General features: G+C 38.6%; 1 protein-coding gene across 2 annotated transcripts; it reads left to right on the top strand.

Moving 5' to 3' along the window:
• Nucleotides 1–17,009: 17,009 nt before the first annotated feature.
• On the top strand, nt 17,010–43,386 carry LOC126175801 (general transcription factor IIH subunit 1). 2 transcript variants are annotated; one of them, XM_049922785.1, is made up of 11 exons: nt 17,010–17,152; nt 17,586–17,764; nt 17,847–18,048; nt 18,657–18,813; nt 21,609–21,852; nt 27,897–28,050; nt 35,821–35,941; nt 41,714–41,843; nt 42,299–42,484; nt 42,625–42,800; nt 43,066–43,386. In XM_049922785.1, the coding sequence occupies exons 2-11, from the start codon at nt 17,611–17,613 to the stop codon at nt 43,189–43,191; spliced, it is 1,650 nt and encodes a 549-aa protein (XP_049778742.1). In that variant the 5' UTR covers nt 17,010–17,152; nt 17,586–17,610; the 3' UTR covers nt 43,192–43,386. The 2 variants fall into 2 exon arrangements, with proteins under 2 accessions (XP_049778742.1, XP_049778743.1); XM_049922786.1 differs by lacking the exon at nt 17,010–17,152 and adding an exon at nt 17,254–17,466.
• The last annotated feature ends 28,703 nt before the right edge of the window (nt 43,387–72,089 follow it).

The raw sequence follows: 72,089 nt of genomic DNA on the forward strand, positions 1-72,089 counted from the left end.
GAAATTGTGACCGCGACCCTGATGCAAAGTTTTGCGTAGTCTATTGGAGTAGCAGTGTAGCATGGCGCGGCAGACTTAGTACCGCTTATTTCAGACTACCGCTTGTACACTTCATTTAACAGGATTCAAAGAAAATTAACCAACAAAACTGCAAATTGTCAAAAGTTAGGGTGTTCACTTGCTCTTGTGCTTTTCCACAACTGCCACTGCTTACAAAGCGTTGAGGCTAAGTGATATCGGCACTCACTGATAACTGTGATAAACCTGAAAGCAGAGTTCTATATCTGTTGGTCCACTCTCTTAGTCGCCGTCTGCAAGTATCACTGTTGCCGGGTTGGAGGAGGAAAAAAATATAGCGAAATCACCAATGTATAACGAAAAATACCCTGACAATCTGGCAGTGTAAATAATACTATTTATGACAACAGTGAAGATAGTAATATCGAGGGTATTGCCTTTGGGACACCATTCTCCTGTTCAGACTACTCTGACAAGATATCTCTAACTTGGTACCTGAAGAAACAATATGGTAGGAAGAATCATATGAATATGGGAATACGTCCGTAGAAGTCTTCTTAATGAAAGTGTATGAGAATATTACTCCTACAAGCGGTACTGTAGCCTTCCTCAGGTTCGACGAAGATACAAATAAAGTGTTGCTTCTACAGGAACATCTGATTACCAATCACAGAATGATGTCTTCTGAAACTGAAAGGGACTTAAGATCTGGCAGGACTTGAGACCCCAGGCTAGGTGTCAGTTCGTCATTTACTCTAATGTATTTCCTACACATCTACTGAGAGATACAGTAAGATAACCCACCTGGACAAGTTTGGTTCTTCTTTTGTTTCAAAAGGGACATTAGTATCAAACCCTTCGAAAAGTTGAGGAAATAAGTTGTCTCCACTGCATGTATGAACACTGCTAGTAGTCCTTGTTATATGCTGTAATAATATGGTGTAATAAATATTGTCATTACTATATCTTCTGTCGCAAAGAGCAGACAATACTAAATTCATCATACACGCTGAGAAGGGGGTAACTGTCCAGTTGCTCATTGGAACAAAAGTCCCATCTGTCCCTCTCACTGATAGCTCCGTGGTGTTGGAATGCTGGATTTGGGCTGTCAGTGGTAATCACTCGAAAGAAAATAACAATCCGCCGTTATTTCTGCTATGTCGCTCTGGTTGTTATGTTGTAGTCTCCAGTCTGAATACTGGTTTGATGGAGCTCTTCACACTACTCTATGCTGTGCAAGCCTCTTCATCTCTGAATAACTACTGCAACCCACATCCTGCTGAATCTGCTTAGTGTATTCATCTCTTGGTCTCTTTCTACGATGCTTACCCTCCACATTTCCCTCAAATACTAAATGCATGATACCTTAATATCTAAGAACGTGTCCTATCAACCTTTCCCTTCTTTTGGTCAATTTGTGCCACAAATTTCTTGTCTCCCGAATTACACCCAGTACCTCCTCATTAGTTACGTGAACTACCCATCTATTCTTCACCATTCTTTTGCAGCACCACATTTCAAAAACTTCTGTTCTCTTTTTGTCTAAACTGTTTACCGTCCATGTTTCACTTCCATACATGGATACACTGCAGACAAATACCTTCAGGAAAGGCTTTCTAATACTTAAATCTATATCCGATGTTAACTAATTTCTCCTCTTCGGAAATGCTTTGCTTGCCATTGTCATCATGCATCTTCTATCCTCTCTACTTTGGCCACCATCAGTTATTTTGCTGCCCAAATAGCAAAACTCCTCTACTAATTTAAGTGTCTCGTTTCCTAATCTAATTCCCTTAGCACCACGCCATTTAATTTGACTACATTCCGTTATCCTTGTTTTGTTTTTGTTGATGTTCATCTTATATCTTCCAGTCAAGATATCCATTCCATTCAACTGATCCTATAAATCCTTTGCTGTCTCTGACAGAGTTACAGTGTCATCAACAAACCTAATTTCTTTTTTATTTCTTGTACTTGAACTTTAGTTCCTACTTCAAATTTTTCTTTGATTCCCGTTACTGTTCGTGCACTGTACATGCATAACATCATGGATAGGCTACAACACTGTCTTACTCCATTCTCAACCAGTTTCCATTTCATGCCCCTCAAATCTTATAACTATCGTCTGGTTTCTGTACAAATTGTAAATAGCCTTTTGCTCCCTGTATTTGATCCCTGTTACATTCAGAATTTGAAAGAGAATATTCCAGTCAACAATGTCAAAAGCTTTCTCTAAGTCTACAAATGCTATAAACGTACATTTGTCTTTCCTTAACCTACCTTCTAAAATAAGTCATAGGGTTGGCACTGCCTCACGTTTTCCTGTATTAATCTGGAATCCAATGTGATCTCCCCTGAGGTCAGTTTCCACAACTTTTTCCATTCTTCTGTAAAGAATTCATGTTAGAATTTTGTAACCATGACTTATTAAACTAATAGTTCGGTAATTTTCACACCTGTCAACACCTTCTTTCTTTAAAATTGGTATTACTACATTCTTCTTGAAGTCTGAGGGTATTTCACCAGTCTCATACATCTTTGCACACCAGATGGAAGAGTTTTGTCATGACTAGCTCTCCCAGTGCAATGAGTAGTTCTGACCGAATATCGTCTACCCATTGGGCCTTGTTTCGGCTTAGATCTTTCAGAGCTCTGTCAAATTCTTGTCGCAGTATCATATTATAATCTATCCGAAATCTTTCAGTGTCTCCAGGCCTCTTCCACATATACGGCCTTCTGTTACGATTCTTAAACTGATTGCTAGCAATGATTAAATTATGCTCTTTGCATAATTGTACCAGGTCGCTTCCTCTTTCATTCCTTTCCCTCCAGTCCATATTCACTTACAATTTTTCCTTCTCTTCGTTTTCCTACCATCGAATCCGAGTCCCCCATCACAACTAAATTTTCGTTTCCTTTAACTATTTGAATAATTTCTTTAATCTCCTCACACATTTCTTCAATATCTTCATCATCTGCAGAGCTGGTAGATATATAAACTTGTACTAATGCAGTAGGCATGGGCTTTGTGTCTGTCTTGGATATGATAATACATTGACTATACTATATTATTAGCTTAGTCACATTCCTATTTTCTTATTCATTATTAAAACCACTCCTGCATTACCCCTATTTGACTTTGTATTCACATGACCAGAAGTCCTGTTCCTCCTGCCACTGAAGATCACTAATTTTCACTACATTTAACTTCAACTAATCCATTTCCCATTTTAAATTTTCTAATCTACCTGCCCGATTAATGAATCTAACATTCCATTCTCCAATACATAGGATGCCAGTTTTTTTCTCTTGACGATGATGTCGTCCTGAGTATCCCCCTCCCAGCGATCCAAATGGGGGACTATTTTACCTCCAAATTACTTTACCCAAGAGGACACCATCATTGCTTAACCATACAGTAAAGCTGCATGTCCACGGAAAAATTACGACTGCAGTTTCCCGTTGCTTTCAGTCATCGTTCACAATACCAGCACAGCAAGGTCGTTTTGGTTGATGCTACAAGGCCAGACCAGTCAGTCGTCCAGACTGCTGCCCCTGCAACTACTTAAAAGGCTGCTGCCCCTCTTCAGGAAACACACATTTCCTGGCCCCTCAACAGACACCCCTCCTTTGTGGTCACACCAACCATACGGCTATCTGTATTGCTGAAGCAATCCTAGTGGTGGCAAGGTCCACAGTTCATGGGAGAACTAGTTGTTATAAGAGACTACCATTTCTTGTGATGGTAGTAACCAGGCAATAACCGCCTCATCCATAAATCATCCTGATAGTAATGTGAACTCAGTTGAATAACTTATCATGATCAGCGATTACGTTTTAATCACGTTTATCTCTTCTGAATAAATCAGTGGCATTTTGCTCTCTCTGTCCGAAAGACTGTGATGTTCCCTGTGCTACTGGACATATGAATCATTGCAGAATTGCACTTTTGTCCTTGATTTCAGTATGACACTTGTAACCACCAAGGGCAGGTAGTATTTGTAGGTGGCATGAAGACTTAAAATAGATGCATCAACCGCTTGTGGATCACTTGTAATACAATCTACCTGTTAAACACTTTCATGGTGTTTGGCAGCTCCTTTTCAGGATTGCTTGATTTGCTGGTTTCGAAGCTATATACCTTTTTATAAGAGGAAATTGTGGAGGATATGTGAGATCTTCTTGTTGAAAATATTCATTAGCAGGTATCAACAGGGAGCATATAATTGCTCTGTGTGGCATCTGAACAGTTGCAGCAACCACTTTAAAGATAGCATGAAGAAGAAAAGCGAAGCTTGGTATCTGTCATTTATAAAAATGGCCAAATCACTTTTCGCCTTTTCTCAACTGAGACTGCCCTTCCTCTGAAGACTGTAAACATTCAGCACAGTCGTGTCTGTTTTTCACGTATGTCTCCTGCAGTAACAAGCGCCATGGTTTTTCTTTTGATTCCTCCACATGAATGCTGAACTTGTTTATGTCCTGTTAGAAGGTGGGAACAGTTTTAATGGTAAAGTTAATCTCTCTGTCTCTAGCCCCTTTTCTTTCTATTGACCCAAGAAACCTGCATTGGATAGGGGTCTAGCTTTGGTACAAAAAGTTCCATGAGCGAGATATCAGGGGACATATGTTCTAGAGCAACATCCTCATCAGAGACATCAGATGAAATAAGTGTCTACAGCTGGGAGCCTGTTTTCTTGGTTTTATGTTTTGTTGGCCATTTACCTCCTAGAAATGACAGTAGCTTTTATTCTGCCTCTACAGTTTGAATTGATTTCACTCCTTGAAATAGTGGATGCCATTATTAGTTTATGCTCGATTGGTGTCTTGATATATTTTGTAATTACCGTAATTACCGCTGCTGCATTTATTGTCCCAACATGTTCAGTGATGAAGACAACAAAATACATTGCAAATATTGGAGTCTGTTGTTTCTTGTAGATCTTATAACCTCAGTATAAGTCTGTGTATCGTTACCTTCAGCTTCTGAAAGATTTTTCTTTGAGATTTTTACTTTCTCTGCTCCACGATAGATGGTCCCATGAGCAATTTCTACATGGTTCTTGGCACAAATGTATTGTTCCTGGCTCATATGCATTATTTCTACATTTTCCTCATTTACTTGCTCTTCGAAATGCAACGTGCTATGACCATACTTTGACAATTGTAGAAATTATCTGTGTTGGGACCGAATGTTCTAACCCTTATTGGGATGGGAACAGAATTTAAGAATTAAATGTGAGGACAAAGGTGGCTGTTTTTTCAAACTAACTAGTGATCTTTTCCATAATTGGATGAATGGTAAAAATTATTTTCGTCTGCCATTCATTTCACAGGCCTACTCCAGAAACATCCACACATTACATGGATTGCACGTTAACAACATGGGGAAAAAACTTCTCGTCGGAAAAATTACAGAAATTATCAACAAGAAGCATCAAACACTCAAAAGCAAAATCATCCTGGATTGCCCCCTCCCCCAATATTCGAAGGAAACAACGCCAGCAACACCTCACTCACCAACATCAAAAACAACAAAAGAATAAACAAGGTGCCTCCAATATCCAGGCACTGCAACAACAATGAATGCAGTAACAGCTCTGCCAATTGCATACCCAGCTCTAAAACCAGCAGTAATATTATCAACAGTAGGATCAGCAGCAGAATCAACAACTTCAGCAGCTGAACAACTAACAGGGCAGTACTTCCAGTACACCTGAATGATTCTTTATTGACAAGATAAAGGTAAGTGATCAATTAAATATGCCAAAGTCTAACAAATCTTTTAATTTCATGCTGATTCATTAAAATGTCCAAACATTGCTAAAAATTAAGTGAATTTTATGTACTGATGAGCTAAAAAAGGTTTCTGTAATGTGTATAACTGAACACTGGCTGCCTAAAGATGCAATGTCAGTCACAAAACTTGCAGACTTCAATCTTTCATCATCATTCTCTAGAATTACGCCCAGCCATGGAGGGTCATGTATATTTGTTAAAACTGGTATTGATTATCGTAACATAAAGCCCATTGAACTGCTAGCTGAAGAGAAAGTTTTGAAGTATCTGCAGTTGAACTCTCAGCATTAAAATTAATTATCATCTGTGCATATAGGAGCCCTGATGAGAACTTAAATGATTTCTGTCATCAACTTTAAATACTATAAAAAAACCAACAAAACAGTGATCATATGTGGCGATTTTAATATTGATTTTCAAGAAATCTCAAAAGACCAGCAAAGCTTAATGGCCCTACTGGAAACATATAACATAAAAGCAATCGTAGATTCTCCTAAAAGGATTACACCAACAACTAGCTCAACAATTGATCAGATATTAATAAACACAAATGTAAATCACAATTTCTGTGCCAGAAATCTTAACACTGGCTTCAGTGACCACTATGCACAGTTTATCGCTTTACTCACCCCAAGTGAAACAAATGAGAAAGAGGAACTTATAAAAGAAACAAGAAAATTCACTAACAAACAAATAAACATGTTTATACAGAGACTAAGTGAAGAAATCTGGTATCATGGGTATACTTGTGAAAATACCAACAAAAAGTTTGAAGAATTTATGGAAATCTTCATGTCATACTTTGAAGCTGCATTTCCATTAAAAAAACAAAGATGTCAACAGAACTTCAAAAAGAACAAATGGATTACAACAGGTATTAGAATCTCTTGTGCAGAGAAAAGAAGATTACACAATATAGCAAAGACACAGAACATGCCTCATGAATTTCATTTGTAGCTGAAGAATTACGAGAGGATCCGCCAAAATGTTGTAAGGAAAGCTAAAACAATGGCAAATGACAAATACATTGAAAATTCAAAAAACAAATCTAAAGCGATATGGGAAGTCATAAAAAATCAAGCAACAAGTGAAACCAAACAATATAAAAATATAAGCTTATGTTATGAAGGACAAATGATTTCTAGGCCAACAAAAATTGCAGGGGCCTTCAACTAATATTTTGCAAACATAAGTGAACAGTTGGTGAGTGGAGTGGCAGAACACAACAAAATATCACCTCCATCATCCAGTAGCATAAGAAATGTGTCTACATCATTGTTCCTTTCACCCGCAAATACTGAAGAAATTTTATCAGTTATAAGAACCTTTAAAACCAGGTACTCATGTGGAAGTGATGGAATATCAGATGCAATTATTAAAAAATGCTGTCTTGCATTACCTGAACCCTTGACACACTTGTGCAACAGCTGACTGGCATCAGGAACCTTCCCTTCATGCTTAAGAACAGCACAACTAAAACCACTGCTCAAAAAAGGAAATCCAGATGTTTCAAATTATAGACCAATAGCCATACTGTCTGTACTTTCAAAAAATTTTTCATAAGAGATTGTCTGATTTCCTACATAAAAATGAAATTCTCTCTCTCTCACAGCAAGGTTTCAAGAAAGACTATTCAACTAAAAGTGCAATATTTGAATTTTGTAATGACATCTATACTAAACTGGATGTGAGTGAGTTTGTGATGGGTATATGTCTTGATTTATCCAAAGCTTTTGATGTCATTGACCATAATGCCCTACTGCAAAAGCTTGACCAATTAGGAAATAGAGGTATATCCAATGAGTGGCTCAGGACATACCTATGTGGTCGCAAACAGGTGGTTGAAGTGCAATATACTGACTATAACAACATCAGCTACTACTATTCAAGATGTGAATTGTGAAATATGGCGTCCCTCAAGGATCAGTATTAGGACCCATCTGTTTCTTCTCTAGGTCAATGATCTTATGTACAACAAGTATCGCCAAACTACCCTCCAATTTACAGACGATACAAGCTTCCTTATTAGTGGTAAAACAGTAGAAAAGATAAAAGACTCCGCTATCCAAACAATGAACAGTGAAGAACAGTGGTTCAGCTATAACAAGGTAATTATAAACAAAGAAAAGACAGTAACACTGAACTTCTATAATCTAAAAGAAAGACAGCACCCAAACATACAAATAGAACTAAAGGACAGAGTTCTTCCAAGTGTTGACAGCACAAAATTTCTGGGACTCTGGCTCCAGAACAACACAAAATAGGAGGTACACATTGAATATTTGCAAAGAAAACTAAGCAAAACCTGCTACATGATAAGGATCTTAAAAACTTGTTGCAGCAAAGTCAGCCTGTTAAATGGATACTACTCCTATGTGCATTCTGTAATTAAATATGGCATAATCTTCTGAGGCAATGCAACAACAAATATTAAACATTTCAGGATGCAAAAAAGAATATAAAGAATTATTGAAGGGATAACACTACTAAATCATTCACACCCATATTCAAAAAACTGTCAGTTCTTCCTCTTCCTTGCATTTTATCTATGAAACATCAGTTTTCATCAAACAATATATTGATAGACACCCAGATATCTTATTAAAAAATGAAGATATACGTACATGCAGTACAAGGCAAAAATCTGACCTTCATATGAAACATGTGAGAACATCATTGTGCCAAAAAGGCACTCTACATACTGGGATCAATATTACAATAATCTTCCTAACCATATTAAATCAGTAAGTAAACTTAGTAGTTTCATGGCTGAACTAAAGGCATATTTAATTAATTATTGCTTTTACAGTCTGACGGGGTACATAGAAACCAAACAACAAAAATAAAGATGCATTATGAATATTCTACTTTGTATGTTGCCTCTAATGTTTGTTGTATATATGATTCTTTGCTAAATTATTTCAATATATCGTCTTTAGGAATACAATACAAACTGTATTTTATCTTGTAAAGACCTAACCATGTCCAGTATCCTTGTATATCTTCTATAAATGTAGGTTTTGAAGGACTAAATAAATGGTTCAAATGGCTCTGAGCACTATGGGACTTAACTGCTGAGGTCATCAGACGCCTAGAACTTAGAACTACTTAAACCTAACTAACCTATGGACATCACATACATCCATGCCCGAGGCAGGATTCGAACCTGCGACCGTAGCTGTCGCGCGGTTCCAGCCTGTAGCGCCTAGAACCGCTTGGCCACCTCGGCTGGCTAAATAAATGAAATAAGCATCTATTATATCTTTGCAAGTGACTGTATCCTTGGTGCACTTGAGGATCTTTGTTGATCTTCAGTGATTAAGTATTCATTTTTATCACTTTTCAACAAGCTGTTACATAGATGGATGTAGTTGTTTACAAATCTAATATCTTCTTACAAATCTGCTTTACTAATTTCATGTTTCCACCAGGCCTTTCGGTTCTCTCTGTGATTGTAAGTGTGACAAATTTTGAAGACTTATCATCCTGCTTTCTACAGTTACAGAAATATTTTAAAATGTAATTTGTGCACTGTATCTGTTTTAGCTATTTTGCTATCTGCAGTGAATAAGCCATCCAAGGTCTTTTGATTCACTGTGTGTACATGCTGCCCAGCTTCCCACCTACATGGCTGAAAGGGTTTTCATGAGAAGTAGTATTTTAATAATATATTTTTTGGTCTCATCGTCTACAAAAGCAGCTTATGCATAAGGCACTGAAGGTGCCAATTTATATTTATACAGGGTAAAGAGGCTTCTAGGCAACACACACCTTTTTTCTCCATTATATGTGACAAAGCCACTCTTAGTACATTGACTGCATTGAGGAACCTCACTAGATCTATAATATTCAGAGCAATATCCCTCATTCGTAAGACAAGTGGCTTAAATTAGCATTTGGATAGGTGAAATAGACAAAGAAAAATATCTCTTAAGCCTATGCATTTAATCTGCATCTCCAGCCCTCAGTTCACAGCTATAGTTGGAGCTCTGTTGTTTCAGGACTGTAAGTGGAACAAAACGTAAAAAAACCGCCAGTGCATAAGAATTAGTGAAAGGCTGTGAAATATGGACTTTATGTTAGTGACTGTGCTGTGGATAAAACTGTTCACACACACACGAAGCAAATTTTGCAATGATGTAGTGATAAAACAGCATCAATCTGAATTTTTTGTGATCCATCCAAGGTATTTAACTAAGTCAGTTACTTAATTTTGATAGATAAGCGGAGGTTTTATAGAATTAATGGTGTAGCTAACAAAGGGTTTGGTCTATACTTACTAGAAAATGTAGAAATTGGAGTTGCATCATTCAACAAGTACATGTAGGGGTATCTGCCTTATGGGAAATCAATGATGAACTTCCACAAAGTTCAGCATTATATTAACTGTTGTTTCTGGTTGAATCACTGTTATTTCTTACATATGTAATACATATCAGGTAGATTAATAATTTTTGCAGATGACATAAATATTGAAGCTAATAATTACTTACACACACACACACTATATATATATATATATATATATATATATATATATATATATATATATATATATATATAACTTAACTTTGTGTTCTGACTTACAGCAGGTCTTACCATGGGAGAGAGAGGTCCATCACTTAAGTGTCTAGGGAAGTGATTCCAGTGGTGGTTTCCCGTTGCCTTTCACTAATGATGATGATAATGAAGACAACACAACAACCAGTCCCTGAGGAGAGAAAATCTCCGACCCAGTCGGGAATCACATCCGGACCCCTTGGTTTGACTGACCGCCACATTGACGACTCAGCTATTGGGACGGACATATATATATATATATATATATATATATATATATATTTCTCCACCCTGTATATATATACATACACACACATACACACACACACACACACACACACACACACACACATATATATATATATATATATATATATATATATATGAATACTGTGCCGCCATTCTTACTGCATGATTAAATCGCAGGTGACCTGTTTGTGCTCTGAAGCAAAGCTTACGTGTGAATGTCTCTGACATGAGGTGGAGACACACAGTAAGATCTATTCAACACGTTTGCGTATCATGTCTGGGCAGTTACCGTGCATGGGACGTTTGTATGTGTGAACCGACAACCATAGCACTGCCCGTCAACCGACAAACGGCAACAGGGCAATCCCATGGCCAATCGGAGCGCAAGCAACGCATCAAGTTTCCATAGTTTCAAAACAGTGCATTGTCGACATACCCAACATTAGTAATTTTTGTTTGTACTGTCATCAGCTATCCAGAGACAGAGCGAACATATATATATATATATATATATATATATATATATATATATATATATATATATATATATAGAGAGAGAGAGAGAGAGAGAGAGAGAGAGAGAGACGCAATGTGGTCCACTTAAACCTTTTCAGTGTAAATATCTCTCATACAACAATACAGATTGAAAAATGACTTTCCTCGATATGAATGTAAGGTTCATAAAAGTAAATAATATAAGACATTATAAAATGTAAGTAAATATAAGTTTCAACAATAACTTGCGTGTTTTAAAACTGACATACTTTATAATTTCTCATGTAATCAATAGCATGAAAAATCACAAAAAGAATGGTGTTGGAGGTATTGCAAGATGTCATTTACATCCCAAGAAATTGCAAAGTGAAGTTGGACCTTGAAATAAACGAAACTCACTACTATTGCACTTCTCAATATGCAAGTATGATCTCTACATATAATTGTTTCTGGCAGGAAATCTTATTAGTATTTTCTGCTCTCATGCCAACAGTGAAAGTAAGATTATATACGTCTATCACATCGCATTTATGGGCAATATGGGGTTCATGCTTGCATCTCGAGTTGTGTGATAGCTGTGTGTTCCATTTATTTCAAGTGTTAAATTTGTTTTACAATTTCTTGGGATGGAACCGACGTACTGCGATGCAACCAACGCCATTCTTTCAGTGATTTTTCATGTTTTTGATTGTGTAAGAAACAATATGGAGTTCCATTTAAAAAAACATTATTCTGTGATGAAACAAATATTTGCATACATTTTAGAACTTCTCTCAGTATTTATTATTGTTATTACTGTTATATATATTATACTGTTACTATTGTATATATACTGTTATATATTATGTATTACTATTATTAGTAGTATATGAGAGAAAATTAATTTATTTGAAGAATTATTGGCTGCCTCTTTTGCAAAATGTAGCATTTTAAGGTGTACACCATCAAAACAAACTTAAAAATGGGCAAGAGTTTGTAAATAAGGTACATCAGAAATAGTGGATATCCATATTAATGTGAAATAACATTGGAAGTAAACACATTTTAGGGTTACTTAAGCAGATCAATTTAGCCGATTTTGCACTTTGTATCACTACATGTTTTACACAAGGAATCTTTAAATTAACAAATGTTGATCATTTTCATTCAGTAACATCATATGCTATTATATTCTAAAATATTCAAAAACAAAAATTCTCATTGTGCGAAGGTGCTCCCTAAGCATTCACAAACAAAATAATCTTACAAACATTTTTAAGATGTTATATATTTTAAGTATAGTATCACAATCTACATATTCTCTCTCGAATTTTACTGTGAATAATCCATTCAATTACAGTAGGAAGATGATTACTATAATAACAGAGCTAGAAGAATGAATGAACTACATTACTCTGATTATAGCTCAGAAAGTAGTAATAATACATTTATCAAAATCTTGGGTCACTTACCCATTGATATAAAATTACTGAAAAATACCAAAAATAATTCTGAAACTAAACTAAATAGTGCCCCTTGGGCAATGGCTCACATCTATTGGAATAATTTTTATGTAGGATATTGTGACTTATTTAGTACAAAAGTGCTACATACTGTTATTAAATTAAGTATTACTTTCTGTTGTGTGAATTTATTTGTAGACAGTCACCATACAATCATGTTGCAATACAAATTAATTAATAACGTATAAACTAACTCATTCCAAACACTTACAACAAATTAGCCATCAATATATGGAACATATAAAAAATTCAACTCAGCTGCTGAAGAGTAACAGAACCATCACTTTATAGCTGAGTTCTTTTAATTATTGTACTATTCAGAAATATGTACACAGACATTTCGATCATTTCAGATCTTCTTTGGCAAGAGCTTAAATTAACTTCTTATTGAGATCTATACAACAGCAAACATGAACATTCAAGGACAGCTGAGAAATAAATATATTTTAGCCTGCCTATCTATGTTTTGTCTGTTCACTCATAGTTTCAAGTGAAGAAAAGAAAAGATGGTTTTAAATTTACTAGGTAGATAATGTCTTGGGAAAGGAATAATGAATCACCAATCAAAGGAAAAGAAGGTAAATCTCTCAGTAAAGATTTAAAATGGAAACTGACAAATTACTGAGCAGCTAATAGCAAAGAACTAGATTATGAGAAAACTTGAACTTTATTAATATTCTTTCAAAAACATTTACTAATTAGTGAGAGTGTAAAATTTTTTAATTTTTTACTATGCACTATTAAACACAGGAAGCATTTGTAAATTAATGTAAATCTCAACTTTGCCATCTCCTTAAAGCGAATAAATTGCAATATGTACTGTTCAGATTTCTGAGATAGTGTTCTTAGAAGAATACAGTGATTAAGCTATTTCTTTTCTTAGGATATAAATTGTTTCTCAAGTTTTTAAATGGAAATACTTCTATAATGTAGAGTTTCTTTTTCCATGAACAATGTATAGGAGTCAAGCAACACATCAGATATTTATAGCAGAACAAAGCTTAAGAATTGTTGAACTGTTGTATTGGTTCTATTATGGCTTATGGAGGTTATAAAGGAGGGCAAGATAATGACAACTGTTTATAAAAGTTATAACTAAATATGTAATTAGATATTACAGAGCACACAGAAACTTTAGGGATTTATTCTTGATAGCAGAGCATTACAAAAGCTTCCGTGAACATAAGTCTGAAAATCCTTCATTAGGGAGGCATGGAAGGAATTCCTTGTTTATCTACATCTGTATCTACAGCCGTATTCTGCCAAGGAGTGTCAAGTGTATAGTAGAGGGTACATCCCATTGTATCAGTAACTAGGGCTTTTTCCCATTCTGTTGACATATGGCTCTTGCCACGAGACATAGCCTTATCAAAGGCACCTTCAGTGCCAGGAGGAAGGGTTTCACACTCCAGGGACGTTCAGGGCTGTGCTGGCAGTAGCATAGCCGCTGGCAAGGTCACCCAAAACCAACAGGCCTCGACAGAGGGGCCATACGAATCGTGTCTCACATGGAGCAAGGGGGGGGAGGGTGACCTTTATAGATGACAGAAAACCAAACCTCCCTAGGGGAGTAAATTGCAAATGAAAAATACTAGTCCTCCAGGTTAGGGGTTGGGTGTGTGACTGACAATGCCACCTCATAAAAAGGAATTTTTGTGGATACCACACATTTTCCTTGGTAGGATATGGATTACAGGATGATGATATGCAAAGAAAGAGGTTAATGAGAAGGAAAGGAAGACCCAGGAAAAGGTGACTCGAAAATGGGGGGGGATCTCAAAGCAACAGAAGTCAGGAACTGGAGAAGGAAAGCCATGGACACAGGAGAATGGAGGTAGGTGACAAAGGAGGCCAAAGTTCTACAGGGACTGCAATGCTGACCAGTAAGTAAGTATTCACATATGCAGCACAGGAAGAATGAGTGTTTAAATGCTGTAATTAGTGTGACCTTATCGTGACGATTCATATGGGAAGAATATGATGGAGATTTTGGTATGTTCCTAGAATCATCATTAAAAGCCTGCTCCTGAAACTTTGTAAGTAGGCTTTCTTAGGATAGTTTACGTCTGTCTTCAAGAGTCTGGCAACACATTTCTTTCAACATCTCTGTGACACTCTCCTGCATGTCAAACAAACCTGTGATCGTTCATGCTGCCCTTCTCTGTATATGATCTATAATCCCCGTTAGTCGTACATGGTGCGAGTTCCACACACCTCAGCAATATTCTAGAATTCCCTGTAGTGACTTCTGATCGCGTAATTTACCTCAAATGTGCATTTTTACTCGTTTGTTGGTTGAAAATACGAAAATTGAGGAGACAATCCTCAGAAAGATAAGAAAATGTGTGCTGAACATTACTCAGATTAAGGAGAATAAATATCGATTCGTAATTGATTGACTGGAGCTAAAACATTCTCAAACCGCTTCAAATATCGGAATGTACAGAGACCACCACTTTGACAGAATGAGGTGACAAGGTTCCTTGAGAACAAAATTTTGACCCTGATATTGGTGTGGGGGGCCAGGAATGGTGTCGTCGTTTGCTAATATCAGATTTAAACTATTTTTGTTGTGCTAACTCGTGTTACATAAATGGAGTGCTTGATTTATCATCGTGTTAGACTTTATTATTTCGCTTTCATTTATTGTCACAATGGAAATAGTCATTGACGACTTGGATATTTTTGCCATCGATTGTTCTTTCAGAAGAGAGACCAAATGTCTAAAACTGAATAATAATTTAGCTTTCACAATTCCTTGATAGCGAAAGAGTCTACACTTGGTATAAATAAGATTACAAGTTGATAAATCCGTTTTTTTCAACATTAACTGAATTTTCCACCGTTCCTTGGCAGAACATGAGAACAGTGTTCTAAAAAATTAGGTAGTGCTATTTAATATTATCAATTTTCATTAAAAATATTTGTTTTTGTCATTATTTCTTAATTAGAAAGAAAAGCACTGCAACGAATAAGTTATACATATTCTATGTATTACCATATATACATTTTTGATGTATTTTGTATACATATATTTTCGTTAGTAAATAAATTTTCTGGGGGCCACTTTCCATATTGATACATCTCTCAGCAATTCACCATAAAAATTCTATCAAGAATGTCAATTATGAAGCTTGCTGTGGCCATTAATAAATTTTATCACTGCTAGTTTTTTAGTTCTGACACTAAGTTCAGACTTTTTGTATCATGAGTGGTACTTAATATTCTTATTTTCAGCCTGTGGTTCTAGTCCAAAAGTGATGTGGCTTTAGGTTGACTTTCCATTTTGTGCGAACACAGCACCATTTACATACATGGCCTGTTGTTCTGTTTTGTTGACGTTGAATGTGAAATGGCCTTAATTATAAGTTGTAGTATCTCATATAACTTTCGTAAAGCCAATACCTTACATGGTGCAAATCCCTTTACTTCCATAATCTGTGTTTTGAATCCACTTTGTAACTTACAGGGAGTGGAAGAATACATACAGCTGTCGCATAGCCTAGTTTTGCAAATGAAAAAACGCATGTCTTTGCTGTGTATCTCTCAAGAGTCTTTAACTTCTGATGTTAGAATCACATTTAATTGCGATATTATATTCCTCAGAACCTCAAATGGTGTAGACATTTATTTGTTTATTATATCTACATAATTTGTTGCTGTCGTATTTCCTGTAGCATTAAAATTTTTATTTATTTTTTAAATTTATTTTTGATCGATATGTCATCGAGTAATTACTAACCTATGTTCGAGCGACATGTTACTAAATTTTGCATTAAATTCATTTCCAATACGAGGGATCGAAAGTTGTCTCATACGTATAGTTTACATTTTATGTAATACCTATAGTACATACCTTCCATAGTCCACTTAAAATGAACACTGGATGGGGCTTCTTAATATTGTCTTAGTTTTATTTTGCGTTGTTTGTTGTTTGATAAGTGAAGGGACTGGCTCCAGAAGCATAAGGATGACGTTATTCTATCGCACACCGTAGAAAGCTGTTGGGACTACTGACGACGTTGACCTGTGTCCTAAATTTTTAACATATATTTTGTTATACATTACTGATTCAGTAGAAATTATCTTTCGAGAACTTCTAGAAAATTTTAGTTATCAGAGATACTACAATATTAGGGATGGTCGACACTTGACTATCGAAGGAGGAAGTGTCGTTAGTTACAAATAATTTTCGTCTTTGGAAATGTTATTATATCGGAATATTTTTCTTTCTGTTCAGTAATAATTGCACGCTTACGGTTTTCGTCATCATTATTGCAACATCTCACCTGTGTTCGTGTGACATAAAAGTGCTGAATATTATGCTGTTCATCTTTCTGCGATGGCAACACGGCAGGGGAGGAAGTGGAGTCAGTTGGCTCTGCCAAGGAAGAGCGTGTCTGCGCGCTATTCTAGTTCGGACTGCTGGTCGATCGGGATGCAGCGCTGCGTTATGTATGTCACACATGGCTCCCGCCGTGAATGGTGGGCTAGCGCCTTGCTCCTGAGGAAGTTGTTGACTTCGAAGGGTAAAGCATGCTACAGTAAATTCTTTTCCGTTTGAGAGACTTCAGTTAGCCTGAATGAACATCTGAAACTCAAAATTTTTTATCAAAATTGTAAAATGTCGAATAAAACTAAATTTTATTTCCCCCCTCCATAGACTCGTCCTCCCGCTACAGGCATTGCCATTTTGCATGTTGGTTGTCATTATGAAACAGCTGATTGCCTAATTGAGGTTGAGTTATAGTGAAGTGTTGCCCATAATTAGCGATTACTTTCGAAAAATTGGGGTTTGGGACATTATAGAGTGTGGTTAAAGCATTAATAAAATTTCAACATCGTGAGTCGCCATATCTCAAGGACAGTTGTATTTTTGTTTGTAAAGAACATTCTTAAGTTTAGAAAGACATTTTGTGCAGTAGAAAGATTTAGTTCAAATGTATAATTTTAAATTGATAGGTTATAGTCACTTTCCTACACCGTCATGACGACATCGTCAGAAGACGTACTGCTTCAAGTGAGCCAAGTCCGGTACAAGAAAGGCGATGGCACGTTGTATGTAATGAACGAGCGGTTGGCGTGGATGCTGGATCATAGGGATACAGTGTCTGTAAGCCATCGGTACACAGATATCAAATGTAAGTAGGTTTTTGTTTTTATATGAAGCACAGTTGACTGTTTGGAAATTATGAACATAATAAGGTGATTTATTTTTAACAGTACAAAAGATTTCACCAGAAGGCAAACCTAAAGTGCAACTTCAAGTTGTATTGCATGATGGAACTACGTCAACATTTCATTTCGTCAACAGGCTGGGTCAGGAAGCGCAAATAAAAGACAGGGATGATGTTAAAGAATTACTGCAGCAACTTCTTCAAAAGTTTAAACGAGAAGTTAATAAAGAGCTTGAAGAGAAAAACAGGTGAGTGCTCTCTGATGGTGTCGAAAGTTTTATTGGGAAGTTCCATTTGGGTATGTTTTATTCGATGTTAAACTGATAATCAATAGCAAGATCTTCTGTCACATCTTTAGGCTGCTAAATATTATGTTGCTGCCAGCTGTTATTTTGCCACTTCTCACGAACCGAAATTTCGTACAGAGAAAATGATCCATCAATTAACTGTCATGCCTTCATCTTTTTAGTTGAACAAGACAGATAAAGTTAACCTTCGAGTAGATAGCTTTATTTCCTTTGTACCGTGCACTACTGTTAAAATAAGCCAGAAGTGATAAATTGAAATGATCGTTACAGCACACTATTGAATAGGGTGATAGATTGATTTTTAACTTTGTTTTTCATATTGCCATGCTGCTTAGTAAGAGATGAAAGTTGAAAAGGTAAGCATGTGCAGGTTAGTTTGGTACTTTTATAAAGAAAGCATCCAGTTTCATTCCACTTGTGAATGTCAAGCCTTTATGGAATGGCTTTTCTTTCTGAAATTGCAGCTTGAACACTGCCATAGACTGTACATGTTTATATTGGGACGCCAACATAAAATTGATGATTATTGATAGACCAAATTGTTTCAGGCTTCTGACAGAGAACCCTGCATTGTTGCAGTTATATCGTGATTTAGTAATAACTCATGTAGTTACTTCAGAAGAATTTTGGGCTCATCATGCTGTACAATACACACAGAAGCAGCTTAACCAAAAACAGGATATTGGTGTCTCAGGAGCATTTTTGGTGAGTTTATATACAGTTGTAATAATGACTTTGTGCTTTGACATTATGAAGACTCATTTTGTGATAGTTCAGTGTGCCTTGCCTTCTCCACATATGTCAATTCTGGATTAAAAATGAATGAAAATGAATGTACTTGCAATTGGAAAAGTGATGGTTTTGAGAGTTAGGTTGTTGAAATCACTGATACCTTGCCTTCTCCACATATGTCAATCCTGGATTAAAAATGAATGAAAATGAATGTACTTGCAATTGGAAAAGTGATGGTTTTGAGAGTTAGGTTGTTGAAATCACTGATACTTATTAGAAAGTGCAATTTTAGCTAGTGGTATGGTTAGTGCTGTTTACACAATTTGCTGTGAGGTAGGTATTTTGAACAGAGGAAAGTGAGTGGAAAAATCTTCTGTAGGCCTGTATTGCAACATGTGGTTTGATTCACAGTCTTTGGTAAATTTTCTATTAGTCCATGTAGTGTTATCAATACCGTTAGTATTGTTGCAAAGTAGGCCACTTCAGTATTTTTACATTTGTAATTAACATAAAATTGATGTAGGCCTAGTACAAATTAACAAATTGTAAATAGCTCATGTTGTTCATACTTATTTAAGCTCTCCTTTTGTGTGTCTCAGCTTACTTTGGTCAGTAGGTGCATTAATTTAAAAGTATGTTCAGTTTTTCTCAATCCCCCTGCCCCTGCCAATCACCCCTCAAAATTTCTTCCTTGCTACAATGGCTTTTCGTATTGAAAAATCAGTAAAGGGTTGGCAACTTCATGTCAGATGCTTTCGATCCGTGTGTGTGTGTGTGTGTGTGTGTGTGTGTGTGTGTGTGTGTGTGTGTGTGTGTGTGTGGTGTTAAATCGAAATGATGGATTACGGACCTTAATGGCTGATGTTGATGGCTTAATTAATAAAATCTTTGGGATATTATTGCTGTTGTCTGATAAGATTGTACTTACACTACCTTTACATTTTTGCAGTGTTTTGGCTGAGATGGGGTGTGGTCTTCATAAGCCCAGACAGTAGTGTTTGTGGCTGCTCTCCCTGTTTTATGTAGGTCTCTTCATCTCTGTTTAATTCTGCTATCTACATCCACTTGAACTTTAATTAGTTGGATGTGTTGATTGCTTGCTCAGTGTACAAACTGAATAACAAGGATATGTTACAACCTGGTTTCAGTGTTTTCGCAACTGTCTACTTTCCAAGTCATTCAACTCTTGCAACTGCAAGCTGGTTTCTACAGAAGTTGTAGCTAGCCCTTTACTCTGTACTTTATCCCTACTGTTTACAGAATTTCAAAAGTTATTTTCTGCTAAACACTGTGGAAAACATTCTCTGAAGTACAAATGCTATAGACATAGGTTTTTTCTCCACTCTGTCTCCTAAGTTATAGGATCAGTATTTTCTTTACTTTGACAAATTTATGGTACCAACATTGTTTTCATTTTTCTGTGTAAATTGAACAGGGGAGTGTCACCACGAGATCTTCGAAGTTTAATATTTTTATCAGATATTTCGTGACACTCAAATTTACACACTATTTCAGTTGTTAATATTATCCATTTTCTTGAACTTTGTTACAATGCTACGAAATAGTGTGCTGTGGTCTATTGATCAAACTCAAATGTTCTGTTCTCTCCTGCTCTCCTTGCTCACTCTTTTAATGCAGAACCTTGAGACACTTATTTTGGTCATAAAATTAACAGCAGCTCCCTATATAATGCAGAATTCATGTTGTTTTTAAAGTTCTGGAATTATATTGCATTATTACACAAGTGTTCAATGGCCCAAAGGTGCCCAATGTTCCCTTTTTTCTGTATCAGAAATGTTTGACCCTTTAATATTGAAAGGACGTTTATAATTTTGCTTTTTTGAAATAACAAACATTTGTTTCCAACTTAACCATTTCTCTGAAGTCCAAATTTACTCTTAATATCTCATTGTTGTACATCAGTTGGTGAATGAGCAGTAATTTTGTAACACTATTAATAAATTTTAATTGCATGAAACTTAAGGATAGCTAATGTTGCATATCACTATTAGAATCTGTATCCTACAGTTGATTAGTGCACATTTGTGAGGGTTAGTGAAAATTTCTGTATTGTTAGTTTAGACCCATTGCTAAGGTGACAGATACTCCTGCTTAAAGTTTATATAATATGGTGAACATGTCACACACTACATATACAAAAAAAAAAAGATGTGACTTACCAAACGAAAGTGCTGGCAGGTTGATACACACAAACATACACATGCACACAAAATTAAAGCTTTCGCAACCAACGGTTGCTTCATCAGGAAAGAGGGAAGGAGAGGGAAAGACAAAAGGATGTGGGTTTTAAGGGAGAGGGTAAGGAGTCATTCCAATCCCGGGAGCGGAAAGACTTACCTTAGGGGGGAAAAAGGACAGGTATACACTCTTTTGCGTGCGCGCGCGCACACACACACACACATATCCATCCATCCCATGTTAAGTTTATGTAAATGTTAGGTTACAATAGTAAGTTTAACTTTATTTTTCATTTTTTAATGTAAAAAAATTGTGCCACAAAGTGATACTTTGTAAGTTACTGTTAATTATTTGATCATAACTTCCTTTCACTCTTAATTCCTTTGGACTGATTGTTCTGCTGGCAAAGAGTAATGTGGCCCATCTCCTACATTTTCTATTCACTTTGTATTTGTTTGATATCTTATTGTTTTACTTCACAGTACTAGATACATTTGTTGCAGGTCTTTTAGCAGTGTGTGTTAAATTAAAATCATGAACAACTGTCTGATGATAAATTTTTGTTTCAGGCTGACATAAAGCCTCAGACAGATGGATGCAATGGTTTGAAGTATAATCTGACTGCTGATATTATAGAGTGCATATTCAAAACATATCCTGCTGTACGTAAAAAACACTTAGAATATGTTCCTCACAAGCTCAGTGAAGCTGACTTTTGGACTAAATTCTTCCAGTCACACTATTTTCATAGAGACCGTATCAATGCAGGTTCAAAGGATCTCTTCACTGAGTGTGCCAAGTTGGATGATCAAGGTAAGCTGCCAACTCTCCTTTCCTTTATTTGCACCCAGTGTCAGGCCTTCTGTTAAGACAGTATAAAATTTGATATGTATAATAGCCTACATTAGTGTCACAACTGCTGTTGAAAACAAAATTCCCAGAAGCTCTACTTCACTAGTGCTGCATTCCAGCAGGTGGTTTGGGTTGTGGTGGGGATAGTCAGGTGGGAGGTTGAGACTAGGGAGTGAAGGCTGTGTTGTTAGGATAACTCCCATGTGTTTAGTTCAGAGGAGCTGGTGGTGGAGGGAAAAATCCAGAAGGTCCGGATTGTGAATCAGCCTTTGAAACTGAGAATGTTATGCTCAGCTGCATATTTTGCCACTGTGTGATAAGCTTTGTTCTTGGCAGTAATTTGGTGGTGGCGATTCATTCTGGTGGACTGATGGATGGTAGTAATACCAACATAGAAGGCTGTGCAATGTTTGCAAAAGAGTTGGCATGACATTGTAGCTTACAGGTGGCCCAGCCTCTGGTGGGGTAGGATAGTCTTGTAATGGGATTGGAGTAGGAAGTGCTGGGTGAGTGGACTGTGCAGGTCTTGCACATTTACTGCAGGGACATAAACCAATTTGGCAAGGGAGTGGGGGTGGCATAGGGATGAACAAAGTTGTGTAGGTTGAGTGGGTGAGAGAACACCACTTAAAATATGAGGGGTGGTAAGGATCTTTGGTAGGATCTCTCTCATTTCAGAGCATGTTGGAGGTAATCAAAGACATGACGAAGGATGTGGTACAGTTTTTCCAGTCCAGGGTGATACTGGATGACAAGGGTGTGCTCCTTTGTAGCTGAGTGTTGGAGGTGTGTGAGAATATGGTATGGGAAATGTTTACAGACTACGTTCATGGGTAGTGCTCACCTGTGAAGGCTACCAAGAGATTGACATTCGCCTTCTTTATTTCTTCGTTTGTTGTGCTTGGTGTAGACGTACTGCGTTGCTATACTGGCTGAAAAATTTGGGGGTGGAAGTCAGACACAGAGTACTTTAAATGATGTAGCCGACGTGCACATTTGTTTCACACATGTTTATTTCACTGTTCACAACCCCCCCCCCCTCCCCAGTAATACACAGTTACATGGCCAGTGCACTCACTATTGTTTAACTTAAAAGTTCCATTAATAGATTGCAAGTGAACATCCACATACTGCTTCAATAGTTTACTGTTGTACATTATGAGCAGTAGAAACCTAACCACACAGCACAAGTGTTGCAGAATATTGTGGTATGTATTGAACACACACTGTCATTGTTTTAACATATGGCCTAATTGGTTACACTTATTTCACAGTTAATTTGATGCATTGTTGTTCTAGCCAACACAGGTTCTTGTCTGAAACTTGGCCATGGACTGACTATCACAGGACCAAAAATCGGGCCCTTGTATATCCTCACAATAATAGGTACTGAACCTACACATTGTTAAAAGTTAAATTTACAGAAATTCCAATTAAAACTTAACTCATTAAATTAACTGAATACATCAAAAAATTGGTTCTTTTTAACAGTTCCTTGTACTAAAGAGTTAGGCCGAATTATTTGTTTAAATCATAAAATTAACAAATATCGTTACACAAACAGTACTTTTGACAAAACTGTCAATTACTTTGAAATTAAGGGTTGGCTTTGCTAACATGTTTTCAAATAGATTCTTTAAAGAGTACTATTAGTTGTTCCTCCAAATGTTTATAATTAGTACAGAATTTATATTTGTTTATACGCTAACAATAAAATGTAAGTTGTGAAACAATTACTGATTTCACCCTATAACAAAAGATACTAACTAGGAATAGTTTAAATAAATTAGATCTATTACGTACATAAAACTAAGCACAAAATTAGATCTGGTGTTATATTCTTTAAAACTGAGGGCCAACCTTTCTTTCTTGTGAAAATGCAGATTATACTCACTAATGTTAATGGTAATTAGTTAAAAGTGGAAAAAAAAAACGAATTTTAAGGGGGCAAGTGGCAAAACAGGCGGGGAAGTAAAAATATCCCAGCTTGCTTAGTCAGATCTTCAGCATACTGGGCAAGTGAGTTATCGCCCACAGATGGCTAGGCTGTATGGGAGGAACTTCTGGGTATAGAACGAATGGCAGCTGTCAAAATGCTATTGCTGTTGGTGGTTAGTGATTTTAATGAGGACAGAGGTGTGGATAGGCACCTTAGATTTGGTAAACATCCAGGAAGGTAGCATGTTGGGTCGAAGACCTGGTGAAGTGGGTGGGAAAGAAGGTGTTGAAGTTAGGAAGGAATGAGGATAGTGTACTATGGCTCTAGGAATGTATCGTGAAGATGTCAGTGAACCCAAACCAGACTCGGGTTGATAGTTTTGGAGGGATAAGGTTTCCTCTATATAGTCCATAAACAGTTTGGCATAGGAGTGTCATGTTGGTGTTCATGGTTGTTCTGCAGATTTGTCTATATACCTTCCCTTCAAAGGAAAATAAGTTGCGGGTCAAGGTATGATTGGTAAGGGGTGTGAGGAGAATGTGGTGGGTTGAGTCTGTAGGACTTTGGGGAGGTAGTGTTTGATAGTGGTGAGGGCAGGGGCATGGATGTTGGTGTGAGGGAGGTGGCATCAACAGTGATGAGTAGGGATCCGGGAGACCAATGGGTGGGGATGGTGGAGACTCGGTGAAAGAAGTGGTTAGTATCTTTGATGTGGGAGACTAGGTTCTGGGCAATTGGTTGGAGGAGGTTGCCACCAAGAGTGGACATTGTTTCATTGGGAGCACAATAGGCAGCTACTATAAGGTTTCTAGGATTGTAGGGTTTGTGGTTCTTTAGGAGCATGTAGAAAGTGGATTGTGGAGTGTCATTGGGGTGAGGAGGGAGATAGACAGAAGAGTCAGACAGCTGGCAGAGGCCTTTAATCAGGTAGTCATTGAGATGCATCGTGACAGTGGTGGAGACTTCATCTGCAGACAGGATGGTTAGGCCACATGTTGGTATGAATGCCAACTAGCTGCCTACTGTGGTGAATGACCATTGCCAAACTGTTGCCAAGAACAATGTTGAAAACTCGGTTGCACAAAATGCAGCTGAGTATAACATGCTAGATTTAAAACTGGGCCTTCTGTATCATCCCCTCCATCAACAGCTTCTCTGAAGTAAGCAGATGAGTTATCAGTGCAACACATCCGTCATTCCTGTAGCTGTCCTGGCCTCAGTCTCTGGTGACCTACTGTCCCTGCACCATCCACCCAACATTTTCCTCCTTTTATGCCATCACCCCCTCCCAGTTCACATTCCCATGTCACCTCCAAATGTGCATTGCATGTCTAGCCCATGTACCTGACACCTCTCCCTCCCTGCATTCCTAGCCAGCTAACTATGTGCGTCCCTCCAAGCTGGTAGCCACACACCTGCAATATCTCTGTGCCACCTGCCTCTCCCACTACCTGATCCATCTGACACAACCCTCGCGACAACCTAGTCCACCTACCGAAAAGCGAAATGCAGCACTGGCACTGTTCATCTATCTGGAGGCTTATAGGGATGTAGGTGCACTGAGTGTTGCAGTTGTACACTTGTATTTTTTGCTTGCTCGAAAAAAGATCAGTTGAAAAGCTAGCAAGTTTTCTTCCTTTTTGTGTGTGCATATTGACAACTCAGCATCTCTGCTTTCCATTGAGTGGACTCATTAAATCCAAAAGTATCTGTTTTACCAGAACTTTCAAATGTCATTCTTGTATTTGTTGCCCATCTGTGGACTTCGTATTAAGATGCACAGCTGAAGTGTGGTATTGAATCCTCTCTGATACTATGGTTGCGGTGACACTGATCTGTAGAGCAGAGATCTAGGTTAGCTTGGAAGGTCTCTGTTTGGTTGACAGTTGACAAAGACAATGTTTGTGAAAGCAGAAAATCTGGTTGTGATAAGACATTGACCAGTAGCAAAGCCTAATGTTTACATCTGTACCACACTGAAAAATGCAAGGGTGTTCAGTACATACCTTTTACCAAATTCTGTAGGTGTATAAAGGGATTTTCCGCAGCAGTAATAATGCCACATAATCCCAACACCTAATGGTAAATTATGTAGTTTGAGTATGTCTGGTGTTTGTTTCTTTGTATACTAAACAGATGATATACTTTCTTTTTCCTTATATTTTACATGTAGTACATATAGTGTTTTATTTAATACTGTTCAAAATTTATAAATGTTCAGATTATAAGTAGTCAGTTCCTTGACTTCAAACTAAGTTACTCCATTTAGCTAATGGAGTGGCAGCTGAATTCAAATGTAAAACATTGTTTGGAAGACTAACATGAAGAAAATTGCTAACTGCAATCACAGAGAAAGCCTTGATGGACGTGGTATGGTATTGGATGGCTGCAATTTAAGGTGTGCTGAATATAAGACTTTCTGGGCACTACAGAAGAAAAATTAGAAAGAAAATAAGAGCCTAATGTTCTCTCAACAACAGGGTTGTTTGGAAATGGAGTGCTGTATCAGTTAGGAAAAGGTGGAAATGGAATAGCCGCTGTCCTTTCCGAATGAAACATCACAGCGTTTGTCTTCAGGAATTTGTCATGCTGCACTGTGTGGTGAATGAATGCGTCTGTTCAGTTCCATTAGGCAATAAGTACCAGAAGAGACAGGCAGTTTTGTCATAATTATTGCTGTGCTGATTTTGCTGCATTGGTGCAGAAATGACTCTGGCAACTCGTTGCAGTATGACATGTCATAGTAAGCTTTTGGCGACTACTTTGTGGTGTACTGTCATAATGCTGTTTCTAGAATGGCCTAGTTTGAATAACTGGACAACTGGCATTGTTCTATAATGAGATTAGGTGAAATGCATGTAGATGCTGTGCACTTGAAACTATGTATCCAGCACTCTCTCTCGCTTGCTTATGTAGAATTTGTCACCCACCACCACCACGGACAACTTGCAAAAATGATACAAAAATTCACTAAGTAACTCACTACACTCACGTTTAATGCTCGCCCTAGATAAGACATTCACAGCAGAACAATCTGAACACTACTAAATGGTCGTTGGCTGTCGGAGAATGCTTGACGTCACATGCACAGGAGCAGCCTAAACTTGACTGTCTTCATTTGCGACTCTACAATAGTCACTGTATTGAGTATCTGATTATGTAACACTGCAAAAAATTATGCAGTCCTTTAACCTTTTGAGATTGTTCAGTACATGTTGTTGAAAATTTGGTTGAACTGAGTGTGAAAGCTGTAGCAAAACTGCTGCGACAGCAATTAAGAACGGAAGCAGCATTGTTTAGAGGCTAAAACGGTGCACACAACTTTTTAAAAATGGAGTGTGTCCAGTATACATATTTCTGTTAAGGTTCTCCTGCATGCACACGAAACAAGTTTGATAGTCTGCCACAAGAGATCATACATTGCTTTTATCATGCTGGAATTGAATGTGTTAAAAAAATTTAACTTAGCTCCAAATTGTGAACCTCAGTTAATGTTGTAAATAATGATATCCACTAATGTGAAAATTTTCAGATATCGTTTAAATGACCTCCCAATTTAAATAGTGCAATAAATTTCAGGTATGTGTAATGGGTTTTCTCTTCAAGTCTTCACTTGAACACTAAATAAACATTGTTTTGGCTGCTTTTGTTAAGAACAAAGGCAGAGTAGTCCCTAGTAAAAACTATAATTTTTGTGGACAGTTATACATATCTGAGTGTTACCATTTCAACTAAATGGGTTACTGAATCTGAAAGCTGTGCATGACACTGTAATGCATTCTGCCACCACTTTTAATAGCTGCCCATTGTTCGTACATTAAATAATAGAATAGGTTGGATGATCCCTACTTTGTTTCAAAAGTTGTTTCTGGGTCGATAAAAATTTCTCAGTTTTTTAGAATTGTTTCCACAGGGATGATACATAATGCAGAAAATTAGGAAGAGAATTTAGGTTTGCAGATAGTTTTGTTCATAAACGTCTTTCAAGAGTTCATTGTTTAAATTCATACTTGTCATTTACTTTTGACCTATTACATTTTTTGCCTTTGTCATTGAATGTTTTTAGAACTGAAGAAAGATATAACCTGTGGTATTGAAGATCCACTTGTAAACATAACAGAATTTGAAGACACCACATTGGATGAAGGTTATGGTACTGGAATCGAGAAGTCTGGCACATCTCAGAGTGGCAATATGGTTCATCAGAATATGATAAAGAGGTGAGTTCAAGTTTAAGTGCACACACAATCGTGCAAAACATCAACATGTGTATGAGAGAATAAAATCTTGTAAGCTTGTAACAGTATGTACTGCAGCAAAGTCTTTTATTTGTATACATCATGCATTCTTAACTTCTATTCCATTGGCCTGAGTAATTTTATTTTAGTCTTAATACAAATAAAAGTGTGCACATTCTCTTATCAGAATTAAAAGAACAGGTGTGATATTTATCAATTGGAACTAAACCTAGATTTCAGGCCGTTAAAGATTAACAGCACTTCAACAAAAATTTCGTTCGGGGTTGGAGATGCCAATATCACACCTAAAGAAAAGTTTACATATTGGACCTCCCTTTCAGTTCACCACCTAAGCAACCCAAAAGTTAACACAATAAGATCTATATATAGCATAATTATCTGCATACATTACATTTCTCGATAATTTCTCACAAAAAACCATACTAAACGATGAGTTTGAGAGATCTGTAATGCAGTTTACTAGCTTGGTTGCATGCTTAATGTCTTCTGTTTTTTCATCTCTTAACTGGAGATGTTTAATTTTTGTGCATTCAGTCTGTAATGTTTCTGAGAATATATGTTGGTTTTATAGATTCAGTTTGTGATGCGGCACATTAAAGATCTCTCTTTTTATGGATTTCATTTGGTAGGTTAAATAGGTAGGAATAACAATGAAATTGATTTGTATCACCTATTAATGCTTATTTTGCTCACCTTTATAATTATTAAATTATAATTTAATTATAGATTAAATCTCACCTTGTGTGCCACAAAATCATCTGTAACAATTTCATTTTAATTTTAGACAGTTTAACCCATTGGTGTACAATGGCAGGTATACTGATCATTGCGCTCATGTGTATTTACATACAATGATGGGTATAGCCGTCACTGTACAGTCACCTTGTTGTGAGGTGCTGAGGCATGTTATGCATTACTGAAAGTTCTGTTTTTAGTTCAGCAGCATGTTGTTAGATGGCAGCATCTCTTGTCTGCCTTAAAGTTGACTGGAAATGTTCAAATGCAACTGCATGTTATGATGCAAAGTTGACATGCTTTCATAAATTCAGTAACACAACATGGCAGATCCATATAAAATTAAAGGTGGAAGAATATGTAGATATTTGTGAAGAAAGTTATGTGAATGATACTGATAGTGAAATTGATTCTGAAAACAGCTAAATCACAGACTCAGAAGTGTGTGACAAGAGGTTGTTAAAGTTTTGAACATGTCTGCGCGGTCAGTGACCATTTACTTTGTAAAATTAACAGCCATAGCAGCCCTCAGTTGCAAAAAAGCAGTCTTTTGATCCAGGTTTTGGCACTGCTCTGAGTGCCTTCATCAGAAATAAAACTATAGTTACAAAAATGCAGGAAAGAAAAATTTTTTAAGTGTAAGTACTAGCTAGTAGTACAAAACAAACAGTACTTACATGTCATGTATTAAACTAAAAGCTTTATCACTTGATTTTTTGTTTAACATGTGACATGTAAGTACTGCTTCTTTCTTGTACTACTAGCTAGTGCTTACACTTAAAACATTTTTTTCTTTCTTGCAATTTTGTAACTATGTGAGAGTTTTCTGATGAAGGCACTCATAGCAGTATCAAAACCTGGGTCAAGACTCCATTTCTTGCGACTGAGGGCTGCTATTGCTGTTAATTTTAGCAGTGGTTGCATTGACAAAGATTTTCCCCCTCGACACTCAAGATTCTGTTGTGGGGCCAGCAACAGGATCGTTGAGTTACTGATGAGTGGAACTGGGATAATATTTGCAATAAACATAAACTGTACATGCAGAACATAGAAGAATGGTTGACAAAGCACACTAGTTTCCTGTGCCAATAGATGAGATGAAGGTGCACTTTGTACTCTGCATGATAAGTCCCCAAAAAAAGAAACCACCTGTACAAGGTAACTGCTCAAAAAGAAAAATAATACAGACTCCTACTAATTGTAAAAGCATATCTTTTACTAGATTCAAAGCCATCTTAAGGCATCTTAATTTTGCTAATGTTTCAGCAGGTACGCAGCATGACAAACTGAGGAAGATCAGACAAGTTACTACTTATTATTCTTGGCAGATTTCAGTGTGTACAAGCCTAGTAACATTTTTTGTATTGATAAGTTGGAGAAATTCAGGGGCAGATTGTCATATGCACAATACAACCTATTAAAGAGGGCAAGATTGATTTGAAAATATATAAAGTATGCTCAAGTGATGATGGATACTGTTAACAATTTTAAAATTGGTAGAAAAAGTATTCAGAAATCCAGCAAGTGAGAAAGGTGTTTAGGATTTGAGGCTTTACTGGATGAATGGAGAAAAATATATGTGGGTAATTGGTATAGTTCTCCCCACCTCGTTTCTAAAGCTATAGGAGAAGACGACATACACGGTTGGGACCATACGACCAAACAAGAACAACATGCCAACATAGTTAAAGAACTCTTGTGCTGAAACGCGAACTGACTTTTGAATCAGCCAATAAAGTTCTTGCTGTAAAATGGATTAACAAAAACCCAGTGCACATTCTGTCAACCATTCATGATTGACCTGACCATGAAAAGCAGCAAAATTGGGGAGACTAAGCTGTAACCTAATGACATCAATGATTATAAACAAAGGAATTGGTGGAATTGATGCACATGATCAGTACTTTGCATCATACCCTCTTACGAGAAGATATGTGAAGAGATATAAACAGGATATTTTTTTTTTTTTTGCTAGACCTTAAAATTCTCAATGCAAATGTAGTAGATTACATGATGGACTCTAATAGAAGAAGGATGAGGCTTTGAGTTCATCTCGACCTGGCAGAATAAATCCTGAATAACAGACTTCATGATTATGGGATTTGTAGATGCTCAAGCCAAGGAAGAAATCCATTAAGATTATAAGGGGTGTTCAAAAAGAAACGAACTGGAGTCTGTAATGCGCAAACTGGTGACAGGAGGGTAATATTGTGGCGTGTGTAACGAGGTGTGGTTCCAACCAGAGCGTGAAAGTTCACAGCCTGTTGATAGAGGCCATGTGTGCATGTCACGTGACTATACAGAGTAGATGGGTAGTTCGCCAACTAACGGGTCCAAAGGAACGATTCACCAAGACAAATGGAAGGAGCAAGGAACAAATTCTAAGGAATGGTCTTTCATACTTTACTTTGATCGCGGCTTCTACTTATAGTTCCTGGGAACAGGAAACATTCGGTGTTGTTCCAGCCTTGGTCCCGTTCCTATCTGTCTTGGTCCCTGTCTAACTTGGCCGGACTTGTCCTTCTTGGCGTGGCCACTCGTCACAGTTCCACTGCCAACTGCTCCTAGTTAGTTCAGTATCAAGTTGTTAATTTTGTTCACTGCGCATGCCCATTCTAGATCTGTTTCAAATCTTTTTTGAACTCTCGACTTTGGTTCTTTTCGTATTCTAATCAGTGTCCACCACCAGTAATTAAAATGTATTTTATAATTAAGTAAATTACATAAAATGACATGGTTTGTAATTCATAAATCTTTACATGTAACAAAAGGGCATACCAGCTTGCTTCACTATTTCGATAAACGGCAGAAGATATTAAAAGCAAGCTTTTTATTACACATGTAAAGTGTGTCAGCATGGCACACACGAGTTGTCATTTTCAGTCTTTTTTTTATTAAAGGTTTTTTGATCGAAGGTAAAACAGCATGTTCATTGTTGTGGAAGGCAGACCAATTTACAAATGAATGAAGCCCATGCTTCATATTAGTGTCTGGCCTCTCATTTTGCGAGGAGAACACGATAACTTCTACAATATTATTTCAGTGGTACAGGGTGGTGCACGAAAAACCAGCTCGGAGTACTAGACTGCTCACTGTCTCTCACCAGTCATCATCTATTGTTTCAAAGTTGTTGTTTGCATTAGCTTATTTGTTATTTCTTTACTGCCTAATTATTATATGTTTATCTATTCTTCTCGTAGTGGTCGACAAATCATGCATAATTGGCAAGCAGTCTGTACTCTTGGCCACTTTTTATGCGCTATCTTATATTATTTAATTGCAATCAGCCACATAACGCTACAGTTGGCTAAACGAGAGGTTTTGCAGAATCACGAAAATTAGTGTGTGAGAATTATGTAATGAATAAAAACTGTTCTCCAGAGGGGAGGCAAGTGCCCCTTCTTGGCGCCTTATGTCTTGAAACCTAAGCTACTAATTTTCAATTTTTCATAAGAACCATGTACCATGTACAAATGAACGACGAATGAGTAAAAATGAACGGTTTCCAAAAAAAAAAGAGATCACCAGTGAACTAGCTCCCTAGGATGAACAAGTTTGTCCATTTCTAATATTACAGAGCTAGCAGCAGCATGCATCAATCATCCAATGCTGCCAGTCACATTGCAAATAGTGACATAGAGGTGTGAAAAGATGAGCAAAGATGTGTTGTTCGTTTTCTGACAGCGGGAGTAGTTGGAGGAATGGACATTCATTGATGAATGTCACAAGTGTACATGTCTCTTGAAAGGCCACAAGCACTTCAGGGAAGGATGGGTGTTGTTAGCCGATGATACACGGTCTGGAGCACCACACTGTATTACTGATGACAGGTCCAGCTGGTGGATGCACTCATTACCCAGGACTGCCAAGTGACAGTGAAAGCCATAGCTGCTGTGGTTGGATTGAGTGTTGCAAGTGTTCACACCATCGTGAAGAAATGACAGCACATGCACAAAGTGTTTGCCCAATGGGTGCCCCATAATCTTCAACAACGCCAGGAAGCATGTCAAATGGCTCACTGTCTTGCTCTTCTGCAGTGCTATGCTCGGGAAGGGAATGTGTTCCTGGCATGAGTGGTGGCTGGAGATCACTGTCATCACTTCAAACCAGAATTAAAATGACAAAGTCTCCAGTGGGAGCATCCAGGGTCACCACCACGAAAAAAGCAAAGGCCATCCACATGAGAGCAGAAAAGGTTATGCTGACGTTCTTTGACCAAGATGTCCCTCTTCTGATTCACTTCCTGCAGCATGGGCCAACAGTGAATGCCCAGCATTACTTGCAAACTTTGACCACCTTTCTCCAAGTGATCAAATCAAAACCACCAGGCAATATCACATGTGCGGTCATTCTGCTCCATGACAATGCAAAGCCTCATACGGCCAACACAGTCGCGGCACTCCTGCAGAAATTCAAATGGGACATTCTTGGCCACCTTCCATACAGTCCGGACCTCTCTCCCTGTGATTACGCCATTTTTGGTCCCCTTAAAAAGGCTCTGAGGGGGCAAAAGATTCATCTCGGACAGTGACGTCCAGCTGTACGTGCGGAACTGGTTAATATCGCAGCCCTGGGAATTTTATGAGACAGCCATTCACCGCCTTGTCACATTGAGACAATTGTCTCAACAGTTGGGGTCAATACTTCTGACTTACAGGTACTGGTTTCTGTAATTATGCCTCCAGTAAGTAAAGTGCTCTTAACACAGCTTGCAGTGTGTTGCTGTGAAAACAAAGGAAAATCCTGAGAAATGAGGTTAGTGCTGTGACACCATATCAATAAAAAATTGTATGCCATTGGGTTAATAATTGTTTCCCAAGACTAAAGATTAAAAAAAATCCTCGTGACTTAGAGCTGCCCAAAACACTCAGAAGAAAGCAGCACCTGCTAGAAGCATTAGTAGCCACAAGCAGAATCAGCACTTACTGGCAATGGTACTTGGAAACAGTTAACCTGCCAATTGTTAGCACAGCATTGGTATCATGTGAATTGGTGACATTTGCCATTAAGGGGTTAAGGTTGTATTCACTATTTAGTTGGTACATAATGTCCACTTTCCCTAGCTTTAAAAGTTTAAGAAAACTAACTGTTTTCACTGGAATTCTTTCATCAGAATTGGTTTTTCATCATTTGCATGAAAATTCTTCAATTCTGTGATGCCATTCCCAGTCTAGGCTCTATTGCTACACGGAAACAAGACAGATGAAACAGAAAAATGTACATTTTACTTCAGAGCTGCTCAGCTGCATCATACAATGTTCTGTTGAAAGTGAATGTTTACTCTTGCCTGGATTTAAACTGTTCTTTGTTTTCATTCTTGATATATGCTTGGATTGGTTCTGGGTGCAACTAAGTTGTTAACTTTCATCCTAAGCCCATTTTCCAGATTTTTGCACAAGAAATTGCACACTGAATTTATATTGCACTTTTTCAGACATGCACTCTGCTGCAAGACTTCACAAGAAAATAACGCACTAGAAGTTGAACACAAGGCACAAAAAGAAACTCGCTAATAACACAATGCATCCTAAGAAATGCCGTCAGCAAGCAAGGAAACTGTAGTGGTGGGATGTGTGTCCTGTACTTATTTCCTCTAATCAATCATGAAACTTGTCCTGAATGGCAACACTTAAGTTACTGTATTGTAATATACTCTAGAGATACAATTAAACATATTCCTGTGGTGGATAAAATTGCCAGTGTCATAAACAAAGAACTAAATAAAACACTACCAGAACATCAATACAAATTGTTAGTTAATGAGACACCAAAGAATACTAGAAATTTGGATATAGGGATTCAGTGGCACAGCCCTTGATTCATTCAGTATCGATGTAAGCAGTGGAATGTGAAAATTGTGTGGAGGTTGATAGAACACTTTCGGTTGTACAGAGACTTCCAAGATACTCACAACTGCTGTATTCTGTAGAAGCCACACCTTCAAACCTTTACTGCATGGAGCTAACTCTTATTTCAAGGAGCAGTTTAAAGACTGGCTGCTGCCTGTTGATGAATGTTACTTGATATCAACAGTCATAAAAACATTGACTATGTGTGAAATGCTTTATGATGATTTAAATTCTGTAATACATTGTTGAGAAATATATTTTAGTACATATCTTGGGGCAACTCTACTACAGAGCTGTGCCTGTTCAAGCATAAAATTGTTATAGGGACAGCCAAGCTTTCAAATCTAGTAAAATAACTTTGCTAAAGAATACTCTTCTGTTTACAGCATATTTTCTTCCATTCAGTATTTGTATATTTAGAAATAACTTCATAGCTGTCTGTAAGTTGACACTATATTAGTCACTGGGAAACTTGTTTCCTTGCTACTGGTACAGTATGTTTTTGTATCTGGTACCCATTAAAATGTATGAAGGAATTTTATACTATGGAAGTAATTAATTGCACATTGGAGCAGCGTTTTTCAAACACACTGTTTTGTAAAGCCCCTGGGCTTCAGTTTAATGTCCATGAACTATTGTCCAGTTTCAGAAATATTGTAAAACTTTACGTACTCAACTTAGAAATATTGGCAGGAATTCTTGTTCAAAAACTTTTTACATCTAAGTGGTTCAATCTAAATTTTTGTAATATAATTGTGTTCTTCATAAGTTTATTAATTCTTACTGTCCTTCAACATATAGTTGTTAATGCACATAAGCCACTGGGTTCACCACAGATAACATGCTTTTATTGAATGCCACTTGATTTAAAAATAAAGGAACTTAGGAGGAGCAGGGAAAAATTGCTGAAATGAAACAACTGTGCAAAATGAGTTTTAAAACTGACCACTCCCCATTATTGCATGAGTATTTGTTAATTTGTGTTATGTAATAGTATGTAATGTATGCAATTTTCCTTGAACTGCAGCTATGTTTAATTTTACAATAAAATGAGACGTATTAGCTTCAACATTTGCCATTTACAGAAGTCATATGTACTGTTGTCACTTGCAGTGTTTCATGATACTAATTTCTCAAATATTTGCAGGTTTAACCAGCATTCAATTATGGTATTAAAAGCCTGTCAGCAACATACATATGAGCAGCCAGAGTCACCATCCCAGATAAATGGCAATATAAACAGTGAACCACAGTCAAATGTAAAAAAGGTAAAACTTACTTTGTGATTAACTAAGATTGGTAAACTGATATTAAAAATTGTGTGGTATGTGGCCTCTCTCCTCTTTAACATTTTGCTGTTGAAAGGGGGCTCTCAATGCAGCAGATGGCACTTAGTAACTCTCATCTGCTTGAACCAATGTGCTCAACACACTTCTGTGCTCCTTTTTAAATCTCCTGAACTTACTTTTAATCCAGGGATATCAGTGCTTTGGACATTTGTCCTATCTTCAACATTGGTAAAATGCTTAGATAATGAGTTTTATATTGATAAGTCATAGGAATATGTAGTTACAAATGTGTAACTTCAGCAATTGTGAGATAATTTTAGTAAAAATATCAAGTAAGAATTTTTTAAAACAAAATAGTATTTGTTGACACTCTATCCATAGTGTAAATTTGGTCTGAGGGACCAGTTATTTTCATTATGTAGAAATACTCATTGAGGGCAGCATCCAGTTCCTCATATGATACAAATTTTCTCCCACCAAACTAATTCGTCAAGTTTGAAAATTGGAATAAGTCGGTGAAACTAAATATAAAAAGTAGGTTGGCTGAGGGGCCAAATTTCAAGCTTAGTTTATTCACTTTGCAATTGTGACTGGAATTCGTCAGATGATGCATAGTATTGATGAAAGTGCACCTTTTTTGTCAGTTTTAGTAGTTTTTATTTGAAGTTGTTATATATGAGCAAACAGTAAAATGTAACTGGTGTTCAGGCCGTGCCAGAAATGGGTGGTCTGAATCAAGGACGGGCAGGGGGGTTTACACATAATGAGGTTATTTGAAATGAGAAGTAAAGAAAACTTTGACTGTATTGTGATATTGTGACAGCATGGAATAGAGGTGGGCACACCTGCGGTGGAAATATGACAGCTGCCGGTCTAGGTGGTTGTGAAACACAGGAACAAGTGGGAGTGATGGTGGTTCACTTAAAGTTCTGCTGGTGGCAAGTTGTGGAGTGCTGAACCAGTCAGATAGCAGGGACCTATCCACTCGGAACTTGGAAGGATGGATCACAAGAGATTAATTTTTGTGTTCTGCTCACCAAGGCTTGGTCAGCAGATACAATGCAATCCAGTTCACACCTCCTGTTCGCTAGGCTTGATGTCGGTAGCTAGTTTATTCAGGAGGGGACAGAGAAGTCTACTTTCAGTAGATGCTACTAGAGTGAATTGCTACTGTCCTGGAGGACAAGCTGGGGAAAATTGAAATCAAATTTTGCTTGAAAAATCTTTATTATGCCTAGACTGGCTGGTCTTCTTTCAGTTTTGGTTCTGTTCATATTAAAGTACTGTGAGGATTATACTTGTAGAATCCCTAAACAGGTCTCACCTTCACCTTAGGAGTTAATAAAGTGGTCTTGGCCTCCTTCGGTGCACTCATGGATCATTGTTTTGACTGTTTAAACAATGGATCCAGATGTCATCTGAGATAAGGATACGCATAAGAAGTCGTCCTCATTGCAGGTAGACATACAAATATTGTTTGAATCATTCTGCTGGTTGTGGTTACGGTCATCAGGGATTGTCATCTGCTGAACATACACAACTTTTACACTCACATTTGTGTTTCACATATTGTATACTCATTATGATGATGAGATTCTTAATCATTGTTATCTCACCTTGTAACTAATTCATAAAGAAGTATTTATAATGTATCAAAGGAATATTCAATCAAGACATGTGGAGCAGAAGCCAGGCTATCTAGAGTAAAGTACAATAAAAAAGATATATTTTATGGTGTGCGTTACGCACACACAGTCTAGTCGATAAGGGACAACAGCATTACCCAAACATTTATTTTGGACAGCACTGGCCAACCACCTGGTTCAGCTACTGTGCGGTAATGTGAATAGTTCCAATTAAGATGTAAAAAGAGATGAGCAGAGCAACAATATAGCTTGGAATGTCATTTGATTTTTAAGTAGAATGAAATATTTCGTAAAATTCGAGCAGTACTGTATGCATCTTAGGGGACCAGACAGTAAGCATAACATGCTCTCGTTCTTAGCTAACATTAAATTGTAGTTACAAATAAGAGCAATGAAAATTCCTAAAAGTGTATTGCAGGGCTTCCACCATACATTAATTATTGAAGCCACTGAAAGCATTTCTTACAGTCATCTAGTAATTCCTGAACTAGATCCATATTTAATCAAAGAAGTACGTTTCAGTGTTGAAACTCTCATCTGCTACGTTTATAGTTGATCAGCAACGGAGGCTGTGAAGCCATCAAAGTGCCACATTTTCTCCCCTTCTTTTGACGTGTTGCTGTATATTCAGATAGTGTTCAGCAATGATTTGTGACAGAGCTTCGTATGTTTGTTCCAGTATGTCTGGCAACTTAAGTATGTTATTCCTTGTGACAGTTCCCCTACCTTGGCTCCAGATAAGTACTGTTTATTTCCCAAAACTGTGAAACAGTGGCAACTGCAAATGCAGCATTTGTATGGCATGCTTGATGCTGTGAAAATTGTTTCTCATGCTTCCAAGACCCTTATCAACTGGCGTTTTGAGAGACCATGTCTGTGGTAGAAAACAATGGCCTTACCCTAAATAAAAAGTATTTGATTTTAAATTTTTGTTCTGAAAATTTAGTTTTCCTAATTGAAACCATTTTTGTTAAAGATCTTCTATAAAATATTGGTAATTATATTATGAAAAGGAAAGTTGCCACTTACCATGCAGCGGAGATAGGCAAAACAAAAAGAATGTTCCAAATAAAGCTTTCGGCTCATAGGTCTTTGCCAACAAAAAACTCACTCACACACTAACGTGACTGCTGAGGCAACTGTAACTACACTGCCTGTCTGTGACTTGGCATCTCTTCTATATGGTGAGTGGCAATTTCCCTTTTCATAATATTGTTACATTCCATCCTGGATTTTTCATTGTTTAATATTAGTAATTAGGAATTTATATTTACAATGACAACTGGAATTTTGTGTACAGCAAGTAATTAGAAAAAAGATGTTAATTTTCAGTAAAATGATTAGATATTTGTTAATATGCATAAATTTCAGGAATTTTATATTTAGATGCCGGTATTCCAAATTGAACGAGAAAAAAGAATGACCAAAGGGAGATTAGGACCATTGCTCCATGGAGTGTATCTTATCACTCTACACACTTATGCTGTAGATTCAGCTCAGCATGCTATTATAAAGTCTTGACTCTAGTAATAAATGATGTTGGAAAACTTCAAAGCTGATTCTTTTCCAGTAAATGAGTGAAAAAACATTAGAAACGACTAATTTCTTTTCAGTTTTAACAGTGCTTTGCGTTCGTGTACCTATTTCCACTGGATCATGCAAAGCTTTGATCAGATTTTCTGAATTTCCATGCAGCTCATTTTTTATGCAAGTCCTTTCATTCTTCAGTCCATTTTGTTCAGGTTTCCTTTCCAGTCTTGTAGACTGCGATGCCTATCGATCAATTTTTTTATGTGAGAGTTTGTCTAAAACATCCCAAGAATTTATTTGGCATATTTTTGGATGTTTTGTGACATTTTGAGTCAATGGTATAGAATTTTCAAACTGTGTAAGTTGAAATTTTGCCAAGTCTTGTTTTTGGGAGTCTCAATGCATCAATAGAATTTTAATCTTCTTTCTTCAGATATCTGGCACAGGGTTGGATAATTTTTCTGTTTTCCCAGGATTTTAGTCTGTAGCCATCTTCTGTTGTAGTTGAGCTGAGAACCTTTCTCATACTTTTGCATTCTCCTTTCAGGCTGCTTCACACATCCCCTCTCTGTTTGCCCCCATTCCTCCAGGTGGTTTAAGGATCTTACCTAGGTAGTAGAAGTATGAGTGTCTTGATTTGACCTACTGTGAGGACAATTTTTGGATATCACAGTATGAGCACAAGAATAGTTTTTGGAACGAAATTAAGCTGAATTTTTCAGCACATTTTTAGTGGGCTTCTGATTGGAATGGTGTGCTCATTCATTAAGATAGCAAAGTCATCTGTGAAAGCTAATCGCCCTATTTTGATGTCTTTGTTATCCTAGTTGTATAGGTTTACATTAGTTCTGAACATTAAATTTGTTTTTCCTCTTTCAGATGAATTTGTCCAGAAAGCTGTTAAAGAAGAGTGACAGACAGATAATTGCCCTGTAACACTGGTTTTCATGAGCATATATTTCACCAATCAATTTCTTGTTAGATTTTTTGATGAGGGCTTATTTACTGAGGTTGAGTTCGGTTGTGCTGCTGCTGCTGCTGCTGCTGCTGCTTCTTGTTATTATTCAGGGTTGCCACAGGTTCTGGAAATTGGGAAATATCAGGGAATTTCGAACACATGAGGGAAATCGAGGAAATATCGGGGAATTTTGAAGGGAAAAAAGGGAAAAACTTGGTAGATGAAATAGTTTGCTTCTGAGTTGTCATGAATCATCGCTGGCTGGGTGCAGCTGAGTACGTTCACTGCTTTGGTTCTCCCTCTTTGCTGCTGCTTCTCCCTTTCCTACCATTCCCCTTAGCTTGCCACTAGCCTGGCAGCTGCCAACGAGAGGCAGGGATGCATGAGGAGTGGTGTGTTTGGATCTGATTCTCAGAGACTGTAGACGCAGCTGCCGAAGACGGTGGTCATGTATGCATTAGTTGTCTGAGTGATTGTGAATGTGTGCGCGCTCTCGTTTTCTGACAAAACCTATGGCTGAAAATTCAGTTGTGTGCGTGTGATTCTTTCCTACGTGCCTGTCTGCAGGTTGGCAATCATCTTTATGGTGAGTTGCTACTTATCCTCACTATTATTGATTCTTAGAGTAGTTGGACAAGTTATCTGTGCTTGGATTGATCAGTGGTCTCATTTCATCAACATGCTGTCTGTGGCTTGTGAATAGCTGGCAATACAAGTGGATTTCTGCAACAGGCCAATACTGCAGGCTGTTTCTGTGGTTGTCTGTACTGGATTGGGCTTGCCGATCTGAAGCCATTCGGTTCCCACTAATGTGCAGGCCCTGCCCATTGAGTCTAGTCACACCGATCTGGCCGCAGGCTGAGTCTGTCTGTGTGTGGTGTATAAAGAGTATGGAAGGTAAGAAGAAGAAAATTGTGTCCTGCCGTTTGTACAATATGCACTTCTTTATTCCTCAAAAGGAAAAATCTCACAATACCTGCAATAACACAGTGGGTAATAAGACAATGAATGTAGTAGAAGCAACATTTCATTGGCAGTTACATATAGTGTTGGTTTACATAATTCTTCCCCCGCCTTATACACTTCTTTCAGGAGACCTACTTTTTCCGAGGTTATTTCTGAAATCATTGAAGATATTTTCAATCTGTCTAGCGACACCAAGGAAATACGCATTTTTGTCACCAAAAGTGTTTAGTTTTATTGAAATAAAATGACATTAATGGCCTCGATGAAACTTGCACACCATTTGGCTTGCTTTCTCCATCTAAAAAGGTTCATTGCAGAAGATATTGATGTTAGTACTTAAAATTTTGGCTGACATCAGGAAATGATTTCAGATTGAAAGTTTTTATAGATATTTCCTTGTTTGGACAATTGTTTCTTGTACTGTAGCTGCAAAGATAGTCAACTTACATTTTAACTTACCCTTGAGATCTCAAAATTTGTCAGGAAAAAATGCTAAAACTTGTCTGGAAATCAGGGAAATATCTGGGAATTTCCTGTAGGCAAACTTGTGGCAACCCAGTTATTGAAGCAATGATTTTTGTTGTGTTCTATGTATGGACTACTAACCTGATTAGACTTCTATAAAAATGTGTTGACATTTTCTCTTTACAGTTAAGACTTCAGGAGAAGATAACATATGAAGACCTAGATGCCGCTAGTGAGTCCAATAATGTCAGTGCCCCACAGCTCAGTCTGTCTAGAGTTGATAGGTATTTGCATGGACCAATGCCTGACTCCTCAGGTAATTACGTAAATTTGAAATTCCTTAAATGTGAATTATGTTCCTGGAGTGATGGGTGACATTTTTGTAATGTAATAAATTGTTTGGGAAAGCTACGTCACCATCTGTAAGAACTGTGCTAAAAGTTTTTTCTGCTGTGTGATTTTTGCTAATTTGTTAAAATTGATTATGTTTATTACTTTTAATTCATGCAATGATATATGCATTTGATCCATCAAATCAGTCAGAAGATTGGTGTTAAAAGTACAACCTGAAAATAATTTTCTCATCATGATACTTACAGTTTTAGTAAAGAACGAGTTGAACAAAAATAAGAACTTATTACCATATTTAAAAATACTAGTTTAGATATAAATTTGGAAGTAAGTTGATGATTTACTATCATATTGGTATTTGATAGTGGACCAGGTTAAACACATTGAAATATTGCAAAGCTTTATTTTTTTCTGACCCAGCTGAAGGACTGACAGGAGAACAGCTGTTGGGAACCTCCATGAAACTTGGTAGAGAGGCACAAAGTTGGGGAGTATTACAGCGGCATAATACAACACTGGTGAATCCTGCATCAGCTGTTAGTGCCTTAGGAGAACTGACTCCAGGAGGTGCATTAATGAAAGGTTTCCAGGAGGAATCTCTAGCACGTGAGTTGCTTTTGTGACATCAGTCCTTTAAGTTAATTGCATTATTTTTCAAATAAATCATAAGTTTCAAAATGTTTGTTGTGGAAATGTGATTGTTTAATGATGGAAACATTTGATTCAGATATAACACACTTTTACAGAGCTTGTGCCACCGGATCTTGAGAAGGAACTGAAGAATCTGTACATGTCAATGTGTGAGCTACTACGCCATTTTTGGGCATGCTTTCCCCCAACTACAACAACACTAGAGCAGAAAGCAGCCCATATGCATGAAGCACTCCACAGGTTTCACTCAGCTAGGCTGAAGCCTTTTGAGGTATTTTTGTAATAGCAGTATTTCCATCACTCATATTAATGACAAACATATTCTCTCTCTCTCTCTCTCTCTCTCTCTCTCTCTCTCTCTCTCTCACACACACACACACACACACACACACACACACACACACACACACACACACACACACGTTTTTACTTTCATTATATAAATTTTGAATAATTAAACCTTTATAAGTTGTTCATTTGGTAAGTTTTCATCTTTGAGCTTTAGCATTTGCTAATACCTATGAAAATCTTTTCAGGATAGAGTGCTGAGAGAATATTCACCCTTGAGCCACAATCTGACTAGTCACCTGAATCAGCTGCTGAATGCAGCTTACCGTAAATTTGCTACATGGCAACAGCGCAAAATGCAGATCCTGAGGTAGCCAGAGGAACATGGTGTATTTACAGGACTCAGTTACCACAAATTATTCATGCCAAAAAGAAGTTTGAAGCATTTAATATATATATTTACTGTATATTTCTGATAAAACAGAACAGTGCTACACAGACATCCGTGATGTATTTTAATAAGTGATGTACATGTGAATACTCAAGTATTAAACATTTATAGTTTTGTATTGAATGTCAGTTTTTTCTCCCATTATCTACCTTAAATATATTGTGGGAACAGTTACTGATTTTTAAAAAGGAATCCTCAGGTGTGTAGTTTTTGTTGAGGATTATTGCTGTGAATATTTTTTACAGGTAATGGAGTCTTCATGAACCCTCTAAATGCTTTGGTCATAATATTAAGAGGTTGAGTGCCTGTCCAAATGCAGTGTAGGGCCATTTCCATTTGCATTTTCTTAGCATGGGATGTGTAATAGATTAGGCCATATATTTTACTGCGTGCATTTTTCCTGTACCATCCTTTCACACAATTATCATAATATGTGAGAAATGATATATAAGAAAACATCAATACACTAGCGAAAGAAGTAAAGTACTAAGAAATAATGGTTGTGTATTAATGCATTACTGTGTATTGTCCTTGGAGTGGGAAACTATCAAATTCATGTTGACTGTCACAGTGGAGTAGCAGTTTACTACAGGCTAGTGCGTGAGCTCTGATGTAAGACGGATGGCAGAGAGTTTGTACTGCCTTGTGCAAAGACACATGAAAATACATTTTGCGTAGTTATAGGAATGAATGCAGAAGTTCGTGGAATCGAACGGGTCCTACACTGAAAGTAGCAATAACTGAAGATTACTGGGAAGCCCACAGCTTTGCAACATCAATACTTTTGGATTAATCCTTCTGCTGCTCCAGAAATGTTCTTAGCATTCTGTGCTGAGGTGGCTTTTGTTACGGCTGCACTGCTCACCAAATGCTGGTGCCTGTGCTGAGAGATGGCATTCTGGCCAATACGAAATACATATTGTCCGATATTTTGAGAACTATTAGGTGAAAAATATTTGATTTTTGCACGTTTTACAGTCTCCATTTGATAAAGAACATGAATTTCTTTTCATGTTCAGTCATACTTTCTACACTAAATCAAATTAAGCAAAACACTGCACAAAATTTGAGAGCATAGAGATGAAATAGCATTGTGCAAACTTTGAATATGGTTGGTTTTTAGCTTGTTCATTGCAGCAAATGAAATGTAGATAACATATCGAAATTTAATTTAAAATTAAGAGCAGAAAGATATATCAGTCAATTATCAAGTTGCTGGGTTTTATATTGGAAGGACAATTACGTGCGACGTGCCCATTCACGTTCTTGCGCACTGCAAATTGTGATCATAACAATCGTCATCCTATAAATGGTTAAAGATATCATAATGAGTTTTTTTCAAATCTTAGCATGCAATGAGGCACGTATGTTGTATGATGAATACTTGAAACCCTTTTATTCACAGATATATGGAAGTGATTCGTCCAAAGCAGTGGGAGGTTGGCAGCTCAGGATGCATCCAGACATCTGTAGAACTGTAGGAAGATCAAAGTGCTGCACGTACACATGTCCAAAGCACTGGGAAATAGTGTAGCAGGATGTGTGTGCACACCCACAGCAGCAAAATGGTCAGAGGAGAGCTTTAGCTGCAAAGCAGCAATGTTGCGTTGTCTGTAAGCACACACGAAAAGAAAATGTGTTAGCTTTCAGAGCAAGCCTTTTACAAGCAAGAGTAAAAGAAGCATGCGCATGTGCATGTTTTATTTGCACTCATAAAAGATTATTCCAAATCCTAGATTTTTTCTGTGTGCCTAGTGACAACTCAACCCTTCTGTTTTTCAGTAAGTGTTCTCTTTAATCCAAAAGCATTTACATTCTATCAAAACTTTCCTACAAGACTAATGGTCATCATTTTAGTTTTGTTGGTGCCAGACCCTGCGTACATTTTCCGGTGGAACACAAATAGTAGTCTATTAGAAATTACTCATTTGCCACCACTGAATGGGTAGATTATGATGAAACTTGACACAACACAAGGACACAGAGGTCAGTTATATACTATTCAATGGTAAGTTTGTGGTAATGTGAGTAGTATTGTTTCTTTTATATCGGATGTCATCATTGAATGTTTGCACGCACATCAGGTTTGATAACTTGTGTAGGTGGAATTTACCAAAATGATTAATCAGTCCTGCTAAATTAAATTCTTGGGTTGCTTTGGATATCACTTTGCCTTATTAACTGTAATATTAATGGTGATGTTATTTCTGTAGATCTGTGATCTATATCTTGCAGCTGTTTCTGTGGACTGGAGCAGCAGCTTGATATTTTTGCACATATTAAACTTGACTAAGTCAAGTGTAATTTTTGATATTCAGATTTTTAATACGTAGGAAGAATAGCATAATTGCTCAGTACAGATAAATATAAAATAATTAATGTGTAAAGTGCTGTTGATATGAAGACACTAAAGCCAAATAATTAAATGTAAATACTTAATTAAAAATATAAACTGTTTGACAACTGCCTCCTAAGGTGTAAAATTTCCTGAAACAGGCATAAGTAAATTCATGTGTGAAATTTTTCTTAGCCAGGGTAGTGGTGCAACTCACTGAAAGGTAAATACTGGAGTGATGTGCTATGATTGAAATGAACTTAATCGCCTAAAAGATATTTCTGAATAGCACTATTGTGCTGTATGTAGTAAGGAGGATTATTAACCCCACTGCAGATTATTTTATTAAAATAAAACTGTAGATGGATCGTTTCTTAGGATGGTTAGTACGCCTCATGAAATATATAATTTTCTAGCAGACCAAAACAAGGCAAGATTGTACAAGGCAAGATTGTACAAGGCAACCATTGAAGACTCCAACTGTGAAAATTGTAGGAAAATGTTGAATTCAGACACAGATTTTCCATGATTGTTCCATTGCCTTCAACAAGCAAGAACAAGTTTAAACATAATGGCTTCTCAGAAAATATAGGTATCATGTTACATTAGATGACGTCATAACTGAAAAAATGAAAATAATTAATAGCCAGAGAGGCTAAATGAAGTTCAACAAACATTTGAAATAAACATCAAAATATGTACCACAGCTTTTGGATGTAAAGTTCCAGCCTTGAGAAGGAAAGAAACACAACCAATGCTATAAAAGCACTGTACACGGCAAGAAGTATGCAATTACAAATAAATTGTTTACAGAACTAGCTTAATGTGAAGAGCATTAATTTTCATGGCGAACAGGTAAATCAGACCTGCTGTGTGTTGTGCAAATGTAAGCTACGTTTTTCCTAAATTTTGGCATGAAAAATCGTGGTGCAGCCCACAATTTAGTGTTTCTCCCCATCACATAATAAATCATAAATTTCAAAAGACGCATACACATGTCTTGTGGGTGGAATTAATACCATTAAAAGTTACTTTCGTAAACCACCCAAGCCGCCATAAAAAGAAAGTAGCAGAAAAACTTATACTTTGTCCAAAATACAATATCAGATCTTGAAAAAAGAAAAGCAACCTTGTTTCATGAAACTGTCAACTTGTTTGTGCCTTCCCAAATTGAGCAAGTCACTACCACAAATGAAGTCATCTTCAGTCCCATCAGTATTATTGGAAATTAAAGTGTGTCGAAACTTGTGAAAAGTTCGTTCGGTATTGACCGCCAAATAGCCAAAATCCAACGGCAAACTTCAGAGAGGCACATGTTGCAAATGACCGCCTGGTATTGCTTTGTTCATGATGCAGTTCCTGCACAATTGTTCTTGTAGTAGCTTTGAATGGATGGAGACACACATCAAAAGCCTGCGACACCACCTGTCATGTTCCCAGGAGTAATCACTAGGTCAAGTTTGTTTAACTTGATCAGCAGTTGCCCATGAAAGCTATTGCAACAGAAGCATTGACTGAGTGAAGAAGAGCTCTTGGCTGCTTATTCCACATGACAGAAATTCAGTCTAGGACCAGTTTCTCTGTCATCATCCATCACGAGCTCTTAAAGTAACACCAGCTGGGAAGCTTTCTCCCTTGGGGAGGGTTTTCCAATTAAAACCCACGTACGGTAGTAATTTTTGTCGATCAGCCATAATGCTCATCGTGAATGTGGACTGTTGCTTTTCAGCACCACATGTAGGTATTTGTACACTACATTCCCCTGCGTTATTTACTGTAGTTCTGTCCTCCTTATCAAAATAAGACTGCCATTTGGTCTGCATTCTCTATTTGGGAATGTGAATAAAAAGTTGTGTTGAAGTTCTATTGTGTGATGCTGAAAAGTTATGAAACTGTTTTCATAAGCTTGAGGCAGTTTTGGTGCAATTGTAATTTTGTGATAGATAATTTCATTACATAAATTGCCAAACCCACTCTAACAAAACTTTTAAATCCATCAATGAAATGAAATGTTCCTTTTTTGTTATTTTAGCAATATTCATTTTGAATCATTTTAATTGTAATGGCATACCCATGTTTCCTGTTTTGAACTAAAAAATGAAGCAAGTCTTTTTTCACATCTGGATATTTTCACATTTGCCCCAAAAATACACACACGTTTCTAATTATTTCTGAGTTTATCTTCACGTGCACAACAACAATTGATGAACTACCTCTCTTTCCCCCCCCCCCCCCCCCCCTCCCCCCCCCCCCCCCCCAAGATGTGAAATCTGGTCCAGCTTCCTGCTGTCCATGTTCCTTTTGATAGCTGATAAGTTAAAGTTTAAATTTTGCTGTGTAACTAGTATGCTGCTTTAACATAATCACTCACAAACCAAATGATCAACTTTTTTCTTGTCCTCATCTTTGAACTTCTTTAAAACTGTCCCTTAAATTAGTCACATTATCAGATCTCCCAATATGCAAAACCTAACTTGGTGATGGCTTGTACTTAGTTATGAGATTATTGTAGAGAGAAGGGGAGGGAGATGATATGCCGAGAACCATAAATAGCCTAAAGCACACAGTCATCAATTTTGAGAGTGCAGAATGTATGGATATTATGGTGAACAAGCCTTGTCTATACTGTACATGAACATTCATGAAAATCTCATCAGTTTCTGATATTGGTTTCTGTATGGGTACAAAGCATACGGTAATGTTGCTGCTCTGTGTTGCTCAACTATGCAGGGTGACAAACATAATTTAGTGTCTGCATCATGTAAACAGTAGTAGTACTTCGTGATGAGTCGCCCGTAGTTATGCAGGACTTGAAGGGGAGGGGGAGAGGTGAAACTGAGAGTACTGTTTAATTGAAATTTCTAGTAAAATTAGTAGAGTGGCCTATATTTGAGATTTAGATTTTGCTATAACCTCGAATCAAAGGTTTAGGTGTGGCCTATATTCATACATTGCATATATTCATGCAAATACAGTATGCTAAAGTTTGGTACCAGCTTACAGCTGATGATATGATACAATGATGGGCTGTGGCTCTGAAGTTTTCTTCATATCAATGTGATGTGGGGGTGTGCGCTTACTGCTGTCTCAGGAAAAACTTTAAATACATGAAAAATTGTGGAACACTGTTCACTGTTTTCAACTGGACATTCCTCTCTGTGACCTTTCTTTCCTCTCATTAGAATAAGCAGGTGACCCTCATCTTGTGGTGCAGTGTATCCCTCTTACCTACAGGGGAATTACATAATTGTTCTGAAAGTCAGGAATAGCCTGTTTTCCCTTTCAAGTTTATCTATAGACAGCAGTGGAATTTTCTTTCAATACTTCATGGATAGTGGTAATTGGTTTAACTTGTGAGAACCTGCAGTGGCACTGACCATGGATTTTCTTGGGCACCTAGAATTGATCACACAGAAACCACTGCTGTACCTTAAGACAAATTAGCCAGTATGTTTGCAGCATGAGGGTTCACAATTAAATTTTTAAGTTCCAAGTCTCAGGAATACTTCGAAGTCTTAGTCCTTCACGTAACTGAAAAATTAGGAATGATGTATATGATGGTGCTGTATGTTGCAAAACTTCAGCATGGGTGATATCTGGCTTGGAAACTGTTTTATGCTTTAGTTTAGCCAATGCTAGTGCAGTCTCCTGTTGGGCACTTAGGGCTGTGCTTGTTGCTTCACTGTATTGTTGTCCGCAGCTCGTGGTCGTGCGGTAGCGTTCTAGCTTCCCACGCCCGGGTTCGATTCCCGGCGGGGTCAGGGATTTTCTCTGCTTCGTGATGACTGGGTGTTGTGTGATGTCCTTAGGTTAGTTAGGTTTAAGTAGTTCTAAGTTCTAGGGGACTGATGACCATAGATGTTAAGTCCCATAGTGCTCAGAGCCATCACTGTATTGTTAGGTGAAACTTGACTGTTCCTGGTGTCTTTAAGGCTGTCACTGAGTAATAGTTTCTGCAACAGATACCCTGTGGCATATCTCCATGAAGTCATTGCCCTGTTGCCCCAGTTTAGGTAGCATGAAACTCGTTGCAATGAGAGCTTATAGGGCCTGCCCCAGGTGTTATAATGACATAGGTGATGTTCCTATTTACTTAGCTTTGACTTCAATATGTCTTGCCATTACTTTTATAAACAAACAGGTTTCGCAGTTGCTAAATAGGCATGCCACCTAGTCTCCTCCCCCCCATCTTCCTGTAAAACTCCCCCTCCTTCCCATATCTATGTCCACATCCGCTCTCCCTCCCTCCCTCTCCTGTGTAGGTCAATTTCTTCTCCCTCCCCCCTCCCCCCCTCCCCCACCACTGACATTGAACCTCATTTATTGTTAATGCTAAGGAAACCTTTGTTAGAAAGCGAAATTGCTTAAAATAAATTGTTAAATAGTTTGTAATCATTGATACATGTGGAATGGGGACCTCTGTTGCTGCTGGATCTGTCAGTATTGTAACTTCAATAACGTTACTTGTGTTTTCGTTTAAAACTGACTATGAGGAATAAAGTAAAACAGCACATAGTTGTGTATACAATTCATGTTCCCAATTATGTGTAAGAAGAAAGAATATATGGAGGAGTAACAATTTGTCTAATGGTTTAAATGCCCTGCTATCATAGTTAAAACTGACTGTGAGAAAGAAAATGCAACTGCACATATACACGGCACAGCTTAACACTGTTTTCTCACAGGTGATTTTAACAGAAAACATGTACATTATGATTTTTTTTATATGCAGTATATTAAATCCATGCATGTTTATTAGTGTCATGTAAAAGTTTAAAGTAAATCAGTTAAGAACTTTTATGGTAACAACATTAGATGACTTCTTGTTTGTACGTAGTAGTATTCATATACTGCGAGGATTCTGCTATCTAGATACATGCTTTTACCTTCAGCTGGCGGAATTCTCCACCACGTCTAGAAGTTATTCCTGAAAATCGCTTTGTACAAAGAACTATTCAAGTGGTGGTAGAATATTATCTGGTTTTATTTGCCAGATTACAGACAGACTTGAATTCACAACTCAAGTTTCAACTTGTTAGTAATACAAATGTTACTGAACTGATCTAAGGTAATTTTCAGAATCCTCCTCCATTTTGCTCTCCTAGATCATCATTGACCATTGTCATGGAACTTCATCGTGAAGGGCTCCGTCATGGTGTGCTGCACTGTGGCTACTTGTGATATGATTTCTTCATAAGATAGTCTTTCTCCACTGCACAACCCAAAAAGGGGGGGGGGGGCAGACTTGGTTCAATACTCATATTAGCTCAAATGATGTAACTTAAGTCCCTACCAAAAGACCATGATTCCTCAATTATATCAGCTGTTCTGTGGCAGGTGTTGCGTGAACTCCCGAATTAATAATTCACATCTATGTATCCTCACAATACCTGCAGAGTCTGATGTCTTTCCTCTGTGGTTCGTGATTTATGGTATAGCCTTCAAGCTAGTGTAGCTTAAGAGTCTGTCACATTGTCATTTAATTGCCCGATTAACGTAGGTATAGCTTCTTGCTACACTTTCTGAAGTAATTCTAACAACCGCTGTACTGCCTTCTGTGGTGTGCAAACTTGATGATATTTCTTTTTCTGCATTATTAAAATGTTGGAGATTTTATTTAATATTGGTCCTAGTAATGTCATGAGTAAGTTCAATGTGTGAATTTGTAATCACTACAATTTAGTATTGGGAAGACTAGTTTTTCCTTTGGTATGGGCCTTCTTATCGGTTAGACATTGCTGTTCCCCCTGTGTTGTTGTGATTAATGTTCAGTGTCCCTATTCTGTTAAAATATCCAGCTCTATCACCACTTGACCAACTCTTCAATTGCAATTTGACAGTATGCTTACTGTGATTAACAATTAGGTCTGCAGCTATATGGTGCTGTATCACACATTAGGTGTGTGTGTAAACATCCCGGGAGTAATGTGCACTCGTAGAGGGATTTATTCATGTATTCAGGAACCTTTCACTACATACATCCTACTAATCCGTTTGAAGTGATGCATTTCACAGAAAATTTCCTAGCAATGTTTCCTCATGTTTGCAGTGTGTAGGATTACTTGCCTGCACATGCATTGATAGATACAATGTCTGAATTTATGTCCATTAATCTACATCTACATTTATACTCCGCAAGCTACCCAACGGTGTGTGGCGGAGGGCACTTTATGTGCCAATGTCATTACCTCCCTTTCCTGTTCCAGTCGCATATGGTTCGCGGGAAGAACGACTGTCTGAAAGCATCTGTGCATGCTCTAATCTCTCTAATTTTACATTCGTGATCTCCTCGGGAGGTATAAGTAGGGGGAAGCAATATATTGGATACCTCATCCAGAAACGCACTCTCTCGAAACCTGGCGAGCAAGCTACACCGTGATGCAGAGCGCCTCTCTTGCAGAGTCTGCCACTTGAGTTTGTTAAACATCTCTGTAACGCTATCACGGTTACCAAATAACCCTGTGACGAAATGCGCTGCTCTTCTTTGGATCTTCTCTATCTCCTCCATCAACCCAATCTCGTACAGATCCCACAGTGATGAGCAATACTCAAGTATAGGTCGAATGAGTGTTTTGTAAGCCACCTCCTTTGTTGATGACTACATTTTCTAAGGACTCTCCCAATGAATCTCAACCTGGTACCCGCCTTACCAACAATTAATTTTATATGATCATTCCACTTCAAATCGTTCCGCATGCATACTCCCAGATATTTTACAGAAGTAACTGCTACCAGTGTTTGTTCCGCTATCATATAATCATACAATAAAGGATCCTTCTTTCTATGTATTCGCAATACATTACATTTGTCTATGTTAAGGGTCAGTTGCCACTCCCTGCACCAAGTGCCTATCCGCTGCAGATCTTCCTGCATTTCGCTACAATTTTCTAATGCTGCAACTTCTCTGTATACTACAGCATCGTCCGCGAAAAGCCGCGTGGAACTTCCGACACTATCTACTAGGTCATTTATATATATTGTGAAAAGCAATTGTCCCATAACACTCCCCTATGGCACGCCAGAGGTTACTTTAACGTCTGTAGACGTCTCGCCATTGATAACAACATGCTGTGTTCTGTTTGCTAAAAACTCTTCAATCCAGCCACACAGCTGGTCTGATATTCCGTAGGCTCTTACTTTGTTTATGTGGAACTGTATCGAACGCCTTCCGGAAGTCAAGAAAAATAGCATCTATCTGGGAGCCTGTATCTAATATTTTCTGGGTCTCGTGAACAAATAAGGCGAGTTGGGTCTCACATGACCGCTGTTTCCGGAATCCATGTTGATTCCTACATAGTAGATTCTGAGTTTCCAAAAAACGACATGATACTCGAGCAAAAAACATGTTCTAAAATTGTACAACAGATCGACGTCAGAGATATAGGTCTATAGTTTTGCGCATCTGCTCGACGACCCTTCTTGAAGACTGGGACTACCTGTGCTCTTTTCCAATCATTTGGAACCTTCCGTTCCTCTAGAGACTTGCGGTACACGGCTGTTAGAAGGGGGGCAAGTGCTTTTGCGTACTCTATGTAGAATCGAATTGGTATCCCGTCAGGTCCAGTGGACTTTCCTCTGTTGAGTGATTCCAGTTGCTTTTCTATTCCTTGGACACTTATTTCGATGTCAGCCATTTTTTCGTTTGTGCGAGGATTTAGAGAAGGAACTGCAGTGCGGTCTTCCTCTGTGAAACAGAGCTTGTCAGCTTGTCATTGGATTCTGCAATGACACCACTTCAGCATAACACACTACATGTTCACGCTATCTGTGGTTCAGCAACTGCAAATCATAGCTATTTTCAATTACAATATATTTTTATCGTGAGTGATAAATTATACACCATTTGTGACATTATACTTTAATTTCATTGACAATTCCATGGTGAATACTTTTCTATTCAACACATTTGTTTTTTGTAATTTACTTCCTGTAGAACAATGGAAAATCCATGATGAAATAATGATTATATAATGGAAAGGATAGATTCCTACTCTCGATATAGAGGAGATGCTGAGCTGCAGACATGCACAACAAAAAGAAGTTTTCAGCCAAAAGGCCATCTGTTAAAGGAGAACACTCACACAACCACAACTTGCACACAACCTCTATTGGATCTGCTGAGGCTGGACGGCATACAGCCAGCTATATCTGATGGGAGAAGCAATGGATCGTGGGGCTGAGGAGGAGGCTGGGGTGGGGGGAGGGAGGGATAGCAGGGTAGAATTTGAGGGGGGGGGGGGAAGTATAGTGCTGCTTTTGTGCGGGGTTGTAATGAAGACCTGGTAGGGCTGCTAGGTGCTTTGGGGGGAGGGGGGGGGGGAGGAAGGGCTGGAAAAGGAGAGAAGTAAAGGAGGGGAAAAGAACTATGGGCTGCATTGTAGGGATTGAAGGTAATGTTATGTTTGAATGAGAGCAAGGAACAGTATGGGGTGAAGAACAGGGACAAGCAGAGGGTGAGGCCAGGAGGTTATGGTAATGTAGGATATATTGCAGGGAGAGTTCCCAACTGCACAGATCAGAAAAGCTGATGTTGGTAGGATGGATCCAGATGGCACAGGCTGTGAAGCTGTAATTGAAATGAAGCTTGTTGTGTTGGGCAGCATGTTCAGCAGCTGGGTGATCCAGCCCTCTCTTGGCCACAGTTCATCAGTGGCCATTCATGCAGATGCACCTTCTTGATTGTCGTGCCCACGTAGAAAGCAGCAGTATGGTTGTGGTTTAGTTTGTAGGTTACATCACTGTTTTCACAGGTAGTCATGCCTTTTATGGGGTAGATGATGCCTGTGACCAGACTAGTTTAGGTGGTGGTGGTGGTGGTGGTGGTGGTGGTGGTGGTGGTGGTGGTGGTGGTATGTATGGAACAGTTCTTGCACCTAGATGTATTACAGGGGTATGAGCCATGAGGCTATGGGTTAGGAGCAGGGGTGGGGTATGGTTGGGTGAGGATACTATGAAGGTTCAGTGGGGGACGGAATACTGCTGTGGGAGGGTTGGGAAGGATAGCGAGTAGGATGTTTTTCATTTCAGGCTACGACGGCTGGTAGTCAAAACTCTGGTGGCGAATGTGATTCAGTTATTAAAGAGTCCTGAGGGGAGTGCTTCTTTGTTGTTGGACAGTGGGAATGTGGTAAGTGGTAGGGGAATGGAGAGACGAGACACAGGAGATCGTTTCTGTACATGATTGGAAGGGCAATTTCAGTCTGTGAAAGCCTCAGTAAGACCTTGGCATATTTGGAGAGGGACTGCTTGTCACTGTATGTGACCATTGTGGGTGGCTAGGCTGTATGGAAGGGACTTCTGGGTACAGAATGGGTGGCAACCGTCGAAGTGTAGGTATTACTGATGGTTGGTAGGTTTGATTTGGATGGAGGTACTGATGTAGCCATCTTTGAGAGGCAATTCAACATCGAGGAATGTGGCTTTGTTGGGTTGAAGAGGACCGAGGGAGCACATGGAGGAAAAGGTGTTGGGGTTCTGGAGAAATGTGGATAGGGTGTCATTACCATCAGTATATATCACAAAGATGTCATCACTGAATCTGAAGGAGGTGAGGAGTTTGGGATTGTGGTTTATTAGGGAGGATTCCTTTTGCAGATCCATTTGTAGGTAATGCCTTCGAAGAAGAAGTAATGGTGAGTGGGGATATAGTTGATCATGGTAACCAGGAAAGATATTGAAGGTTTGGAGTCAGCCGAGCATTGGGGAAAGTAGTGTTCAAGAACGGCAGGGCCATGGATATTAGGGGTGTTAGTGTAGAGGGAGTTGGCATCATTAGTGCCAAGCAGGATTACCACTCAACCCAAGAAACAGGAACTGTGGAGAGTTGGAGGAGGAAATGGTTGGTGTTTTTGGTATAGGAGGGTAGGTTACAGGTAATAGGCTGAAGATTTACTCGAGGAGAGCAGAGATTTTCTGAGTGGGGTCACTGTTACTGGCCAAAATGGCGTGTCCTGGGTGGTTGGATTTATAGAGTTTAGAAAACATGTAGAAAGTAGGAGTGTGGCGAATGATAGGGGTGAAGGGAGAGAAAGATTCAGGGGAGAGGTTCTGGAATAGACTTAAAGAATTGAGGAGAGAATGTGGATCCTGTTGGATCTATGGAATGGGGTCACTGTGGCAGGGTTTGTAAGCAGAAGAATCTTACAGTTGGCAGAGTCCCTGTGGTTCAAAACCACAATGGTACTGATTTTGTCAGCAGGTAGGATTATAAGGTCAGGATCAGTTTTTAGGTGGTGGACAACAGTTATTTCTCTGGATGTAAGATTGGTTTTCATGTTGAGGGATATGGCAATGAAAGTGAGGCAAGGTTTTCAGGTTAAGAAATTCTCTAATAGTAATGGGGTGATTTAGGAGTGGGGGACTTTTCTTTATTGGTGGCGGAAAAGTGTTTCCACTATATGGACTGGGAGAAGGAGAGAAGATCTTTATCAAGTCCAGCGTGACTGAATTTGGGTGTGGGACAAAAGAGAAGGCCTTTGGGAAGGACTGATATTTCTGTGAGACTAAGGCTTTAGGAGGAAAGGCTCATGACTGTGTTTTGGGTCTATTTAGTTTCTGGATTCTGTATGGTAGTGGGAGTTTTTGAGGGTGTGGTAAATAGTAGGTCTGTGAGGCAGGGTTTGTTGACTATGAGGGAGATTTGGAGGCTGTTGTAGAGGTGGTGCATATACATTAATTTGGGATTGTAGAGCAGGAGAATTTTATGGATAGAGTAGAGGTACTGCAAGGAAGTGTGGGCCTGATTTTCGTGTTTTTGTAGTACTAGGTTGGTGAAGGCTTGGGTCTGATGAAATTTGCACAGATAGAGGTGGTTGTGAAAGGAGAAGTTGCAGCTGGAAACTGGTAATTTTATGGTAAGGCCATTTGGAGGAATTCCATGAATGTGGGTCTGGCTAGGGACGTGGAAACTTTTCTGTATCGGTGCAGATAGAAGGAGCAAGGGACCATGGTGGAGGATAAAAAAACGCATAAAAATACACACAGCTACATGACCACACTGGCTGCTGGTGCAGCATCTCTCATTCCACAGTATTCCCACCAATGCTAGACATTCAAATTGATCACTCTTAACTGCCACACACTCACATATTTTGCAGGATGTTTTAGTACATGCTCTCCTACTTCAGGTTTCAGCATTTTTCCACATATTTCATCCATTCCGCCCTCCCACCTCTATACAGAATCCAGAACCTAAACAGACCTGAAATACAAGTCTGAATTTTTCTCCAAAAGCCTTAATCCCACAGAAGTATCAGTCTTTCCCAAAGGCCTTACCTTTTGCCACATTCCCAAATTCAGTTATGCTGGACTTGTTGAAGACCTTTCCTTCTCCCAGTCTGTATAGTGGAAATACATTTTTACAACCAACCCTACCAATCAGACTCAACTCAAAGACAATGTTGAACTCTGTTTGACTTAGTTCATTCCTCCATGCAACCTTGATCCAACACCACTGAACCAAAATCATTCCTTTAACATTCCAGAATTTCTTAACCTCAAACATTGCCTCCCCATATTTCCCCAAATCCCTCAACATGAAAACTAACCGTACATCTACAGAAAGAACTGCAGCCCAGCACCTAAAAACTGATCCTGATCTTGTAATCCTACTGCTGACAGTCTCCACTATTGTGGTTTTGAATTGCAGGGACTTGGCTGGCTGTCAGATTATTTTGCCTAGAAACACTGCCACAGTGACCCCATTCCAGAAATTCAACAGGATCTCCAGTCTCTTTTCAAATCCTTTGGCCCGTACCAGAACCTCTCCCATAAATCTATACCTCTCCTCACTCCTCCCTCTCCATGCACTCCTACCTTGTACACACTTTCTAAAATCTGTAAATTCAACCTCCCAGAAAGCCCCATTCTGGCAGATTACTGAGCCCCCACTAGAGAATCTCTGCTCTCGTGGAGCAATACCTTCAGCCTATTACCCATATCCTACCATCCTATATCAAAAATGCCAACAATTTTCTCCTACGACTCGCCACAGTGCCTGTCTCTTCACCATGTGAAACCTTGTTTGCCACAGTTGATGCCATCTCCCTCTGCACTGACGTCTCTAATGCCCATGACATTGTTGCTTTTGAACACTACTTTTCCCAATGCCTGATTGACACCAAACCTATAACTTCCTTCCTGGTCACCATGAGCAACTGAATCTTCACCCACAATTATTTCATCTTTGAAAGCTTCACCTACAAAAAAATTGGTGGAACAGCTATGGGCACGCACATGGTGCCATTCTATGCCAACCTGTCCATGAGCAGTCAAAAGGAATCCCTCCTAACCACCCAGAACCCCAAACCCCTCATCTGTTTCAGGTTCATTGATGACATCTTTGTGATATGGACTGATGGCGGGGACACACAGTGCACATTCCTCCAGAACCTCAACACCTTCTCCATTTGCTTCTTCGATGCTCCTCAAACCAATAAAGCCACATTCCTCGATGTTGAACTGCACCTCAAAGATGGCTACATCAGTACCTCCTTCCAAATCAAACCTGCCTACCACCAGCAATACCTCCACTTTGACTGCTGCCACTCATTCCATACCAAGGGCCTCCTCCATACAGCCTATCTACATGTGATCGTTGCATCTGTAGTAACAAGCAGTCCTCCTCCAAATATACCAAAGAGTCTCAACTCTGTGCAGAAAGAGATCTCCTGTGCCTTGTCTCTCCAGTCCCCTACAACCTCCCACAATTTCACTATCTGGCCATAAGGGAGCTCTCCCCTCATGACTTAGTACCAACTAGGATTCAAGCAAATGAATCATGTTCTCCACCAGGATTTCGACTACCTTTGTCATGCCCTAAAACAAGGAATATTCTACCCACAACCCTTCCCACTCCTCCTGTAGTGATATTAGACATATTAGACCACCCACTGAACCTACACTACATCCTTGTCCATTCCTGCTCCATCCCTGATCTCAACCCTGGGCCTGATGGCTCATAGGCCTAGATGCAAGACCTACCCTATACACCCTCCTACCATCACCTGTGCCAGTTCCTTCACAGGCAACATCTATCCCATCAAAGGCAGGGCTACCTGTGAAAGCAGTTATGCAGTCTACAAACTAAGCTGCAACCACCCTGCTGCTTTCTGTGTGGGCATGGCAACCAACAAGCTGTGTCTGCAGGAATGGCCACTGACAAACTTTGGCCAAGAGATAGCTACTGACAATGTGCCCAACACAATGTGCTTCACTTCAGTGACTGCTTCACAGGCTGTGCCATCTGGAACTTTCGTACCAACACCATCTCTTCTGAAATGCTGGGGAACTCTACCTGCAATATACCCTACATTCCTGTAACCCACCCTGGCCTCAACCTTCGCTATTCCCTGTCCTTCAACCAACCGATCCCTCTCCTTGCTCCCACTCCAGTGCTACACAACAAACACAGTAGTTCTTTTTCCCCTCCTTTACTTCTCTCTTACTTGTCTCCTGCTGCATTTCCTTCTCCCCCTCCTTCCCTCCGCCCCCCCTTCCCCCAGCCGAGACACCTTGCATCCCTACCCTGCCCCCACCATACCCTTGCATGCTCCCACAGGAGGCAGCACTACACCTTGCCCCACCACTACCCTGCTACCCCTCCCCAGCTTCCTCCTTATCCCCACCACCCAAATTGCTTCTTCCATCATGCACAGCTGCTCGCAGCATCCAGAGACAGTGGTCATATGCATGTGAGTTGTGATTGTGTGAATTTGTTTGTGTTTTCTCTTTAGAAGGAGGTGTTTGGTCAAAAGCTCACATGTGTAGCTGTCTATTTGTTGTGGCTTCATGCAACAAAATGTCTCCATTATATGGTGAGTGGCAGTCTATCCTTTTCATAATAGTGCTGTTACTTCTTACAGAGATGCACTTAAACGTGTTCGTAAAAACTACGTAATTACTAATACTCATTTCAAGCCAACATTCTTTAATGTTAAAATATTTCATAATTTTTTGTTATGCTATTTTCAGTGCAATTTTTAATATTAACCCCTTAATGACTTTTTTCCAAATTATGTTCCAAAAAATAATATTCTTAAGTAATGAAAAAGTCCTATAATGAGTGACATGACATATAAACATAGCTTTTGAAGCTCAAAATAGTGAGTTACATAATTTTAAAGATCAATATACTTGGGCACTGGACTTTGACTAAAATATCCTATAACTTGAACCCATTTTGTAATTTCTGTATAGCTGTGAAGTCTAACCAAGTATTTCACATCAACTTCCTATAAATGTAAATCTAGATAGCTTATAAAGCTCAAAATAATGAGTTACAAAATTCTGAAGATCACCAATAATAAAATCCCAAGTATACTCATGCACTGGGCATTGACTAAAATATCCTGGAACATGAAGTCATTCTTTTAGTTTCTGTGTAGCTATGAAGCATAACCATGTATTTCACAACACCTTCCTGTGAACATAAATCCTGGAGGAGCTGGCTGGAATACAATGTATGTATCACTGGTGAGCACTTGTCACTCAACTGACAGATTATCACTTTCAGTCTCTAATGAAGTAACATCACATTCTTCTTCATTTACTGAGTCGTGAAATTCAGTGTCAAACTCAGAATGACTAACCATCCTTTTTTTAAAGCATCGCCTAAGCAATAATATAGGAGAGAGTCTGAAAGCGTATTTTGTTGTCGAGTATCCAGACCTCCACACAGTAAAGATGATATCTGGTGGCAGCTACGTCAACCAAAACGTGACAGCCAGGCTACAAATGTAGTACCAGATGCTTTCTAGTGGCCAAATACTTAAATATCAGTGCTGAAATGGATATAAGTGGGCTTTATTTTTTCAAAGGTCTGTTCTTATGCTGCCAGAGTATACTCAAGATTGTAATTTTCTTTCAAAATAATAAAAATGAGATAACTGGAGGTTTTAAGTGAAAGGATTAATCAGAATCTGTCTGTTCATTCTTACACTGACTTTGAACCAGAGCTCCTGTTGGTGATCTGTGTCAAGAACTTTTACTTCTGTGGATTACAGTAAATGTAGTGGTGTGATGCCATCAGTGTTTAACATGCAAGGAAACAACAAGAAACGTGTTAATCAAATATGAATGTGATTGTACTCTAGTGTCAGTTTACACTGTCCATAATGCGAGCAGCTAAATACACTAGTGTGCAAAATTAAAGCAACTAGCTGCTATTTCTCTGTCCTCTGTCTAATTCACATTATAATCATACAAACTGTCAACAGATGTCTTACGACCGTGCTCTTCATGGAATATGGCATTCCGATCAATGGACAGCTGTGCCAACAATGGTCAGAGCACCTATCAAGCAGGGTAGTGTTTGCAAGGTAGACCCTCATCCACAATCGCTGTGTACACAGTCACAGATGGTGCAGTATGGCACAGAGAAGACACCTATAGACTCCCTGCTGTGGAGGGCCCTAGGAAGAATGGAAGCTGGAGAGTCGCAAACTGATGTGGCCTGATGGCTTAATGTCTCAATAGGGGCTGAAACTGTATGCTGGAGACCAGGACAGGGCTGACCATGTGTGACATCAGAAAGAGTGGACTGTTATTTGGCTGTAAAGGCATGACAGTATTGTCCTAGTACTGTACTGCAGCTGGTGTCTGACCTCACTGCATCCCCTGGCCATGTTGTATCAAGGCAAATGCTGTACAGAAGGCTTCAGCAGAGTGGCCTTTATTGTTGGACACCTGCTATATGTTTACCGTCGGCGAGTCTTCGCAAAAGGGAGCGTCTAGAGTGCAGGTGTCAATATGCAACCTGGACTGTCAGACAGTGGGCCAATGTTCTTTCCACAGTTGAGTCCCAGTTTGGTATGGAGAGTGATTATAGATGGATTCGTGTCTAGGGGGCACATAGAACATGATTTCAGGAACCAGTCACTGTGGAAAGAGACAGATATCGAGGAGGATTCCTAATGGTGTGGGCAGTGATTATATTGACCACTCAAATACCTTTTCATGAAATTTTTGGGTGAATCAGCAAGATTTAATTGCTGTCAGGTACCTTGAGATGATCTTGGGATCTAATGCACAGTTGTTGCGAGGTACTGTGGGCCCAGACTTCGTATTGATGGACGATAATGCTCGACCTCATAGAGCATGGGCGGTTGGTGTTTTCTTGGAAACAGAAGATACTGCATGCATGTTGTGGCCTGCTTGCTCTCCCAATTTGAATCCCATAGATCATGTCTGGGATGCACTGGGGAGATGGGTTGCATCATGTTAACATGCGTAACCACTCTACAAGACTTGTGAGCAGCTCTGTGAGAAGAATGGTCATTATTGCCTCAACATGAGATTGATGGCGTCATTCACAGCATGTCCCATTGTTGTCAGGCCGGTATTGGTGCCAGAAGTTATCACATTTTGTACTGAGCACGTTAACCAGTTGTCAGAATGTGTGTGCAAATCCATTAAGTTGGAACAAAAATTTGTCTACTGTTATGCATGTTGCAGTTGATTACGTTCCATATCTTTACATTGTTTCTACTTTACTATCATCTGTGTTTTGTGGCAAAATAAATGCAACCTTGTAAAATTTCCATTTGTTGCTTTAATTTTGGACACCAATGTACTTCTCCATGCAGCAATAACAAAAATTTTAATACCATTTTTGTCAAAGTAGCATTTTCTTGATAAGTGCTTCATAATACAGTGATATTCAAAAATTTGTTGCGCTGTAGATACAATGGGTAGAAAAATGAAGTTAAAATGGCACTAATACTTTCTACTTCACTTCTGAAAGTGCTTGCCCATATGAAATATTAATGAAGTTGTATCATTGATCAGATGATGAAGAAATAGAGTAACTTTTCTCTGCATAAATATGAGGCTATGTATTTTTACAGAAATAGATTTACCCCCCATGGCCATGGACCTTGCCGTTGGTGGGGAGGCTTGCGTGCCTCAGCGATACAGATGGCCGTACCGTAGGTGCAACCACAACGGAGGGGTATCTGTTGAGAGGCCAGACAAACATGTGGTTCCTGAAGAGGGGCAGCAGCCTTTTCAGTAGTTGCAGGGGCAACAGTCTGGATGATTGACTGATCTGGCCTTGTAACATTAACCAAAACGGCCTTGCTGTGCTGGTACTGCGAACGGCTGAAAGCAAGGGGAAACTACAGCCGTAATTTTTCCCGAGGACATGCAGCTCTACTGTATGATTAAATGATGATGGCGTCCTCTTGGGTAAAATATTCCGGAGGTAAAATAGTCCCCCATTCGGATCTCCGGGCGGGGACTACTCAAGAGGACGTAGTTATCAGGAGAAAGAAAACTGGCGTTCTACAGATCGGAGCGTGGAATGTCAGATCACTTAATCGGGCAGGTAGGTTAGAAAATTTAAAAAGGGAGATGGATAGGTTAAAGTTAGATACAGTGGGAATTAGTGAAGTTCGGTGGCAGGAGGAACAAGACTTTTGGTCAGGTGATTACAGGGTTATAAATACAAAATCAAATAGGGGTAATGCAGGAGTAGGTTTAATAATGAATAAAAAAATAGGAGTGCGGGTTAGCTGCTACAAACAGCATAGTGAATGCATTATTGTGGCCAAGATAGACACAAAGCCCATGCCTACTACAGTAGTACAAGTTTATATGCCAACTAGCTCTGCAGATGATGAAGAAATAGATGAAATGTATGACGAGATAAAAGAAATTATTCAGGTAGTGAAGGGAGACGAAAATTTAATAGTCATGGGTGACTGGAATTCGTCAGTAGGAAAAGGGAGAGAAGGAAACATAGTAGGTGAATATGGATTGGGGGGAAGGAATGAAAGAGGAAGCCGCCTTGTAGAATTTTGCACAGAGCATAACTTAATCATAGCTAACACTTGGTTCAAGAATCATGAAAGGAGGCTGTATACATGGAAGAAGCCTGGAGATACTGACAGGTTTCAGATAAATTATATAATGGTAAGACAGAGATTTAGGAACCAGGTTTTAAATTGTAAGACATTTCCTGGGGCAGATGTAGATTCTGACCACAATCTATTGGTTATGAACTGCAGATTGAAACTGAAGAAACTGCAAAAAGGTGGGAATTTAAGGAGATGGGACCTGGATAAACTGAAAGAACCAGAGGCTGTAGAGAGTTTCAGGGAGAGCATTAGGGAACAATTGACAGGAATGGGGGAAAGAAATACAGTAGAAGAAGAATGGGTAGCTCTGAGGGATGAAGTGGTGAAGGCAGCAGACGATCAAGTAGGTAAAAAGACGCGGGCTAATAGAAATCCTTGGGTAACAGAAGAAATATTGAATTTAATTGATGAAAGGAGAAAATATAAAAATGCAGTAAATGAAGCAGGCAAAAAGGAATACAAACGTCTCAAAAATGAAATCGACAGGAAGTGCAAAATGGCTACGCAGGGATGGCTAGAGGACAAATGTAAGGATGTAGAGGCTTGTCTCACTAGGGGTAAGATAGATACTGCCTACAGGAAAATTAAAGAGACCTTTGGAGAGAAGAGAACCACTTGTATGAATATCAAGAGCTCAGATGGCAACCCTGTTCTAAGCAAAGAAGGGAAAGCAGAAAGGTGGAACGAGTATATAGAGGGTTTATACAAGGGCGATGTACTTGAGGACAATATTATGGAAATGGAAGAGGATGTAGATGAAGATGAAATGGGAGATAAGATACTGCGTGAAGAGTTTGACAGAGCACTGAAAGACCTGAGTCAAAACAAGGCACCGGGAGTAGACAACATTCCATTAGAACTACTGATGGCCTCGGGAGAGCCAGTCCTGACAAAACTCTACCATCTGGTGAGCACGATGTATGAGACAGGTGAAATACCCTCAGACTTTAAGAATAATATAATAATTCCAGTCCCAAAGAAATCAGGTGTTGGCAGATGTGAAAGTTACCGAACTATCAGTTTAATTAGACACAGCTGCAAAATACTAACGCGAATTCTTTACAGACAAATGGAAAAACTGGTAGAAGCCGACCTCGGGGAAGATCAGTTTGGATTCCGTAGAAATGTTGGAGCACGTGAGGCAATACTGACCTTACGACTTATCTTGGAAGAAAGATTAAGAACAAGCAAACCTACGTTTCTAGCATTTGTAGACTTGGAGAAAGCTTTTGACAATGTTGACTGGAATACTCTCTTTCAAATTCTGAAGGTGGCAGGGGTAAAATACAGGGAGCGAAAGGCTATTTACAATTTGTACAGAAACCAGATGGCAGTTATAAGAGTTGAGGTGCATAAAAGGGAAGCAGTGGTTGGGAAAGGAGTGAAACAGGGTTGTAGCCTCTCCCCAATGTTATTCAATCTGTATATTGAGCAAGCAGTAAAGGAAACAAAAGAAAAATTCAGAGTAGGTATTAAAATTCATGGAGAAGAAGTAAAAACTTTGATGTTCGCCGATGACATTGTAATTCTGTCAGAGACAGCAAAGGACTTGGAAGAGCAGTTGAACGGAATCGACAGTGTCTTGAAAGGAGGATATAAGATGAACATCAACAAAAGCAAAACGAGGATAATGGAATGTAATTAAATTAAGTAGGGTGATGCTGAGGGAATTAGATTAGGAAATGAGACACTTAAAGTAGTAAAGGAGTTTTGCTATTTAGGGAGTAAAATAACCGATGATGGTCGAAGTAGAGAGGATATAAAATGTAGACCGGCAATGGCAAGGAAAGCGTTTCTCAAGAAGAGAAATTTGTTAACATCGAATATAGATTTAGGTGTCAGGAAGTCGTTTCTGAAAGTATTTGTATGGAGTGTAGCCATGTATGGAAGTGAGACATGGACGATAACTAGTTTGGACAAGAAGAGAATAGAAGCTTTCGAAATGTGGTGCTACAGAAGAATGCTGAAGATAAGGTGGGTAGAACACGTAACTAATGAGGAGGTATTGAATAGGATTGGTGAGAAGAGAAGTTTGTGGTACAACTTGACTAGAAGAAGGGATCGGTTGGTAGGACATGTTCTGAGGCATCGAGGGATCACAAATTTAGCATTGGAGGGCAGCGTGGAGGGTAAAAATCGTAAAGGGAGACCAAGAGATCAATACACTAAGCAGATTCAGAAGGATGTAGGTTGCAGTAAGTACTGGGAGATGAAGAAGCTTGCACAGGATAGAGTAGCATGGAGAGCTGCATCAAACCAGTCTCAGGACTGAAGACCACAACAACAACAAGATTTACCATTATATTCTGTTCTTGTATTGTGTGAGTTTTATTTAGGAAAGCCCTCCACTGTAGCTATTGCTTCATCACTTAAGACACTTTATGCCCCAAATCTTCCACTTCACAAGAGGGTGTAGGTGGTGGGCGCTTTGTGGGTAATATGCCAGCTGGAAGGAAGTTTAATAACCTAGTCTTGAAACAATCACAACTGCATATGTGGATTGATGAATGAGGTACTGTCATGGATAATTTGCATGTTGTTTCCTATAATTTCTTTCCTCTTCATTGATATCTTGAAACAGTTCTGTCAATTTGTTTACAATGTGGTAGAAACATGCCTGTCACTGTTGCATCTGCTAGGATGAAGTGGCAAGAGTTTCAAAGAACATTCAGCAAAACCTTATAGGAAGATGATTCTCTAGTGGAAGTGAAATCAAGTGGTTTCCATAGCTGCACCTTTCTTCCATTTCCAAGTGTTAATAGTGAGCAAAAACTTTACCCATCATAAGGTGTCAGAATAAGTTGTGTTAACTGCAGATTTTCAACACTGCCTCAACGGATGCCAGTGACACTCGTGACCAATTCCTTATTCAGTATTTTGTGCATTAAGACCTAATTACAACCTAATGATTGTCATTTTGCTTTTCAAGAATACCAAAACTTCCACTAACTCAGTAACTGACAATATCCTAGGGACAACCAACAGTTGTTAATTCTATTTTGCCTAGTTGAAACATGCACTTCCTTTTCTTTTTCTTAAGTTATTTGTTGACAAAGTATTTCTACACACTATCCATATTCGTACATGTAACTCAATGAGCTGCAAATTAGTGTAAAATGCCTAGCCATAGGAATTATTTGCTGTGTCATTTGTTAAATTAACGTGAACCTGGACAACTTTGCCACTTTTTCTTCTACCTTTTTTGCTACCAAATAATGCAAAACACATTTTTGAAACCATACTAAAACATGAGTCTCTATCTCTAGTTTCATAATGCATGGGCAGATGACAACTTAGTTATGTATTTGTAAATAAGAACATATCTGGCATTGTTACATAGCAAATTGGGAAACTTTTTCAACTTTGTTAAAATCAGTGGAAATCACCAGAACAATTACAGAAAAAGAGTGTAAAGCATTGAAAACTATTTACACATTATGTGTATAAAATCTTTTACATTCAGGGAAGCTTCATCTGGCATGTCTGGGAAATAAAAACTTTTCCCCCTTTCTGTTGTACAAAGAAATGTCACTTGGAGCTCCGTGATACCATATACTTGAGTAAGTTTTCCAAGAAAGTGCTTGACACATTTTTGTCAAGAATTTTACCACAGCAAACATTCCAAGTTTAAGTTGTGTAAGATCCTGGGACATTCCAGGATTCATTTCATTATGTTCACAAATGATCGAATTATAATCCTCTTCACAGCAAAAAATGAGATCAACATGCTCAACTAATTCCTTACTAAGATCTTTTGTAGGTAATGCATCTTGTTCCAGTTCACAGTCAGATGTGTTGTGTAAAGAAAAAGTCGGATCCATTGACACTGTGATGGCTATTCCTCTGAGTGTTCTGCCTTCTACCAGTCCCCTCAGTCAGATTTGTTACAAAGGTACTTGGAAGAGATTGGTGCTTCATCAAGTGAGATTCATCAGCAGTTTCTCCTGATGCCACCTAAATTCTCCTCCTCCTCCTCCTCCTCCTCCTCCTCCTCGGTGGACTATTTAAGGTCCCAACAGGCATGAACGTAATTCATGACTGAATCACTAATTCTTGTTGGTGTCCCATTACCATCAGCTATTTGTGTGTCAGGGATTCAAGCATAAACTACAAGATTTAGTGGCACAATACCATATTTCTTGTACCCTCATACGATGTTTGATTTCGTTTCCTCTCCTTCGTCCAAAGCTGTGAGAAGTTTTGACCAATGTTTGGGAAATGATCTTTTGTCAAGTGTTTTGGAACTAGGAGAGTTGCTCATCTTATCTTTCAATGAAAATAATCAGTTTTTTAACACACACACACACACACACACACACACACACACACACACACAGGCTGCACACACACAGAGGTACACATGTAAGATTAAGGAAATTTGCAAGTTTTGGAGCCAATGGCTCCTTCTGGCATAAACGTTGAAGGGGAAAAAAGAGGGCTGAAGGAAAAGGTATGGCTTAGTTTGGGAAATGGGAAGGGATTGGAAAAGTTACTAGATCACTTGGGAAGTTCTGATAAGCTTGTGTCTGGGAAGAATCCAGATGGCATATGCAGTGAAACAGGCACATAGGTTACAACTGTCATGTATAGCATGCTCTGCAACAAGATATTGTATGTTGTACACACTCTGCCTATGTCCATTTGTCCTAACTGATAACTTCATGTAGTCATACCAATGTAAAATGCCGAACAGTGGTTACATAACATCTCATTTCATAGCGTATGTTTGCCAGGTACAGGGCTGGTATAGGTAGTGGTAGGAGGGTGCGTGGAGCAAGTGTTACGGTGGGGTCAGTCACAGGGGTGGGAACCATTGGGTAGAGAAATGGTTGGAGGACCAGCGTAGGGTATGAACAGAAGATTGTGGGGCTTGGCAACAGAATCTGTTGTAGGTGATGTGGACAAAATGTCAGGTAGAATAGATCTCATTTCATGCCACGATTTTAGGAAGTCATAGCTTTTTGAAGTTGTTAATACATTGGAAGACAAAATAATACTGAGTAGCATGAGGTGTTTTTTTTGTAAAGGGACCAGCAGTACCAGTATTGGATGTGGTGGTCCAGAAAATCTGTTTTTTAACTAGGCCGATGGGGTAATTACATCCAGTGAAGGCTGAGTTAAGAATGGTGGTGTACTGCTGTACAGAGTACATCCGAACAAATGTGCTTGCCTCGAATTCCAAGGCTGTATAGTAGGAAGCTTTTCACGTGGAAAAGATGGAAACTGTCAAAGTGTAGGTAATGTATGTTAGTGGGTTTAATATCAACAGAAGTGTGTAGCTGGATCTTGGTGAAGATGAGGCCAACATCAAGGAAAGTGTAATGGGATTGAGAATAGGCCCATGTGAAATTTAACTGGGAAAATGAATTTAGAGATTTTAACAGGTCAGGCTCACCAGGAGTCCATATGGCAAATATACCAATGTATCTGACCCAATCCAGTGCTGAAGGGTTAGGAATCCCAGGAAAGCCCCCTACAAGTGTCATATGAAAAGGTTTGCAAAGGTAGGAGCCAGCGTGGTTCTGTGGCTGTGCCCCTGACGTGTTTGTTTTTATGTCTGACACTCAAAGATAAAATAGTTGTTGGTAAATATAAATTTGATTAAGATGAGGTGGACAGAAGTCACAGGTTTGGAATCAGGTGTGTTCTGGTTAAGGTAATGTTGAGCAGCAAACAGACCACGTACATAGGGAATGTTAGTGTAGAGAGAGCTGGTGTCAAAGTTGACTAGCTAGGTGTGTTTGTGGGAGTGGGATGGGCACAGATTTCAAATGATCTGGGAAATGGTTGGTGTCTTTAATACAGGAGGGAAATCTTTGTACCATAGGTTGCAGGTGTTGTTTGACTAAGGCAGAGATACATTTGGTGGGTGTGTTTTGAAGCCAGCAACAATGGGATGGCTAGGGTGATGGAGTTTGTGGATATGAGCAAGAAGATAATAGGTGGGAGTGCATAGTTTGGGTGTGGCAGGAAGTTGAGGTGTTAGTTCTTGTGAGGGGCCTGAGGTTTTAAGAAGGGGCTGTAGGTAAGTGTGTCGCAGGGATGGGATCTTGATGGCAGAAGCTGTACATGGAGGTATCAGACAGCTGGTGTAGACCATTGCCTACATACTCCCAATGATCAAGTACCACAGTGGTAGAGTCATCAGTTTTTAGGGAATGAAGAGCCTGGAGTTCAGGAGAGGACAAGTTAAGGTCATGTTGTAGGGACCTGAGAAAAGGTTTGAAGCAGTGCTGGATGTTAGGAATTCTTGTATGGCTTGTGAGGGTGTTTCTGAGGTAATGGTGGTAAATCAATTTCCGATCATGGTCAGAACTGTTAAAGGCAGGTGCAGTATTAGGCTTACTGTTGGAAAGGTTTTGGGATTGGTTTACAAAGCAACATATCCAGTTGACAATATGTGTGAAAGAAAGTAGCTCCATCACCAAAGCAACATGATTAAGAGAGGTAAGAAGGTAGAGCGCAAATGGGCAGATGAGGCATATAGGTCACAAATTAGCTGGGCAAGTACAAGAAACTGCTGTATTTGAAACTGCAAAAGGGACTCATATAGAGTAGGATTACATCCAGAAACAGGGACTTTAAACGTTTGAGCTTTGAGGGTATCTTCCAAGCAAAAGGAATTTTCAAGAAACAGAACGAGGGACCTTAGTTTTGATAGTGCAAAAGCATGTTTTCTAAAGCACCAAATATAATGTATGATAGGACTCATCATGTCAAGAGAGGAGAGTTTGGAGTGTTACAGCCATGGGATTACCAAAAAGAAGGAGAAGGGAAAAAAGAGATAAAGAAGACAAGCAAGAAGAAAAAATTGGGGAAATGTGGAAAAATTTGTACAAAAATCATGAGAAAAGGTAAGGGTAAACAAGAGGCAGTAACTGGGCAAGAATTTATCCTATATGGTTCGAAAAAATTAAGAAAAAATTACAGCAATAAACTACAACTGGAAAAATCAATGGAAAATATGTGAAAACAGACAAAATTTTTAAAAATGGGCAAATAGAAAAGTGAAGTCAGTGGAGAAAACAGAATCTGCTATGTTTGGGAAATAAAATAAAGCAGGAAACAGTATGAACAGATGATCAATACAGTTTGGAATAAACAAATGCACAAAAATGTGAAAGAATCATGTAAAAGCAAGACAAGAGGTGAGTGAGAAAGGAAATTGCTGTCAAATTTGCAAATAAATCAGCAAAAAACAATTGGGAGGTAGCCCTGCAGGATAATGAATCCTAAATAAGATGTTATATGCAAATCCGTAAATAACGATGAACCTGTGTAAGAGTCCAAAAATCAGTACTAGGAAAGATGTAGGGGCAAGATGTTGGTTAATGTAAATGGTAAAGATAAATGAACAAGCAAAATAGCTCACATGACAGTTTGAACAGTATAGATGACTACATAGATTGACAAGAGGGTTGCATAAGAAGGAATGATGATCAGCAAAAATAATCAGTGTTAGAAAATATAATGCCACTGGATAAATAAAAAATATATTCACCAAGCAGTGGCAGGAGAAGGCACATATATAAAGGTTAAGGAAATTTGCAAGGTTTTGGAGCCAATGACTTCTGGCAGAATGGCTGCAGGGGAAGGAAAACAGTGTTTCCTTCTCATCCTGTCTGACAAGCCAGCCCTGATCCAGGGTTCAGGGAGACTTTTCCAAACTCTCCCATTTCCTAAACTTCACCAGCCCTTTTTCTTCATCTCTCTTACTTCCCCTTCAACCCTTCTGCCAAAAGGAGCTGCCACTGGCTCTGAAAGCCTGCAGATTTCCTTAACCTGCTGCCACATGGTGAGTCAATTTTGTATATATCCATTTACATCATCTCGCAGTCTGTCAGTATGGCTCTGCATTTCCTTTTATAGGGAGTAGACTGAAACACCCAAAGTTTGATGTAAATAAATGGGTGCAACAACATAAAGTGAACGTCGTGAGTTCTGCATGCCTTCATAACTCTTAAATTCACATGGCTACTAAGATTTATCTTCTATTAAACATTTGGGGCTAAGTGTTTAATTTGTCATTTTATTTTATTTTATTCTGTGGCAAAACATGTAAATACCATTTTTCAACATGCAGTGCATCAAACCTCCCACTTGCTGTATTGCTATATTTTTATTACTTTTGGTTCTCCTGAAATACACATGTCCCATAACTGCTTAGTTCTGACACAGAAGCTGCAAACGTTAGAGGAATACTTGCTTTGGTAGAATTTATAACTCTTTCTGAATGCTTGGATGCTCTACAAAATTTCTTTTTCTTGGACACTGGGTCATCAGTCATATTTTTTCTTGTCTTTTTTGACATGTGGGATGGGGCATTCCTGATGAGTATTTCAAATGGCTAAAATATTCCTTATACTGATCTACTCAAACATTAGCTCATAGTGTGATAACTATTTTGATTCTTACCTGAAGGATGTGTTTACTCCTCATTTTCACTGGCCAGTGCAGTCAGGCACCCCGGTATCTTTAAATGGATATACTTTACTTTGCTTTCTGTTGTTCAAGTGACACTGAACTCATTCACTACTTTTCTACTGTAGCTTAGTGTTGTCATAATTTTGATACTTCTATGCTCCCAGGTTGGTTCTAATGAGCCTTGCCATTTTAACGACATGTGCAAAC

Source organism: Schistocerca cancellata, chromosome 3, assembly GCF_023864275.1.
Source record: "Schistocerca cancellata isolate TAMUIC-IGC-003103 chromosome 3, iqSchCanc2.1, whole genome shotgun sequence".
Lineage (NCBI taxonomy): Eukaryota > Metazoa > Arthropoda > Insecta > Orthoptera > Acrididae > Schistocerca > Schistocerca cancellata.

Coding starts and splice junctions, on each gene's coding strand:
- LOC126175801 (XM_049922785.1), top strand. CDS start 17,611: ATGACGACATCGTCAGAAGACGTACTGCTTCAAGTGAGCCAAGTCCGG. Junction 18,814..21,608: donor GTGTCTCAGGAGCATTTTTG/GTGAGTTTATAT, acceptor TTTTTGTTTCAG/GCTGACATAAAGCCTCAGAC. Junction 41,844..42,298: donor ACCAATGCCTGACTCCTCAG/GTAATTACGTAA, acceptor TTTCTGACCCAG/CTGAAGGACTGACAGGAGAA.